Source organism: Schistocerca serialis, chromosome 7 (assembly GCF_023864345.2).
Source record: "Schistocerca serialis cubense isolate TAMUIC-IGC-003099 chromosome 7, iqSchSeri2.2, whole genome shotgun sequence".
NCBI classification, from domain to species: Eukaryota; Metazoa; Arthropoda; class Insecta; order Orthoptera; family Acrididae; genus Schistocerca; species Schistocerca serialis.
Window position 1 is genome coordinate 538,883,852 of NC_064644.1, and position 72,089 is coordinate 538,955,940.

The window sequence follows — 72,089 nt, forward strand, 5'->3', positions numbered from 1 at the left end:
AGAAATTTGTTAACATCCAGTATTGATTTAAGTGTCAGGAAGTCATTTCTGAAAGTATTCGTATGGAGTGTAGCCGTGTATGGAAGTGAAACATGGACGATAAATAGTTTGGACAAGAAGAGAATAGAAGCTTTCGAAATGTGGTGCTACAGAAGAATGCTGAAGATTAGATGGGTAGATCACATAACTAATGAGGAGGTATTGAATAGGATTGGGGAGGAGAGAAGTTTGTGGCACAACTTGACCAGAAGAAGGGATCGGTTGGTAGGACATGTTCTGAGGCATCAAGGGATCACCAATTTAGTATTGGAGGGCAGCGTGGGGGGTAAAAATCGTAGAGGGAGACCAAGAGATGAATACACTAAGCAGATTCAGAAGGATGTAGGTTGCAGTAGGTACTGGGAGATGAAAAAGCTTGCACAGGATAGAGTAGCATGGAGAGCTGCATCAAACCAGTCCCAGGACTGAAGACCATAACAACAACAACACTAAGATGACAAGTTGCGTGTGGAGATCCAGGCCGAGGGATGAGAGATGGTGCGCAGTGGAGAAGCCGGAAGACGCGTGCAGCGCCTGGCGTCGTTGACGGGGCCCTCCTCAGCGGCCCTCTTGCCTACGGCGATGGACATCAGACGACTGAGCGGACCGCGGCACAACACCGAAATGGCGGGAACCACGGAAGCAGACCGTAGAGGAAAACAAGTCCACACCAGCACCATAGATATATAAATCGCCCTATGTTTTTTAGATCGTATAAAAATGATAATTTTACTATTTTTTAATTTTGATAAGTACAGATTTTAACCTTGACATCTACGTATTTTATTTAAGTATTTTTGGAGTTAAAAGTCAATAAAAAAAAATCTACTGAATAAAGTATGTGCAAATGGAATGTAACAAATGTACCAGACGCCACCTGTCGGTAATAGAGTTATAATTAATATAAAAGACGTGCATTCTGCCAACCAATTTTATGTGACGCTGCATGTGACAGTTGCTGGATTTGGACGGGTTACTCCTGTAACTGAAATATCAGGTACGTTGTGGTACATTTGATATTGATTAGATAGGACGAAAAGATTTGCTTCCGTGAAAAAGTAAATTATAGTAAATTGGTATCATTATTGTTACAGATATGAAGATGTTTCTGAATAAACCGAAACAGGTCATATGAATAAAAAATTTTGTGATCAAGACGAATTATAAGTAACATTATACAATCATTGATTGCTGCTATCCCATCCGACATTATGTCTGTTTTTGCAAATATTTGCAACTATTACAGCTAGTCTCTGGGTTATTCTTTTACAATATATTTTGTGCCCTGTGCTTAGCAGAAAGATGCTCGTACAGTTTTCGCAATTCTTCTATCTAGTTTCTTGTGAAGAGCTATTGTTGTATCGAATTTCCAGCCCTCTGAAATTTTATTACTCGTCCAGTCGTATATATAATTGATATGATTGAGAAATAGGCTTTAGTGTGGGAGGTGCACATGTAATCGCTTAATCGCTTAATTCCATCACTGTCCAGTGTTTCTCTGTTTTTAATTTTACTCATTTCATATTCTAATCCCTTAATTTACATTTTTCGGTACCCGCAATGAGGGTAGCAACAAGCTCCATGAAGTACATTGCAGCCTACTCATGATGTGATGTTCGCTTCTCGCTGGAGAAGGGCAGATTCGTCTATGTGTTTACGCCCTCATCTAATTGTTCGCCTCATTCAGTTTTTAATAAAGGACAATACCGCAGTAAGGTACGTAGCAGTTCGCGGTTCTTACTAGAATTTTTGTTGTTCGCACTGTTCCATCCCACGGACTAAAGATTCACCTGTATGCACAACTACTTCTGTCTTGTAGTGTTATTTAGTGCTAGCACCGAAAGGCGCCATTTTAATATTTAATGTTTTAATTTAGATGTGCCAAAAGAATGATCAACTTTTATTATTTTACGATTTCTTGTATTGTGGAATTCGTCAGCGTTGGTCATACGTTACAGGAATTTCCCGTGTTCATATCGGCACTGATTCAAAGATATTCTTCAATCTGTTATAATGTTATGCTTTCCGAGCAACACAGGACGCCGTTTTAATATATACTGCTTTATTCTAGATGTGCCAAAAGAATTATCAGTTTTTCTTGGTTTGCTATTTCGTCTACTGTGGAATGTGTCAGCGTAGGTAATATGTTATTTAAATTTCCCATTTTCATACAGGCGCTGATTCAAAGATTCTCCTCGATCACTTTCTATGTTATACAGTCTTACCACCAGCGGACGTCATTTTTCTATTTAATATTTTATTTTACATTTGGCAACGCAATTATTAATTTTTAATTTGATGATTTTTCCAGTCTGAAATGTTTCAACGTTGTTTATATGTCACTTAAATTTCCCATTTCCATATCGGTATTGACTCAAATACGGTCTCCAATCTCTTGCAAACTTTCTCAAGTAATTCAGATTTCATTTTGTATTATTTCAAATCGCTTGATAGTAAATATCGTAATATACCAAAAAATCTTGAAATTGGTATGTGTACTCGTCAAGCGTATTAGAGACAATAAAAACTTGTACTTACTGCCACCTCTCGTCTTCATTCGAACCACTGTCATAATTGGAAGGATTTGTTCACCACGCACGGGGATTTATGTTTACGTAATCGACAATCTCAACGTGTACACAACAAGAGCATAATGTGATCTCCATCGATAAAGTATTATTGAGTATATTTCAATATTACCCTCCAACAGAACGGGCCAGGATGTTTCAAGACTATGGTTAACTACGTAATGCTATAAAGTTGATGATTCTTATACCGGAAATATGAGTTAAAAACTATGAGCTATAAACTGACAGGAGAGGACGTCATTTCAAAGGAAAACTAAGAAAAATAGTAGACAGTGATGTTCGTAACCTAGATGTACCCTAGAAGCAGGAAAGATGACGCCCACAGGTGAACGCGATCCGGGATTAGCGAAATGATGGCTGGCGGTCGCAGATGTCCACAAACAACAAAATGAAAAGCACTCTTAAATTAAGATCCCCTTACACAAGCGCGAAACGTCAATAAGAGACTCCAACAAAGGGCAAAGAAGGAAAACACAGAGAGAATACACATGATAATGTACAGAAATTAGTTTAATTTTAATTTATTCACTAGTATTTTACTATCCCCTTTGCTCTCTTTTTACGCAAATCATCTAACAGTTACTTACTAACAACCGAAAAATTGACAGTGAAACTACTTATGTGATCCGTGGCTAAGCTATCTTCAGGTTTTCCGTGATTTCTCAAAATCGCTTGAAGTAAATGCTGAGGTCACTCCTTTGAAGGGTTTCCGCAGCTTTTTTTCCCCATTTTTCCCTAATCCTAGTTTTTCCCCCATGCCTAATGAGGTTAACCGTTAATTTTTGTTCCTTCTGAGGCTAAGAAACAACGTAAAATAGTTTTTTTTACAAATATTATAATATCTACGAGCCAAGGAATGAAAGCAGGATTGAGGAGTGTATATTTAGGTAGCCTATGTAAGGGAGAAGATTTGACGGCAGTATGAGACAAAGAGAACAGGAATCAGTTAGAATGGGGCCGCAATCACCCTGAAAGAGACTGACAGAGCGGTGTAACACCTCAGTCGAAAGAATACAGTTGGAGTAGGCGATATTTCCATACAGTTATTAAGATCATTTGGAGAACTAAGTGGCCATGGCAAATCTGTAACCGTCATACTTCAAGAAACATGAATAACCTTAATACTGCTTTCAGTTGTGGGCTGCAACAAGACAACTAGTTCAATAAACCGTGGTTCCTACTGACTAACAGGACTTATCTACAGAATACTGAAAGGGCAGGTATATGTTGAATATATGATTTATTGTAGAAACGAGTTTGTGGATATGTCAGCATAATTTTATAGCATTGTTAGTGTTAGAAGACTCTGTCGACAACGTTTTCTGCTATTCACTCTTCGTAACTTTCAAGTTATAACGGGTGAAACGGAGGGAGCGACAACGTTATCTTCAGTTAGGACATAAATCAAACTCCAGTTCTAAGTTGAAGCACAAGAAGAGAGTGTGGTGGCAGTAGAGAGGTAGCAGTCTGCAACCCTGATTGCCTTGTGTCGCTGAATGTGTACACAGAGCAAGCAGAAAAGGAAACCAAGTAGAAAATTAGAAAATCAAAACAACTACAGGGAAAAGAAACAAAAACTTTGAATTTCGTTGATGGCACTGTGTGAGAGACGGCGAAAATCTTGAAACATCTGCTGAGAAGATCGGGTAACTTTTCTGTATAGACACCAAACACATGAGACTATACTGTAAAACTTCATTTGGCTGGAACTAGTTTATAAGTCGACATCTGGCATATCTGGGCATAATGCATGTTAAGACACATACGTTTCTGAAGAAAAAAATATCTAGCTATACAAATCTATAATCATGTTGTATGGTAAAGTACTTTAACTCTCAAACTTGCATATAAACCACATATCCACGATCGCACGGCATAGTTAAAGCTGTAGAAGCCAAATGGCGTCTAAAAGCAAACTCAACATGAATCACAATAGTAGTGTTATATATCAGCGACATCTACTTTCCCGATGAGTCACAAGCTATCTCGTGTATTGCGTGGCATCAGCCAAGACCGGAATGCTACTGAACTGGGATTCTCCGATTATTTGTGTCACATAGGCCGCTGATAGGAAAGGGGGTGCCGAGAGTCTTCGATTGGTGTTTTTGCTTTAGGCAGAGTTTGTCGTTAGCGCACAACAAACGTATGCGCAGTCATGTAAATAATTTGAAAACATATAAAACAAGCCAGCAGTCAACATCAATGTCGCTGGTCTTGCATATCGTTCACTGTCGAGTGCAAAACAGCGTCCCATTCCCCTATCCGGATGCGACAGATTCAAGAACTACAGTTGTACTTCAGCACGTCCCATTTATTTTGTTTATATGTACATTTTAATAAGATGTTGTTAGCAAGCTGACCATTAAGTTTATGTTGTGTGTTGGCGGGTTTGTAAGTGTTGATTGATGGAGCATAGATAAATGAATTTCATAAACGTTATTTATTTCACTTTAAATTCTTCTCTGCGGTTGAGTTAAGCTGTGAGGTTAATGTTGTTTATTTGAAACAGATTCGTTTCTTTTTGTAAATTATTTTAATCAGATGTATTTCATTCACTTGTACCGCGCTCAGATAGGTCTGTGGTTGGTGTTGGATTCCCGTATTGTTGGCTGTATTCCTTCTGCATGTAAAGGGATTTTCTATGTTTTTATAACTTTGTCTGACAGATGTCACGAGTAAGAAAAGTCTGATACCAATGATCAGCTGGTTTTGTAGATGACCGAGCTGATGTTAGAGAGTTAATTTCTTGTAGCTTAAATTATATAGACTAATGGTGTAAAATATAGTGTACCGGTTTCAATGACATTTGTCCTCATTCAGATCATTTACTTTCACAGACCTTAAAATTTTATTGAATATCGAATGATGGTCGTTCAAAATGTCATTAAATGTGTCATAATTAAAGAAACTGCCGTTAGTGAAAGAGGATAATTTATCGTCTGTGATAACGTTATGATTACCGTCGCTTTAACTTCTTCTGAGTATCTCATATAATTAAATTTTCCTGGAGACATTTGAGTCTCAATTTTATCTACGATAATGGTAGAAGCTGAGAAAATGAATTAACACTTATGCAACGTCCGGGATCTGAACCAGGGTCTTTTTGCTTAGCACGGAGGTGAGCTAGCCATTACACCGCCATAGCGGTAGAGGCAAAACAGCTCCCTAACACAAACTTCAATTCAAGTCTTCAGTTTATTTTCCGCTTCTTAGATCGTCATTATTACCAGTGCTCTTCGGTATTGGAGTATCACCCCAGTATTGAGCGTAATGGGGAAATCTTGCCTGTATCTCAGGCGCACGTGATCTGTAGATGATACTTTTTGCCATAGAAATTGACTAATTGTGGTTACTAATTTTACGAGCAAATACATTAACACCTACTGCTTAAAAGGGTGGTCGTACAAATCTGGAACCCAATGCAGCAGCGATTGTACGTGGTAGGTACTGGACAAGCCCTTGGTAGTTTTCCGGCCGATATGTGGCACCACAAGGCTACACACAGGTCACGAAAATGCGTCACGTTGGGGGCTGGTGGCTTTTGGGCACAGTGCAGACGCTCACTGGCACCCGGGGTACGTTCCACAGGTTTCGAATGAGATGAATTGTGTGGTGAAGTCACAACAGGGGTACACTATCAAGCTGGTCAAACTAGACGCGTAGAACTTCCCCCCTCCATCTCCACACCTCCCCCTCCCCAAAAACCCATCTCCTCGCCGCCGGCCTGCATCCGTAGAACGGTGCCTGTTTCGAGCAGCGTCGATTCCACAAAACACCCTCGTATTGGTACAAGAAGATACACTACTGGCCATTAAAACTGCTACACCACGAACATGACGTACTACAGACCCGAAATTTTACCGACAGGAAGAAGATGCTGTGATATGCAAATGATTAGCTTTGGCGCCGGTGGCGACACCTACAACGTGCTGCCATGAGGAAAGTTTCCAACCCATTTTCTCATACACAAACAGCAGTTGACCTGCATTGCCTGGTGAAACGTATTGTGATGTCTCTTGTAAGGAGCAAAAATGCGTACCATCACGTTTCCGACTTTGATAAAGGTCCGATTCTAGCCTATCGCGATTGCTGTTTATCGTATCCCGACATTGCTGCTCGCGTTGGTCGAGATCCAATGACTGTTACCAGAATATGGAATCGGTGGGTTCAGGAGGGTAATACGGAACGTCGTGCTCGATCCCAACTACCTCGTATCATTAGCAGTCGAGATGACAGGCATCTTATCCGCATGGCTGTAACGGATCGAGCAGCCACGTCTCGATCCCTGAGTCAACAGATGGGGACGTTTACAAGACAGCAACCATCCGCACGAACAGTTCGAAGACGTCTGCAGCAGCATGGACTATCAGCTCGGAGAACATGGCTGCGGTTACCCTTGACGCTGCATCACAGACAGGAGCGCCTGCGATGGTGTACTCAGCGACGAACCGGGGTGCACGAATTGCAAAACGTCATTTTTTCGGATGAATCCAGGTTCTGTTTACAGCATCATGATGGTCGCATCCGTGTGTGGCGACATCGCGGTGAACGCACATTGGAAGCGTGTATTCGTCATCGCCATAATGGCGTATCACCCGGCGTGATGGTATGGGATGCCATTGGTTACACGTCTCGGTCACCTCTTGTTCGCATTGACGGCACTTTGAACAGTGGACGTTACATTTCAGATGTGTTACGACCCGTGGCTCTACCCTTCATTCGATCCCTGTGAAACCCTGCATTTCAGCAAGATAATGCACGACAGCATGTTGCAGGTCCTGTCTGGGCCTTTCTGGATACAGAAAATGTTCGACCGCTGCCCTGGCCAGCACCTTCTCCCGATCTTCCAGCAATTGAAAACGTCTGGTCAATGGTGGCCGAGCAACTGGCTCGTCGCAATACGCCAACCACAACTCATTATGAACTGTGGTATCGTATTGATGCTGCATGGGCAGCTGTACCTGTACATGCCATCCAAGTTCTGTTTGACTCAATGCCCAGGCGTATCAAGGCCGTTATTACGGCCAGAGGTGGTTGTTTTGGCTACTGATTTCTCAGTAGCTATGCACCCAAATTGCGTGAAAATGTAATCATATGTCAGTTCTAGTATAATATATTTGGCCAATGAATACCCGTTTATCATCTGCATTCCTTCTTGTTGTAGCAATTTAAATGGCCAGTAGTGTATGTGATGCCTACGAACAGGCGAAGTGCACGTTTCCAGTGTTCCACCACGTCGAGCCTCCATTTGCCCGCTCCCACTACAGCCGTAATCGACGCCTTTCGTTGGGTCAGTATGGTAACATGTGAGAATCTTCCGTTGCGGTGTCCCACGTTCAACAATGTGCACTACACCCTGTCCTACGAAACAATAATTTGTGTCTGCACCGAAATTGAACTCTGACGACGGATCGGCCACAGATAGACGTCTATAATGTTTTATTGAGCGGCTAAGCTTCCGATATCCAGTTTCTGTGACGAGGTAAGGGTGTCCAGCACCTTGCAGACTACAAGTGGTTTCAGCGCTTTCAGGCGCTATTCATAACTCAAAAAAAAAAAAAAAAAAAAAAAAAAATTAAAAAGAAGGGTGGATTCTGAGTACTATGGGACTTAACATCTGAGGTCATCAGTCCCCTAGAACTTAGAACTACTTAAACCTAACTAATGTCATCACACACATCCATGCCCGATACAAGATTCGAACCTGCGACCGTAGCGGTCGCGCGGTTCCAGAATGAAGCGCCTAGAACAGCTAGGCCACTGCGGTCGGCTTTTCATAACTCTGCACGCGAATAGCCAAACAGCTTTGCCGTTTCCGAGTTTCCCGTTCCCAAAAGCCGGGCCATAACATTCTGCCCTTTGTCAATGTAGCTAACGTCAGTGGATTTTCCCAACCGCAGCACGTATCATCACTAAAAGGACTCACCATTCGTTTGTGCTCCGCCTAGGTACTTTTATTACCGCTCAAGCCTCCACGGCACGAGACACCACCGAGACTCGTGATGGCCAGTAGTCATAATGGCTGGGTTGAACAGTGTTTACCTATAAATGTCGTCTGCCAGTTTTTGAGACAAAGTGGAATTTAGTGCAGTTAACGATTTAACTGTGTAAAAAAAGGATCAGTACAAGAGTTTTTTTTATGATGGTTCGTGTAACCAACTATCTACATCTACATCTACATCCATACTCCGCAAGCCACCTGACGGTGAGTGGCGGAGGGTACCTTAAGTACCTCTATCGGTTCTCTTTTCTATTCCAGTCTCGTTTGTTCATGGAAAGGATTGTCGGCATCCTTCTGTGTGTGCTCTAATCTCTCCGATTTTATCCTCAGGGTCTCTTCGCGAGATATACGTAGGAGGGAGCAGCTTGACTCTTCGGTGAACGTATGTTCTCGAAACCTTAACACAAGCCCGTACCGAGCTACTGAGCGTCACTCCTGCAGATTCTTCCACTGGAGTTTATCTATCATCTCCGTACCGCTTTCGCGATTACTAAATGATCCTGTAACGAAGCGCGCTGTTCTCCTTTGGATCTTCTCTATCTCTTCTACCAACCCTAACTGGTACGGATCCCACACTGGTGAGCAGTATTCAAGCAGTGGGCGAACAAGTGTACTGTAACCTACTTTCTTAGTTTTCGGATTGCATTTCCTTAGGCTTCTTCCAATGAATCTCAGTCTGGCATCTGCTTTGCCGACGATCAACTTTATATGATCATTCAATTTTAAATCAGTCCTAATACTTACTCCCAGATAATTTATGAAATTAACTGCTTCCAATTGCTGACCTGTTATATTGTAGCTAAATGATAAGGGATCTTTCTTTCTATGTATTCGCAGCACATTACACTTGTCTACATTGAGATTCAATTGCCATTCCCTGCACCATACGTCAATTCGCTGCAGATCCTCCTGCATTTCAATACAGTCTTCCATTGTTACAACCTCTCGATATACCACAGCATCATCCGCAAAAAGCCTCAGTGAACTTCCGATGTTATCCAGAAGGTCATTTATGTATATTGTGAATAGCAACGGTCCTACGACACTCCTCTGCGGCACACCTGAAATCACTCTTACTTTGTATGGCGTTTTTCCGCAGTTCGAGATAACGAAGATGAAGGACGGGCACATCCCCTGGTCAGAGACGGCTCTGTGGATGAACGCCCGCGTTCTGGCGCTCGGCGGCTCCTGGCGCCCTCCCGGAGTGCGCGGCTTCACACTGTACCGGATCTGGGTGCTCTTCACGCAGTTCAGCTTCCTCATCGGGCAGCTGCAGGGGCTGTACTACTTCTGGGGAGACGCCAACAGGATCATCCAGGACGTGTGCCTCCTGGTCACCACCATACTGGGCCTCTTCAAGTTCTTCGTCTTCGTCATCAAGCAGGAGGACGTCTTCAAGATCGTGCAGACCATCGACGACCGCAGGCGGGAGCAGGGTAAACTGGAGAACCCGCGCATAACGTCGATCCTGGACGCGTCGTACAGCTCGGCCAAGACGATCACGGTGTGCATGGCCGGTGTGGGCGGCACCGCCCCCGCCGTCTGGGCCATCATGCCGCTAGTCATGCGGAGCTTGGGCGTCGGCCCTCCGGAGCGCGAGCTGCCCGCCATGGCGTGGTACACCAGCCGCGACACCGTCTCCCCGGTCTACGAGCTGCTGTACATACTGCAGTACTTCAGCATGCAGTACTCGTACTTCGCCGCCATGTGCCTCGACCTGTTTTTCGCGTGTCTCATCATCCACGTAGCTGCCCAGCTGGAGGTTCTCAACGTCAGGCTCAGCCAAATTCGAGAAGACTTGTACCGTAAAGACCGTACGAGTGAGCCGCTGGGAGATACCAAGGACGAGGATGTAGAGGAAGGTTCAGCATGGAGGGAACTCTCTGAGTGCGTGGAGCACCACAAAGACGCCATAAAGTGAGTCTAAACTCAAATCATTGGGCATATCTTGGCCAACGCCTCCCATGATAACTGTCCTTCTCTTACTGCCTGCTGGTGTAAATTCATGTCACTACCACCTGTACTACATGGCGGAGAAATACTAAATAATAAAGCCACTGCAGGTGTCGAACCAAGTAACATGTTTCCAAATAATTGTTATTATTGTCGTTGTTGTTGTTGCTGTTGTGGGCTTCAGTCCAAAGACTGGTTTTATGTAGCCTCTTCAGCTTTATAGAAATAATGCATATCTACATCCATTTGCACCTGCTTACCGTAACCATCGCTTGGTCTCACTCCAAAATTTTTATTCGCCACACTTCCTTTCATTATCAGCTTGACGATTTCTTCACGCCTAAGGATAAGCACTATCAGGTCGCCTGGTTAACCGTGCAGTCTAACTCACAGCATTCCTGGAGGGAGGGCGTGCCGGTCCCCGGCACGAATCCGCCCGGCAGGTTAGTGTCGAGGTCCGGCGTGCCGGCCTGTCTGTGGGTGGTTTTTAAGGACGTTTTCCATCTGCCTTTATGTATGAGAGCTGGTTCCTCTTATTCTGCCTCAGTTACAGTATGTCGGCGATTGATATGCAAAAACTTTCTCTATGTATGCGTACACCATAATTGCTCTACCACGCAAACATTGGGGTTGCACTCGTCTGGTGTGAGACGCTCCCACGGGGGCCCACTGGGGGTCGGACCGCACAATAACCCTGGGTCCGGTGAGAGGCGGCGGTGGGGTGAGTGGACTGCTGCTGTAGGCTGTTGTGGGGTTGTGAACCACTGAGGGCTACGGCGGGGACCAAGCCTCTCCGTCGTTTCTAGGTCCACGGTTCCATACAATACAAGCACTATCAACCAATCCTTTCGTTCAAGCAATTTCAAGAATAAATTTCGTTTTCCCCAACCCGATTTGTCAGTTATTGAATATACCACTTTAATCTTCAGCATTATTCTGTAGCATTGCATTTCACACGCTTCCAATCTCTTCTTGTCTGAACTGCTTATCGTCCAGGTTTCACAGCCGTTCAAGCCTACATTCCAGACAACTACCTTTAGAAAAGACTTAAATAATAGCACATTCCTCTTCTTTAAGAAGCCTTTTCTTTTCACAGCAACACTGCATTTATATCCTCTCTCTTTCGACCAACTTCAGCTTACAACTGCAATCTCGTTTTTGTACGAACTGTAGATAAACGTCAGTTCTTCGTATTTTATTTTTGATACTACAGTTTACTCCAGTCAGCACTGTGAAACGTTATGTCTAAATTTAAGAATGCTATGGACGTAAGCTTGTCCTTCTTCAACGTGTCTTCTACGGTAATTCGATCAGTATCGCGTCGCGGGCTCCTTTATTCCTCTGGAATCCAAACCGAGGTCGGCTTCTACCTGAATTTTTTATTCCTATCTAATTAATTCGTGTCATTATTTTGCAAAAATGACTTACTAAACCAGTAGTTAGATAATATCACACCTGCAAGCAGACGTCTCTGTGTTCTGGGAATTATTACGCACTTCATGAAGTCTGAGGATCTTTCCAAACAGATCCTTGTGCAGCTACGGACATAAAACGCCAACCAGCCTGCGACAGCGTTGCGGCAATGTGCACATTTAAGCTGATTTGCCCCAGCTAAATACTGGTTATGCTGGAAAGTGTCGTTATTAAGTAAATTTACAGCAGGTAAAGTTCTCAGCTGAATTTGTGAAAGCGAGGCAAAGTTTAAATACCAAGTCGTGGGTGGTTTGGAAAGAGAAGAATTTTCTATGAAGTGTACTGGGTAAAACTTTGCTATTTAATCAACTACTCTAAAAGTACCGTACTGACATTATTTGCAAAGATACTCCTTAAGCAGCACTGTAGTAAGGTAGTAGACAAGTTGTATTGAAGGTGCAATGTTATTAATAATGAAATCAAGTGACATACGTTTTAATTTTTGGTAATGAAGAGAACCCATGAATGAATTTTCATTCCAACAGGTACAACACAAGCTTTTTGTATAAACTTGGTCAATGGGGAAAACAAAACAAGAATTAAGTTTTAAACCACCTTTTCTTCTTAACTAATATTTCTAAAGGATGTGTTCTAAATTATTTCCCTCAAAAGGGCTGTAGAGTAGAGTAAAGTCTTAGAAAAAACAATGGAACTGTATGGTACAGCAGCACGTTAGTCAGATAAAACCGTACTACACAGTGAACACACCCAAACATATTTGCTTGCGGACGAACATACGCGTGTTCGTTGCTGATTGGCTTTCTTTGCTTCTCCGCAACTGCGCTGCGGTGCATTTGTGACCAACGGTTATCTGGAGAATTTTGCTAGATTCCCCTACTCTGCTTTGACCCTATCTGGTTTCTTTTCTCTCCATATTTCCAACAAATTATCACAATGTACATTTCAGATAACGTCAGTAGGATAGTCAAATTATCTCAGATTTCACTTGATTAATTGTATGGAAACTTCATCAAATGTACAAAATATAGAATAAACCCCGCAACAAAGAGAAAGGACCCAATAGCGCCTGATTATAATATTGGCGGTTAACATCTGGAGTCTCTGATATTACTGATACCAAATAGGATAATACCCTGAACGTAGTAGCATGCAATAGTTTTACTTGAAGGGTTCCAGGTAACCGTAATTGAGCGGTTATGGAAATTCCTTAAAGAAGTTACTGCGACTTATTTTCGAAGACTGTTTCACCATTTGGAGTCGTTGTGTCTTAGAATTTGGGGGCGAGATGGTATGAATTCTAATAGAAGTTCGTATGGCTGCACCAACTTGGTGCAGCTCATTGGAAATAGAAAAGAATCATTCTTACATTTACGACCTTGGTGTCGCGGACCCATTTTGTTTAAATTTGTCTGATGCTGCGGAACAACTATAATGCCTCTGTAATTTGGATGTTATAGGGATTAGTGGAGAGATTGCGGAGCATATGAAGGTGTATAAATGTTAAGTATCTTCCTCAGTGGGTACTCGAAGGGTGTGTAGAGTTGTTAATACCAGTACAGCTTGCGATTAACACTTGCGCAAAAGTGCCATTTCTTTGCGGCCTACCTGGAAATATTCGTTCTGTTTGTAAACACATACACCGATCTGACTATAGGGAGCAAATTACAACATCTGCGCAAGTATGCGATGCACTAGTAGTTGTATATCGTTGGCGAGACTGGACTGTGTTCGGTGCTCCTTCCCTTCTTTTCCAGCGTTAATGATGTTTTCCAGCTGCCTGTTATTCACTACTCGACTATAGTTGGGGTTCAGTCGTACAGATGGCTGTCACAAAGTCCTGGTACGTACTTCCCCCATATTCTGAGAACAACGTATAATATTCTGACTGCAATGATCGAAATTTATGAACCTTCACATTATGATTGAACTGTTTGTAGTTTAGAAACCTTTATTCGCAAATGCCCGATATTACGAGACAACCTAACAGTTTCTCCGTGATCAATTTGTCCCTCAACTTTGCTGTTATTCCCACGAGTAGAATATTAGTACACTGCTTTGAATAATGACATTGCTAATCATACAACATACGTTATAGTTTCATTAGTGATGTCAATTAACGCTACTCTCGTAACCACTCTCTACACAGGTGTTGCTTAATACATAGAACGGGTAATCTCAGAAATGTTCATACTTCAGGTATAAAATGAGCAGCCATGTTGTTTCTGATTTACTCCACGCTCATAGGTCTTAACTACTGTATAATTTCATTCCATTCCCAAAAGCCCAATTTCGCGTCCTCCCATCCTGCCTATGTAAATTACTCTCTCCAAACAAACGCGGTTGCTCCAGGGGGCAGCACTACCGACATAACGACGATTTCACAATAGACACACAGCACCCTCTGGTATGAGCTGTAAATTGCTTTTAGGATTGTGTATGTGGATTTAGGTCACTCGTATCTATCCATGTTCCTTATGAAGCTAAGAAACAAACCTCGTGAACGATATCAAGTAGGGCATGCTTTCGATATATTACAGTCTTTCCACTGATTTCTGGTAGGTACAAGGTGAATTTTACTTTCGCTTTTTCTTTTTTTAGGAAACATGAAAATATTTGTGTTCATCGTTTTGTGCGCAAGTGTGAGTAAGCGCATCAAGTAGACGTCTATCTACATAGCAATGTTCCTTCCTTTCTGGAGATGTTTTTATCTTTATGACACAGGCTGTGTATGATTTCGTACATTAACCTAATGTTGTTTCCATAAGTGTGAGTATTCCTTTTACCATCGACGAGTCTTGCTTTTCATAACACAAGACAGAAACAAAATACACACACACACACACACAGTACTGTCTGCAAAAATTGTAACACTCAGAAACAATAGCATGTAACACGCCAAGATAAACGTGTAGACATACATTAGCTCAAGTTTTGCATCACGCCGGTTCCCAGAACTACTGAAGATAGACGTTGACTGTTCAAACCCGCTCAAAGATGTAAACCATGCATGAGCAGCGCCTAGTAGGTGGAGGGGGTCCGACAGCCGATCAGTTCCAGTCATTCCACCAGGACGGACGTAGGTGGAGGGGGTCCGACAGCCGATCAGTTCCAGTCATTCCACCAGGACGGACGTACACGGCTCGTGTTGTCTGTAGTTCAACCGTGCCTAGACGGTCAATACCGCGGTTCGATCGCGTCCGCAGGAAGGGCTCTCAATAAGGAAAGTGTCCAGGCTTCTCGGAGTGAACCAAAGTGATGTTGTTCGGAAATGGAGGAGATACAGAGAGTGAGGAACTGTCGATGACATGCCTCGCTCAGGCCGCCCAAGGGCTACTACTGCAGTTGCTGACCGCTACCTGCGGATTATGGCTCGGAGGAATCCTGACAGCAACGTCACCGGGTTGAGTAATGCTTTTCGTGCAGCCACAGGATGTCGTGCGACTACTCAAGCTGTGCGCAATAGGCTCCATGATGAACAACTTCACTCCCGACGTCCATGGCGATGACCATCTTTGCAACCAAGATACCACGCAGCGCGGTACAGATGGGCCGCTCAGGACTGATATCACGTTTTATTCACCGATGAGTGTCGCATATGCCTTCAACTAAACAATCCCCGGAGACGTGTTTGGAGGCAACCCGGGCAGGTCGAAAGTCTTAGACACACTGTCCTGCAAGTGCAACAAGGTGGAGGTTCCCAGCTGTTTTGGGGTGGCATTATGTTGGGCTGAGTTCCACCGCTGGTGGACACGGAAGGCGCCGTAACGGTTGTACAATACGTGAAAACCATCCTCCGACCGATAGTGCAACCATATCGACAGCATAATGGCGAAGCATTCGTCTCCATGGACATTTCGTGCCATCATCGTGGACATCTTGTAAATGACTTCCTTGAGGATGACGACATCGCTCGACTAGAGTGGCCAGCACGTTCTCCAGACATGAGCCATATAGAACACGCCTGGGACGCACTGAAAAGGCTGTGACCAACCAACGGCTCTGAGGGACCTACGCCGAATAGAGCTGAGGAGTGGGACAATCTGAACCAACAGTGCCTTGATGAATTTGTGGATAGTATGCCACGACGAATACAGGACTGCATCAATGCAAGAGGACGTGCTACTGATTATTAGAGGTAGCGGTTTGTACAAAATCTGGACCACCACCTCTGAAGGTCTCGCTGTATGGTGGTACAACATGCGATGTGTGGTTTTCATGAGCAATGAAAAGGACGGAAGTGATGTTTATCTCTACTCCAATTTTCTGTACAGGTTCCGGAACTCTCGGAACCGAGGTGATGAAAAACCTTTTCTGATGTGTGTATGATAATTGATTTAAATATCAGAGAGGTGGCGGTCACGGAGGCCCAACAGTGCCCACTTTTGTGTGACCGTACAGGTGAGTGTTCACGGTACGCTAAGTCCGTGTGAAGCTGTCATATCAAATGTCACTGTGACTTGCCGACATCATAGTGTGCGTTCAAACAGGCAGGCGAATCTGTCGTTCAGTGACATTGCAGATGGTACAGGGCGCGCCGCTTCAACAGTAAGGCTTACGTGGAGCCAGTGGAGAGAAGAGGGACATACGCAGCATCGGTAGGGTATTGGAAGACAAAATATGGCCACAGTGTGATATGACCACCATTTTGTCCGCTTGGTCGTAGCGGACAGGGCAACTTCTTCCACAGTGTTGATGCGACTTTGAAGCAGTGAAAGGGGTGCGGACATGTCTGCGTTGACGGTTCGACGCCGCCTTCTGTGGGCTGGAGTGGCGGCACGAATACCATTGCGTTGTCTTCTATTGACCAAAAGTACCTAAGCCGCAAACTGAAAATGGTATGTAAACGCGTGCAGTGCTGAATGGAAAAATGTAGTGTTTTCGGACGAGTCCCGCTGCAGCTTGTCCTGCAGTGATGGCGTCATACTAGTCCGATGCCGACGTGGTGAACGTAATCTGGTAGATTGTTGGGCGGCATAACGGACGCATTCTTAGTATGATGGTTTGGGTCGCCATTGCCTATAACACGTGATCTCACCTAAGTCTTGAGGGAAATCTGAACAGATATTGCTATAACAGAGTGGTTTTACAGCCCAAGGAACTGCCCCTCCTGCTGCCGTTAAATTTTCATATTTCAGCAGGACAACGTCTGGCCGCAACTAGCCAGAAATGTGCAAGCCTTCTTGAAGGAACGATGGGTACCATTGCTGACGTGTCCACCTCGATATCTGAGTGGCAGGCGCGGCAGAATGCCAAGCAAGTGGTCCGGATTCGATTGCGGGCTGAGTCGGAGATTTCCACCCTCGGGGAGTGGGTGTTGTGTTGTCTACAGTCATGTCTTCCTCATCATAGACACCCAAGTCACCGAGGTGGCGTTAAATAAATAGACTTGTACCATTCGGCTGGTCTATCCGACGGAAGACCCTAGCCACACTGCATTTCATTTCGTCTCACTGCTTCCCTTGCCTGCGTATTCGCGGTGACATGCCGCCGATCGAATTTGTGCGGTATATGATCGGTCGGCAGCTTCTTCGTTCAGGCAGTCCTGCAGCCTCAGGTGACGCTTTCTGGACACGCCTGCAAAACGCTCCGTATAATATTCCCCAGCAGCATGTTATCGTCTTTGAACTGTTTATGTATCGTAATTTCCGATGTGGAGATTCAGGAGCTGGCCACTATTTGCGTAACAAAGTTGGAAAATGGCCGATTACTCACTCACTGAATGGGCAGTTTACCAACCCAATGCTCGTTGAACGACTACTCACATTCTATCTGAGCGTGGTTCACCTCCGAGTCTCGCAAGTTAGTGCACTGCACATTAAGCTATACGAGCGGATACTCCGCATACCTCAGAACCTCTGTCGACGTTCACTCCCTCCGCAACATACGAAGGCAAATCTGCTAGAATCTACAGACTACGATTCAGATGCATTTTTCTCGCACGTACAATACCCTGGGTGATGTGCTATTATTACACGGATTCCTTCGTAATTTTGAAAAATACTTTATTTTGATTTTTATGTTTTATCGAGATACCACCTGCAATGCGGACACTTTTCGATTTGTGTGATGAAGACTCTCACTTCAGCGTTTCGTGGCGTGCTTTTAACTCCTATGTGCTATTTAGATTTAAGTAATGCAACACACTCATTTGTTTTGATAAGAGCAGGTTAACTTGAAGACAACCAGACATTGACGTGATTCATTAACTCTAAAGGATTTAATGACTTTAGATTTAAGGAAACTTTACCCGAGACCGAAAACGTTTGAGTTGGTTCCTAGTTGTAATACACACAGCACATACACATAACAGAGACTTAAGTCAAAAATAATATGTTGTCCGTCACTGTTTACAACAGTGTGCCAAAGCTGGGGTAACTTTTCGATTCTGCGACTGTAGAAATGACGTGTTTTTGAGGCGAAGAACTCGTCGAGCCATGTTTGAAGCACATTATCCCCCGAGAAGGAAGTTTCCTGAAGGTTCTTCGACAGAGTTCGGAAAAGGCGAAAATCTGAGGGAGGAAGATCAAGCGAATAAGGTGGGTGCGGAATGACTTCTCAAACCCACTCCCAAATAGTGTTTTTGTCAGTCTAGCAGAAAGCGGGCGTGCATTATCGTGGAGTAGTTTCACTTTATGGGGTTCCCCGGTCGTTTATCTTGGGTTACGTCTGCAAGACGTCTCAATTATTGTCAATAAATGTGAGCAGTGATAGTTACACTTCTGTGAAGCAATTCGTAGTACACCATACCGATGCTGTTCTATACGATGCATACCATTGTCTTTTGTGGAAGAGCGCCGCGTATTGTACGAGCAGTTCCTGCTTTATCTGGGCTCAGCCATTCGTTTCTATTCCTAACGTTAGCATGAAGACACAGTTTATCGTCACCAATCACGGTACATGACAGGAATGGTATGTGTTGTCTACGAGCCATCTGATGACGAGCAAGCAGAGTTGCATACATGGCCACCGGATGATTTTTGTGAGTTTGGCTAAGAGAATACACTCGATTTTTGAACCTTCCCCGTTGCATGCAAATATCGCACGATGGTGAAATGAGCGAAGATCATCACATTTGCAAGTTCTCTAGAACAATGACGTGGATCGTAGCTGATTACTGCATGTAAACGATCTTCATCAAAGTCCGAAGGTCTTCCTGAACGTGGAGAGTCACTAATGTCAAAATGATTGTCCTTAAAATCAGAAAATCATTTTACTGGCGTGATATGTGCAGTGGCATTATCCCCATACACGGCGCAAATGTTTATGGCTGCCTCCGCTGCTGTCAACCCTCTAATGAGCTCAAACAGAAGAATATGTTGGGCATGTGCTGCCTTCTGAACTCGGCACTCCATTTTCTGGTGTCCACAGCTCCGCTCCCTACCTTCAAATGACAAAATGACAATACGAAATGGAAATAGCAACAGTGAACTACAAATAAAAACTGATAATCAATAAATTCGAGTACACCCATAGCAACCGTATTAACATGAAAAACAAAAGCGTAACGAACTTGTGCACCAAAATAACATTTGGATTTCTTCATTCCTTATCGTCTTAGGTGATAAACTTGCGGTTTTCCTAATCGTTTCTCACCTAGGCTGCACTTCTTACCTTGATCGTTAGTTTGTGACGTAAGTTAAAGTAAGAGTGCCTGTATTCTATACTGGGACCAAAGAGAACAGAGCTCTCAAATTTTTCCACCTAAGAAAACACAGTTTATTAAGGAACATAATCACCGTTCTGGAGTTATGTTTGCATATTCGCTCAAACTCATAATCTCGAATTTTCCTTGATACTTTACTTCTGCAGCTAACTTTAATGAAAGAATAAATCAAGCAAATACAATCTTTTTATTTTCGTAAACTTTGCAAGAAGCTAAAAGTCAAATTAACCAGGAACAATGGCAAATCAGCCATTCCAATAAATGAGCAAAAATTTAAGTAATCCCTTTTTCTGTTGCTGCAACCATTTCATTAACATTTCTATTACGTCACGTTATCAGAAATACATAATTATTTAAATTGCTTGTGTATGCACTTCACGTAGTAATATGATTTTATAATATGAGATGGAGGGAGGAAACGATAACTTTTCAACCAATGATAACACACATTACTATAAGTCATCTTAATACATTGTCTAGAACTAATAAACATCAGCTTAAAGTAACTGGTCCTACATTCGGTTCTATAAGTAGAAAAAGAGGTTTTTTTTCTTTATATGTCGAGCATAGACGTCTAAGTTGAGAGTAGTTAACACAGGATGGAATCTCCACGCCTCTTATTGAGTATGTAACTGCTGATTTTGGTACATTCCTCGGCCACCAAGGTTGCAATATTTGGTGTGCGAGCAGTTACGACCAACATTTTCCTTCGAAAAAGTCTTGCATCTGAGTCATTTACGTAAGTATGACGACTTACCACTGTAAGTGCACGAAATTCATGTCTACATTCACAAATGCGCTGCAAATTATGCACAAAATAAACTTTTTGTTGTGCACACTAGCGATCGGTTTCATTAGGAAAGGTTGATGTTTTTTGGCTTAGGACAATATCTTAACGTGGTTTATACTACCGTGCGTTACCATTACTTGAAAGCTTATTGTTCGCTTCACCTATCTCATATTCTAAAATCATGTTGCTAGCTGAGGTGTATACATAGGCAATACACACACACATTATATATATATATATATATATATATATATATATATATATATATATATATATAGTTGAATGCTGAATTTATTGTCAGAGTGTACCAAATATAATCGATATCAAATTTTGATGACAAAAATCACGGGATAATGAACAACATGTAATGTTGTTACCATTCAAGGAATTATAGAACGCTTTTAGTATAGTGTCAATGAATACGGTTTAGATCTTTGCGGTTGTGACTGTCCAATGGAAAAAAATAAATACTAAACTTTAATGTCTCGTCGACGGCGAGGTCATCAGCAACTCCACTTACGCTCGGATTGTGGAAGTCTATTAGCTGTGGCGTCCTCAGGCGAACAGTCTAGAAATGTTCAGTAAAATATCTGAGGAAACTTCATGGAAACTGCATGAGAATGGAGGACGATAATTTGAACCGCTGTCCTCCCGTTCCTTACCACTGCTCAACCTCACTCAGTACTACCAATCGCCCGAACTGGAAACTTCTAACGCTCTGTGTCTATGCGTCACTCAGTCACGACATACTTTATTCTTACACGTTCCATTGGAGCTCTCCTGTAAATTCTGCGTTATCACCCCATGAAGTAAGGATCTATTCAAGGGGCAAGGTTTTGTTGCAGAAATAAATGATTGCAGTTGACTGCGTAACTAGAGAAGCCTTTATCTGGGCAATGATTTGAACGCGCATTTTGTCTTTGTATGGAGATGGTCTACCAACGGAGGTTTCCGAATACTATTAGTAGCCAGAATAAGGACCTCAATAGGGTAATGTCACCGAAAGGGTTATGAAAATGGTTGAAGGACTGGCTATTAAATCACGGAAGAGCGGTGTTGAAAGCCTCATCAGATCATGAAGATTTACGTTTTACATGGTTTCTCTAAACGGCTCAAAACAAGTTCCAAAGTGCGAAGCAAAGGGTCTGTTTCCATTCGTTTTCAACTCTCATCAGCGCTTGTGCTCCGTGTCAAATTTCCTCGTCCACAGCGGGGTCTTAAACCATAATTTACTTCCTTCCTTCCGTCTGGCAGTGATGCTACCTCAGTTATTGAAACTACACAGAGGTTCTTCTGTGCACAGTGACATGGTGGACCAGAAATCCACCGACGAACTATCAGAGGTTGTTGAAGGATACCTTCTGAGTATCTCTATAAATAAATTGAACTTGTGTTTTGGAGTCCGCCTGCATCTGCAGGCTAATCGCAGGAAGTACTGTACCGATTTTGATCTGGTTTCCACTAATAGGTACACTGTTTCACGAGTAAGGCTTTTTGTATATAATTTATAAATATTTCGTACAAATTGAGTATCACGAATTAAAATTAAATTGTGAAAACGACGGCAGTGGCACCTATGCAACAGCCTCCATAACCACAGAAAGCAGCAGAGACTGAAACAGAGACGGAGAAGTTGTGGAATTGAACCACCTCCGACAGATTTATTTCTTTGCACTTTTTAACTTTGCAATCACCTCTCAGTGATGTGGAGACTGCCAGAAACGAAGCGAGGCTCGGTTTCACGTTACGCAGTAACTTGCCTTTCCCCGGGCCCGTAACTGGTTAGTGACGTGCAACTTGCCTATCACTTCCATGTGTTTGCAGTCGTTTGAGAACAACTAAAGACCGAAATAATATGCGAATCCACAACCTATGGTTTTTAATTCTTTAGGCGTAAGGTAAAACGTTTACCGAAAGCTACTTCAGCAAGGGATGCAGTTTTGCTTCGTTTAGATAAAGAATGCAGCGCAGCAGATGACTCAGCTTTCAGTTTTTGCTTTCCTTGACTCAAACATAAATGCGAGCACAATTATTTGCGCGGTGCGGCGAAAAATATTATTTGTTTGGATAGTTGCAGGATATGCAGAAGTCTGGTAAACAAATCTCCACTGGCGAGAAAGAGATTTAGGCTTTTTAAAGATCAGAGAGACATGGGCTCGATTTTATAGAATCGCATCCAGATATCTGTTTCGAATGAATTCACAAAGTTTGGAAATGCTTCAATATATTATTGAGGGACGCATTTGGAAATGTGGCGACAATTTCAACTGCCAATTTCTGGTTCCCTCACATTAGTAACCGCAATTCGCACTCTTAATTCACTGCAAATTCCTCGAACAACGGTAGTGAGGTACTCAAATTTGAAGTATCGTAGTAAATATGACTAATAACGAAAATATAAATGCTTTGTAATGTGAGAGAATTTGAAATAATCAAATTTTTTAACCAATAGTTCTCCTGTAATCGTTTGAGAACAACTGCAAAGAGAAATAACATACAAATCCAAACTACATGTGCTTCATATTCTATGCTAAAAGCAAAACGTTTTCCAAAAACTGCTTCACGACTTTGTATCGTTTACATGCAGTATGTACTTTAGGTAACTGGCCAGGTGACTCACGTAACACTGCTTTTGTTGAATCTAACCAAGATGTGAGAATGATTCATTACGTAGCACGGCGAAGAAGTCTACCATAACAAGACCACGACGAATTAGTCTCAACAAAGTATCACAGTGTTTACTTAGCATTACAAGAAGAGTGCTTTATTAAAGTTTTTACTTCTTTTTGCTTTACTTGTGTCCACTCGGCGAGGCTCCCATACGTATTGAATCATTCACACAAAAACACCCATGGTTCGGAATTAGTACTTACTTTGGTTATTGACATATTGCTTACGTTACAGTGTGTCCCCGTCATTGCCATGAAAAGTCATTCCAGACTCCAATTCAGTATGGGAGACATAACGTTCATGCCTCCAGGCAAGTTTTCTGGCCTTTTCTGCTGATATCGCGTAAGCTGTATGAAAATAATGATGTTCATTTACTTAACGTTGTTCTCTGAATTTTGTTCATAAGTCTATACACTGGTCGGTAAACAAGTCGTGTGGAACAGATCTGGAACAGATACGTGCTGAGTGGGGACGGATAGCTCGTTCTTGTATAAGGCATCCACGGTTTCCGGCGGTTCGTTACAGAGTTGTACAGAGTTACTGCATTGCACCAAAATACTCAGAGGTTATCCTGGGGAACTTCCGAAAGTTTGTCAGTGGAGTTGCGGTTGACTCTGTATACTGGTAGATTGAATTTCTTAGATTAACGATGTTTTGCGTGTCCATACGGATCTGGTTATAAATTTTGATCGTCCATATTTCTGTCTACGTATGGTAATATTTATTTTTCTGTCAGCATAGTTCTTACTTTATTTATATCACTCTTATTGATATGGAAACGATTTGGATGAATATGTTCCACAAAGCCTGAAACTTATCTGTAGAGGATATCAGAAATGTTTATAACCGTGGAAAATAAATACAACTGAGCATAATAACAGAACTGTATCATTCGTAGGATTGCTGGAAAGAAAAAAAGCCTTTGTGAACGGGTAGTCGAATTCAGACAGCACATGCATTTCACCAACATTGTTAGTAATTCTGCCCGAATAGAAACCTACTTCCAGGCCACAAAACGGTGCAGAGACGTAGAAGAAACTGATGCCCTGGAGTTCATGTAGAAGCCTGGTGCACCTTTTTTCCACTTTTCTGAATTTTAGTTTTACTGATTTACTTTTCTGTTTGTCTCATCTGTGCATAAGAACCCGTACATTAATATTTCAAGATGATAGTGGGGCCCATACTCCGAGGAGCGTAGGGAACGATGCGGGAGACCCGCACCTCCGTACTAGGCAAGGTCCTAGCGGCGGTGGTTTGCCATTGCCTTCCTCCGACCGTAACGACGATGAATGATGATGATGAAGACAGCACAACAGCACCCAGTCATCTGGAGGCAGGGAAAATCCCTGACGCCGCCGGAACCGAACCCGGGACCCCGTGCGCGATAAGCGAGAACGCTACCGCAAGACCACGGGCTGCGGACATATTTCAGGATAGATGAACTAATACGATACATAAAGATATTTCTCAAATTTAATCATCTGCCGTTCTTACTGAAATCATGACACGTAGCTCTTGCACACACTTCGTCAGGGTACTGTTTAATGTATGTCCTTCCAGTCTTGTGTTCTGTGGATTCTTTACTTACTGTTTTTATTCTCTTTCAGGTTAGTGGACGACTTGGAGACTTTAGTGAATCCGATTATTCTTTCCCAATTCATGGGAGCCACAATTATAATATGCGTGACGTTATTCCTAATTACAACGGTAAGTCTCTTCTATCTTTTTCCTAAAAAAATACAGTAGCTTACAGGATAAATTAGTGTACGGATAAAAATATAACATTTCCCAATGTTCTTAATGCTCCTATTATAATCAAACATATAAGTTTAATCTGATTGACGATAATTTATGGCATGTAACTGTATCTGCCTGCAGAACAAACAACACTTCGTAGCACTCGTGAGACTACAGGCATATCTTGCAGTGGTCGTGTACGAAATATTTATGTACTGCTGGTTCGGTGACGACATTATGTACCAGGTACAGCTGCTCATTTCATTTCTCACGCACTTGACTAACTGTAGCTTATGACGAGTGGTAACGACAGTAAGTTAAGTAAGTGTCTGATAATGATTGCTCAAGTTTTCTCAACTTTAATAGCTTCAAACACTTCTCGCACCATAAATCAGTAGAAACTCTAACTGCACATTGCAAATTACATCATTAGCGTACTGTGACGTCACTGTTTTACTGATGGAGCTGATTAGTTACTCTCACGACCCGGAATTCATTCCACTGCTGATCTTCAGGTTTTGTATCAACCGATTACAGCCGATAGTATATTACAAAATTTAGGAATGAGCATACGATTACACTAAGCTAATTCAGTTCAGACAATAAATGGTGTTTTCAGGTTCGTTTCCGTGTGGAAGCAGATGGCCTAGATGGTCTTCATTGTTGAAAGACATATATAAACCAGATACATGCATGCCTTATTCTATGTACAGTTGTATAAGCTATAAATGTGAGTCAACAATAAAGAAACATAGCAGTAAATGGAAGTTAAATCCTTAAAAGCACTTCGTCCCATCTGGACTACTCACTTCAAAGTCTGCTACACTGAGGTCACACCTATATCATTGTTTATTGGTTGGTGCTCCGTGCACATATAATAAGTTTAAACTTTCAAACACTTGTTTAAGTTTAAACACTGATATATAAGTTAAATTTACCAGTATTTGGTTTATCACTAACCCCCTTTAAAGCTTATACGGTTGTACATATAATAAAGCACGTATAATACTTATTGTAACTCGTTCTTCGTATTAGCTTCAGCACCGACGATGACCACAAAGTGACCGAAATCTGGATTTGCAATAAAAATTATTTGCTACTGATTACTGTACCCTTCACTACTAGAAATAATTGGTCTAGTATGGATTGTAGGCACTCTACGATTGTAATGTTGTCTTAGCGTACAGCTTCGTTTGTACGAATATATAAGAAATATTGTGAGAATTATCTGTTTACTGTAAGTGAGGAGTAACATGATCACACAATTCTGTCATATCCAAAACACACGAATATAATGTATAACTACGTGTGACCTCTTCATAAACGAAATTAATGCAACACAGATTTATTTCAATACAGAACCTATGTTGTGAAAAGAAATGGTAGATGAAGTGCAACAGAAAATGGCGGGATATTTTTCACTCAGTAACTTAAGAAATCACAGAATGAGTTATCTATGGTCCATTTGTCACACGAGAGAAACTGTTTGGCACAAAAGTTTATTCTCGGAAGTAACGATAAGTGCTAACATTGTTCGGCTTATTACTTTGACTGTATTATATTTACATAACTTAGCTAGATGTTATCGAAAAACAATTTGTAATTAGGTATGTGAATGGGTCATTTGTGATTACATTGGTTTATGATTGCTTTAACCTTATAGTGGTCGTGCTCTAGAAAGTGGTCGCATGGGTTACATGCATGTGCTATTTTCTGAAATAAAGAAGGCGAAGAATGTGAAGTTTGAAAATTTTTGATTAAGCGTTTAGCATGCGGCCCATAATAATGTTAACCAAAAATGCGAACATTATTTCACCATATTTGCGGAAAACAGCAAAACTTTAGTAGTACATTACAATTTTCACTAAAGTGGCGTCACTGGCTATGAGTTTAAAAAAGTACATTTTCTGAGAAATACTAATAGACTTATGTTTTTGGAACAGAGCGTATTGTCGATCTTGGAATGATCAGGGGAAATGAATTTAATACATTCTTATTGAATATTTCCATTTCAGTTCTCCTGCAGTTGTAGCAGCAACCAACAGAACACCTCAATGCCATTCAAAAACTCGATGGCTAACGTATCACTAGGAGAATATTAACAAAGTATTTTATTTTGAAAAACAGGCTTCGTGGCAACATTTTTGTAACCTTCTGTCGTCCAGAGGCTACAACCAAGCCACAGACAAGTCAAGGAAAAAATCTCGACTCCGAACAGCAACGTAGTTTTGCTTCGCTATACAAATGCAGCTGAGACTCAGCAGATCGTAAAATACAGCAAGGGCCATCTTCTTGAATTTCTAGACACGTCGTAAAGCTGTCACATCTTAACAGGATTCCCTCCACTCTTCGTACGGTTGTAAATGCTATTACTTCCGTTGTAAATGTTATTACCTCAGGTGTTTCATGAGCTATTTTGGTATGAATTTTTGCGTCATTCTTGACTTCGGAATAACCATTTAGTCAGGCTGAATGTTTCTCATCTCTGTCTCTAGGGTATTTATTATTGACACGGTTAATTTGTACGTCTTTTTATGTTTGGTTATGAGATGAATGATTCTATCTTGCAAAAAACGAAACATGCTGTCTGCAAAAGCAGTTTTCATTCAGGCAGTTCATTTAGGCTAAGAAGACACGTATACAGTGCTATCGCTTCAAATTCTTCCTACCACAGAGGAGAAGTCTTATCAGATAGTATCTATAGCTTCTGCTTCTCCATGAGCATAATACCCACATTCTGGACTGTTTACAACTGCCTCTCCAGGTACTTTTCCCTCTTGTTCAAACTCAGGCTGATGGTCCCGCTCTTCCAGAACAACAGCTTCAGCACTAGAATTCGACTCAGAGAAAAGAATTCAGTCGCCTCCAGCCGCACCAGAGCTCGAGCTTCTCGCCTCTCATCCACATTGTTTCTAAAATTTAAAGAAAGTAGATGATTATTTCACATGTTTATATGTTTAAAAACAATAGTTAATGAGCAATAAACGTTTCCTCATAATAAAAGTGGAGAGGAACATTAAAAAAAATAAATTACTTTTCGAAAGCACGTAAGCAGTTTGTCGCGCGGACTAAAGTGATAGATCGCCGAATTTGCGGAACGCCTGTGGCAAAACCATACGTGGACGGCGCTCGTCAGTTATGCATTTCAAAATGCAGAGAGGCTCGAAACATTGTCGTTTCCCCTATTTCTAACAATTTTTAAAATTTTTGCACGTGGGTTACATTAGTAAACCACGCGACAACTGTAGGGTTAATTTGTAAACGTGACGTACTTTGCACGATAAATTGCATCTGTCCTATTAATTAGTAGGTATTAAAATGGTCACCATAGACCGACAATTGTAAGCTGTTTCAATATATTGTGGTCCATTGCTCGGAAGAATACAAAACAGGGCAAAGCCACAAGGGAAAGGATGGTTTAACTGACGTACTTCATGTCACCCACTTAGACCTATTCGTGTCGATACTGAGTGTGTTTGAAATGTTTTACCGGCTACCTTAAGATAATCGCGTAATTTCAAAGCTGGGAGTCGCAGTTCTGAACTCCATCTTAGAAGCGTCAAAAGAGGAGAGGATGTGATGACCTTCACATCCTGTAAAACGTCCAAGGCGATTTGGGCAGAACTGTGGTAAAATTTTATGCCAAAGCTGAGCTGTGGCCTCTCTTTTGCACGCTAGTCGAATTCTATGGTGTGGCTCAACTACCCTAAGGTCTCACTTACCATAATTAGTGGGTTTGCATATACCATAGCAACGCACATTAAGTGAGCCTCGTTTCCTGAAAACACACAGTACAGACACAAATACCGTACTTTGTTTTTTTTATGCTACAGGACATTATCAACGATTTTTTTGAGCAAAATTGTAAAGGATGTCGAACATTTCTTGGAAGACTAACAGGTAAACATTTTGGAAGACACAGTCAGTTGCCGACAACACATATTTTTGATATAGTTACTGATTAAGGATTAAGAGCATAATATGAGTATTTACGCAATGTTCCTTTACATAAAAAGGATATATGACAGTTTTCGGTGCTGAACATATGAAATGTACAGGCTGGTTTAATGTAGCCTACAAGTAAAGCAATCCAATAGGTATGTCCGTTAAAATGTTGGCAGTGGCAGTGACGTATTTCTGAGAAGTGGTTGGGATATTGTAAATGAAGTGCAGGCTTCGGAAGGATGTATTCCCATTTCCAATCAATCAATTGCTAGAAGTGATCTAGAGACACGAAAATGTCGACAGTGGAATTCAGTACTAATGAAAGGTTGCCGTAAGAGGTAGTGCTATGGAAATGAAATAGTGATGACACAAAGGAAAAGAAGGTGAAAACTTCAGAAGTCAACATCATTCAATGGCTGTGAAAATGTGGTAGCAGAACAGTTAAGGGAAGATGATGTGCATGCTGATGTTTTCGATGCAACCGACTGCACGCAGGGTAAGTACGATTTAATTCACTGTAATAAATGTGCTAAATGGGAGTATGATTCACAACAAGCAACGAGTGACGCCTGGATTAAGATGAGAAAATACATGTAGGAGTAGCATAAAATGATAGCTTTCGTTAGCACTGCTCTAAGATCTCGGTTACCCTACCAAGTGGGTTCGCATGTACCCTAGAAAAATAATTAACTGAGTCAGTTATTCTGCCGACATTAATTCTACTCCCATCTCCCAATACACAGTACATCCAGAGCCCTTTTAAACAAAAAACAATTGGCGGTTACCACCATTCTTCCTGCTGTAAGAAGTAACTTATTATCTCAAGAAAAAAATCAGCTAGTAGTGCGAGTGGAAGTAGCTTCTCTAGAACGTGGGTAATTATGAGCAGCTTTTTACCTCTTAATGATGTGGACATAATGAAAAAATAACTCATTATATGGTGCATTCAGCCACATAAGAATGTTCATTAATTTGAAACGAAAATTATTCAAGTACGCTAAAAAAAGTAAAATTTGTGGTGGTATGTCTTCATACAACGATTATCCTAAAATGTGAACAAACTGAAATTATTAATTCTTCCAAGACTGTTCATATTTAAAAAAAAAGGAACTGAAGTAAATTGGTTAATGTTAGGTATACATGGGGCGTGTAAAACGGAAGTACTGATTCCCAAAATTTGGAGCTATAAGCTTGAAACTGCGCATATTAGTGAGGCATGGAAATTCGTTGAAGGTGCCATAGAACGAAAACGAAATTCAATCACTTCAAAATACGAGAACAAATTCTTAAATGTCAACAAAGGAATGAAATACAAATGACATTCTGCTATAGAAATTGTGTAAACGTTTCCTGAAAATATTGCGAACTTTATATACCTTCAATTACGTAATGAATAAAATCTTCCAAAAAAGGACTAAAACATAACTTAAAAAGTCATCAGAATTTAGCGGTGAAAGAACGACAGGAGAAATGAAGATAGAAAATGATGTTAATAGTAAGAGACATGAGAAGATTTAAAGAAATCTAAAAAGTAAGCAAATACTATAAAAATGCAAAAAAACTTGCGTTCACAAACGTCATGAGGATGAAGGGCTCAGTAAGTTAATAAGAAATAGCATGATCACAAAGATATTGTTAAAAAAGCAGATAGAGGTAATACAGCCATTCAAAACTAAGGTAGCAAATATATAAGCTAAAGAGAATTTTTTACATCCAATAACAGAACAGTAGGATCCAATTACTAATTTTCATAAACTTCTAACAAGAACATAGATAACCTGAACTTTCTCTTTTCACAAAAACACAATATACACCAAGCGGACAAAGATATTGACCCATTGCAAACAGTAACTGTAGCCCTACGCATTTGTTACTTGAGAGTTGAATAAGAACTGGAAGAATCATTTCACATTCGCAAAATCATAGAATATAAAAAGATAGGTCAAGCTTTCCACATGACATTAGTGTTGTGAGTATACCTGAAGATGCCTCCTGACATCCTTGGGTACTCTAAGGCTATATATAAACAATCTAAAAGACCTAACCATAGCTGTTATACAATAAAATCCACTGACTCATTAGACTACGGCATTCATTGAAATCATAGAACTGATCGAAATGTTTCAGTTCATACTGTCATAGTATAACTATCTTATGTTTAGTAGCAAATGTTATTAAAATAATGGTGTCGTACGGAGAACCCGTCTGAAATTTAAGTCAAACATCTAGAAAAAAATTCTTCTCGGAGAATAGACATTCAGATAGCAATATTTACCACAAGAGGTGAACCAATGACTCCAATAAGCTACGGAAAGGCTACACGTCACATGTATGAGAAATAAGATACACGTTAAGTCGAATGCTTATTATAGTAAAATTTACAATAGATCTCAGTGTAGAATGGAGGATAAATTATGTAGGTCTATTTGTAAAGTTGCCAGTAAGCTTCACCTATAATCGAAAAACAACATTCACATCATCTGCCTTGACATAATTATGCCTTTCTCGACTAGATTATACAGAGCATTTGATTACTCGGTTCGAATGGTGTCGAAATCAGTATAGGATGTAATACTGTTTCAGCAGATATCACTTGCTAATAGTTATTAAATACCAGTTGTAATAACATGCACTACAAAATCAGAAGTGGACTCACCAATACTTTTGAAGAATATAAAATAATTGTAAATAAATACAAACTATTTTCAACGATGTACATGAGGTGTCAGGTAAAATGGAATATCTTGCACACAAAAATAATATAAGAATGGCTTTTGAAATGAACTGTAGTCAGAAATTAAAAGCACAACATAATATTATAACAGAAAGAGAAAAGTTCTCAGAAACTATGGTGTGTATGTGAAGACTGCAAGATAAAATATATATGGAAGACTGGTAGATCAGGCTTTCGTTTTTAGTGTAGAGGGTGTGATTGTGCTGTGGTGGACGGTGGTGGGCAAGGTTACGTCAAAAGCTGTTCAATTACAGTAGAATCCCTTATTTGCTTACGATGAGTTCATATTAGTAGGTCAAGCCCACATGTCGTGCGCGATGGATGACGGGCATCGACCCACAGACATCGACAGAGAAGATTTGTCGTGAAATCACCTGTAGCCGCGATGCCTAACACAACACCGACGTTGTGCGATCTTGCATGGCCAGGCCAAGTGTGGGGGAGGCTGGCGGCCTAAGCCTACAGTGGCGGGTGACTGGAGTGTAGATGTCCCAGAAGTGAACGACATTCTCATATCTGACAGTCTAACTCTGTCAGTGACGGACCATGAGTGGTTCGCTTGCTGGGAAGGATTCAGTTCAACCCTCAGCCTATCAAAGTTGTAGTTGCATCCGCATGGCGGGCAGACCTGTCGGTACGACTATGGGATGGTAACATTCCCGCGATTGAAACAGTCTCACTGTGACAGATGCCAGCTGGATGACTCAACCAAATCGATAAATTGCCCTGCCGGACGGGCCAATACTTATATCAGCCAAAGCAGGTGTTTGGTAGTGTTCCTGTGATAAATACCACGTACGCCACTGACTGAAGTGTCCATGTTTACTGTAACTGGCTGGGCTCTGATTGGCAAGGGGCGCGGCACTGTCTAGCGGGTGCCACGGCGTAATGCGGTGCCGGCTTATTGCAGCAAGTGTCCTTTACATGGGCGTAGGATCGCGTCGATAAGTAAGCAACATACGGACAACAGAAACAAATCGGTATTGAAGCTTTACCTTAGTAAAGGAAAACATAGTACGATGCAGTTTAGTCAGAGAAAGACAGGGCTGTGCACCGTGGCTGTTGTCAGAAATAGACTATTGATGGTGTACAGCAACCAGCCAAAAATTCACTTTAGGTTATTTCATTTAACAAGTACTGTTACCGGTTTCGATTTTCATTCAATTCATCATCAGACAGTTTTTTCATGCTTTCATCAGAACAAATTATACATCGGTTTCCTACGAGTTGCTCCAGGATGAGCATTAATTCACAATTATAAACGTGTAATCAAATACGTGCGCGAGATATTTGTGTTGGGATGCAACTTACATGAAATGTAAATTTACTAGGTACATGAGTGTCAAAGATGTTCTACTGCCGTGATACAAAGTCGTGGTATTTTTTGCCATATCATTGTATCATTGTTCTGCAGCATCTTTGATACTCATGTACAGCGTCGCGGAGTGGCCGCGTGGTTTGAGGCGCCGTGTCACGGACTACGCGGCCTCTCCCTCCGGACGTTACAGTCCTTTCTCGGGCATGGTTGTGTGTATTGTCTTTAGCATAAGTTAGTTTAAGTTAATTTAACTATGTGTAAGTCTAGTGACCGATGACCTCAGCAGTTGGGTCCCTTAGGAATATACGCACATTTGAACACTCATGTACTTTGCGCAGTGTGTATTTATTTTCGTAGATTGTGAATCAGAATATGTGGTGCACATTGAAAATTCGTTACGTGTCTGAACGAAAGTGGTTTACATCCAATGCAACGTTTGTGACTGTGAAAATACAAACGTCCTTGATAGCGTATATCATTGCTAGAAAACTGCAAGAACAAACGCGCCAGATGGAAATTTCATGTAAGTAGCATTCCAACATTTGGTTACACGTTAATAATTTTGAATGATTGTTATTCAACTCACGTGAGACAACGTATAATTTATTTTGAGGAAAGCATTAAAAAAACCGTCTGATGATGAATTGTGAAAAATTCTAAACCGTTTACGAAACTTTTTAAATAATGTAACCTAAAACAAATTTGTGGCTGGTTGCTGTACACCATCAGCAATTTAAAACATAGCATTATTAGCAGGAATGAAAATTTAAAAATCCTGTTCACAGTACGTAAACCGGGCACATGATCCCATTAATAAACTGTATACTTTCCTAAAGGAAAAGACTCGCATGTAGTGTTAAATAAACACGGTGGTTCGCACGGGTAGCTTATTTTTAATATTTTTGATGACATTTTATAAAAAACGTACTATCCCACCTGTCATCTACTGCTGCATGTAAAGGCCATGTGTACATGACCGGTCGAATTCGCCTGGTGCCTGTCCATGCTATCTACACGAGATCGAGACAGAGCTGTACGCCAGGATCTCTATGACCCCTGATAATCAAAAGCAAATCATATACATCATAGAACTCCCTGAAAACGTTCAATATTTCCTTTTATCAGTAATATTTCTGTGTAACGTACTTCTCTATAAATACATAAATTGTAAAACATGTTTACAAATTTAAAATTTAAAATGTGTTGTCTTATGAGTGGACTAAGATACCATTTTACGTAATGTACCTGCTTGTGACAGATGCACCACATCTGTGTCAGAACATAGGTTAATGTAGACTTTTTAATGCAGTTTTACATATACCAACTGAAATACGTATATAAAATATATATGCGATTTTAAACATTTATTGGAAAATGTTTCAGTTATGTATGCCGACAGAATGTGAATGGATAGTCAATAGCATAGTAAGGGATTAACTTTTATGTACTTGACCTTCTTCTTGTATATTAATTGACAACACGGCTACCGCATTGATTGGACGGAACCACAGCACTTATTTTACGGTGTAGCATCACTTTATTTTACGGTAAGTTGATTTTAATGCAACCTCCGTAACTTCTCGGTTAATCTTTCAGCTTACATTCTAATGTTAATTGGAAAGGCATTTTCCAGTCTTCTGTAGAAGCGGAAGCACTGTAAACGAGCACCATTGGAAAGCCAACTCTGGGTTGCTATAGTGAACTGGGGAACCGATTATCGCCATTTGGGTGTTCCAATAGTGCTGGCCGGAGAGCAACATTAGGGCAGCAAGTGTGACCTATGAATTCTGCTTGATGAACAAGTACATGCATTGTTGTCTCACATTGCCACAACATATCTCCCTCATCACTCCAAGTGTTCCGTACCAAATGTGACGAGATCTACAATTCTAGCAATGACTTATTCATTGACGAAATGTAGCAGTAAAGTAAAAATCCACACATCCATTTTCAGAGCGTCTTTTCGTATTTGCTGTTTCAAAGTCACGTGTTTCGCTTAATCTACTTGCCATACCGGCAGGATCACTTCAACATCTGAATTAAATGTGACAAAAGTCAAGAAGTCAACATTTTTATCTTAAAACTATTTGTTGGTAAATTCCATGCATTAGTTTCGAAGGCAATCATGTTTCGATTTTTTTTATTTCCAGGCTAAGAAATAACCTGAATTTTTTAAAAATTTGTTGTAGGAGTTTCTTTTCTCAGGGCCCTTTCAGGTACTGCTGAAAGATTCTCTGGCCAATGTTCTGAATGTTGGCGTTCTGGAGAATAGGATTGGTGTAACAGCACTAGTCTACATGGTCAAAGAACTCTATACCCATAAAATTAGCTACAACAGATTTCAAGTGACAAATTGAAGTTCTCCGTTACATTGTAAGATGCAACCGGAAGTAGCGCCTGTAACATATCATCCGTTGGAAAGTCGACATCGGTTGAAATGACGCATATTGTGTTGTGGAAGTCACGGTATGTAACCTGTTGTGGACGTCACGGAATGAAACGTTCAGTTAAAGTAACTGCAAATCTATTCCTCATAAACCATGGACCTTTATGGTGTGGCTTGCGTGCTTCGGCGATAGAGATCGATTTATCGTAGGTGCAACCATAATCTGTTGAGAGGCCAGACAGACGTCTGGTTCCTGAAGAGGGGCAAGAGCCTTTTGACTAGTTGCAGTGAAACAAAGACTATTGATTTGGTCTTGTAACCTCAACCAAACATGCTTTGCTGTGCTGCCATACATTCACCGACCACTGTTTTTGGTGTGCAACTTTGCCGCAGCGTATACGGATTTTCACTTGCCAAAGAATGCACGTTATGCAGACTGACATTTCCATGGTTTGTGATAGTAGCCTAGTCAGTAAAAAAAATCAAATTAATAAATGTGTCATCCTTCTGAATTTGAAGTTGATCCTATCGGCAGAATTGCATGTGACGCATACAATCAATATTAGTTAATTCTTGGTGGAGACAACACTACTCTGCTCATGCCAGATTCCCTTGCGATTTGACCACAGTGGCAAGAGTACCAATTTCAGTTTCCTCGTTAGTAGCTTTCATTTGCCGGATATGTTTCCGATGCGTTAAAGATCGAGTTGTTCTCAATTTATCATACACATATTTATATATACTACGTGTAGGGTGAGTACGTTGAGGATATCTTTCAGCGTATAAGTCTCTAGATCTCACTGAATGTTGTTGGCATTCTCCGCAAATGAGAAGGGATACATCATTCACATTCGCTTGATTCAACGATACTAGTCTCACTAGTCTTACCGTTCCTATTAGTGTTGTATTGCGAAAGCGTCAGTAGTGTTTACATGTCAATGGCACGTTAGATAGATACGCCGTATCGGCGAATATTTACTGTTTGCACGATATACGTGAGAGAATTGTCAGAGCATGTGCTTCGATAAGTGCCGCAGTGATAAGGAATACCACTCAATCCATGACAAGAAGATTGCAGCACTGTATTGATACCAATAGTCATCACTTCAAACACCTTCTGTAGATGGACGTTCATGTCATCTTTTTGCCCGTTTGCCTTCAAAGAACTTACTGTTACACATCATTGGATTCGTCTCGATAGCCGCTATCAGAAAATAAGTACCAAACTATAGCATCCCATTAAAAACAAACGAAGTTGACCTTCATATCTCTGACGCGACCCCACCTAATAACAAAAAGCCAACATCATAATATGGCCTCTGTTGTTCTATGCAACATTTATCTCACAAACTTTTCAGCTAGTATTATACTTTCGGAGTTATTCTAGGTGGCAGTAGTTAGTGACTCACCGTGTATAGGATGTCATGGGTGTAAATGCAGATATTGTGACCTTTGGTACCTTAATACGCACCCACTTCAGTGGTTTTTCTCTGCTTCTAACAGTCTTCCCGCAAACACGTCACATAGTTTACTACATGGTGTTCTCTGCACACCACTAAGTGCTCTACGGTCGCAGGTTCGAATCCTGCCTCTGGCATGGTTGTGTGTGATGTCCTTAGGTTAGTTAGGTTTAAGTAGTTCTAAGTTCTAGGGGACTGATGACCACAGATGTTAAGTCCCATAGTGCTCAGAGCCATTTGAACCATTTTAAGTGCTCTATGCCTGACAGTATAGACTCCCCGTTTTGCGTCCATGAGTCCACATTTCAACGCTTGACCTGCTGCTCAGGGTGAAGTCAGCAGTAATGGCTTGCTCTTGGTGTTTAGTACTCTTTCCTCAGCAACAATAAAGATATCTTCACTTATATCCCTAAATCTCTTTGTGAATATCTCGGTGGGCCATGCTTCAGAGTCTGGACATTCTTTCTGGCTGAAATCGAAGCACGGAAGTCTTATCTCGGTCGAGAAAGCACTCTGTTATCTGTAAGAAATCACGACCTAACAGTCCCCCTGTTGACAATCCTAGTATGACAATGAAATCATTGGCCACGTAACATGATGAATGCCTAATGTAATTCTCGCTGTTTTTAGGAGCATTGAATAACACACGGCTACTATGACAGCTGACGTGAAGTAATGCGGTGTGCCTGAGCTTAATCAGAATATCGGGGACCTAAAAACGGAAGTAGAACTCGTAGATAGGGAAGTAGTAATGAGAAAATGGTTGCAATTCGTAGAAGATACTGGTTGGGAAGCACGAGGGAAAGTAACAGAACTATAGGAGGTCATGCGGCAGGCTGTAAGGTGTCAGCTAGGGGTAAACTTGTCGGCGGTATTTAGAGGGTCTAAGGAAAGTCCAGAAGGAATTTACGCTGGAGTTGGGGTTGGTTTTAGAACCCGAGCAAAAGAGTTACCTTTTTAGCCACAGTAGTAGTGAGAACTGATGGTGCGAAACTTTACATTTTCGTTTCTATGCCAGTAGCAGGGAAACAAGCACGTTACGAGTGCTACATAGTTCGTGGATATCCTGTCCAGTGGGTGATAGTGAATAGATTTGTAAAAATAAAACGCAGCGACTATTATTAATTGCAAAAGACAAGGGAATATATGTGGAAATGGAGGAGTCAAAGTTTCAAAAATGGTATTAACAGAGGGGCAGGATTCCTCTGCAGTCAAATTGTCAATGGGGAAAGAGGAGGTAAGAGAATGCTATAAGAGATGGTAGGGCCGAAATTGTACTTTCAGTAGGACGAGGCACATTGGTAATACTCTACTTTTGACAAATGGTAGTAGTGCCTAGTTGTTTCGATCAGGGGAGGCTTATGTCAGCAAAGAGGCTAGAATTGAAAGGGAGTGGTTTGTTATTAAATGGAACAGCGTGCGAGATAATAGGGTATACTTTCCATCTGCCCATCGTGATTTCAAGGATAACTCACCTGAATATTTCGCAGCCTCATTTGTATTGGCTAGAGGAGCCCATGGAAGTGCTACCTGCCACAGATCTAACCAGTTTCTGTCAAACTCTTGGGCCGGAATGAATGCAGTGTAGAAAAACTTTTCTGAACCAGAAGAAGGGACGAGTCAACCTGGGAAGCTTATTGCAGTATGTAATTTTATATTTGGAAAATCAGCACCGGAAAGAGACAACATAGCACAGACTCAGTCAACATCTGATCTGCCCGATGTACGATCCTTTCTTAACTGCAGTAATTTATGAACAGGGAAGAACCGCTGATACAATTTAAAATCTAACAAACAAACATTACTACCTGAATACACCAACATGCACACTGTTTTATTATTCCGACCCGCACACACAAATGGTAAGAAAACTCATGACACTTTTGCAACATTATTCCAACCTACCAATAGCCGATGGAAATCTTTTGTCTGAGCTGTCGTCCTCTGCCGTCAGCTCCGTCTGGGGGACCTGAAATCTCATACTGGATGACTGACACGATTCCCGTTCCCACCCCTGAGGTTGAACTTCTATGTTCAATGATTCGGCTTTATTTTGCCCAACTACACGCTTCTCATCACAAAACCTAATATTCTCGATTAGGAATGCTATTTTATCGAGATCCTCTAAACTCTCTTCTTTAGTAACACAAATGAGGTGAGAGCAATTTTCTGGTCGCATTCCTTACAAGATGTGGCTAACCACTCCGTCCACTCTAGACGCACAGCCATAACTATTCTCCTAACATTATTATTGTAGTGCACATGGGTCTTATACGTACCTTATACTCAGTGGCAATGCCTGATAGTCAAATCATTCCTCAATCTACTCGAAAACTCTGCAAGACGTTTTTGCAGAATTCACCGAAAAAATTATATATGACAAGATCTCACTAATTACCATTGTTAACCTTCCTTTGGCTGAAGGACAGACAAGTTGAGTGACTGTACGGTCATCAACATGCAAGGCCCTACCTTAATCTTCCAACCACACAGACAATCACAACACCTGCAATATTTGTTCATTAGTATCTGTGGCCAGTCACGCAGTCTTAGACAAACAGGAAACAGATGTCTTGGCAATTCTCCAAACTTTTTTCCATCTTTCACCATCACCTACCCCGAAGTGTTTCAAGGGTATCTCTTGACCGACTATTTCAAAAAGCAAACCAATACCTGGTCTAAAGTTACTTCCCCAACGAAGAAGGTTTCCTTGCATTTGTAATTGAATATTCTTCTCACTCAAGTCTTCAATATCTGGATTCAGTTAGGACTCCATATTCACCTTATACATATCCTGAGTTCTATTAACAAAATCAGACTGAATTCTAAAAATCTGAGTACGATTTGTGATCCTAACTTGTAACAGTTCTATATTCGCAAGCACACTGAAGATCCAGCAGTCACACGCGGAGGTAAAAGCTGTTATCACGAGAAGGTGATGCACTATACCGGGTAAACATCGGCCCAGATCAGCCACGCTGCCCTGCATTGGCATGATTCGAATTGCTGACTCATACCGCAATTCTACTCAATACTCGTCTCTGATCCAGGACCTCATCTATTAAAAGTCTCGAAAATACATACAGAGCAGTATCCACAAATATATAAAATCCTGTGACTTTTCAGGCTTACCCGGCAGTTATGTTGCAAATACATTTCTCGGGTTTGCGCAGGATCGTATTGTGTAAATCGCACAATGTTTCATCGATGCAGCTGCTCTATATCTTCAGGTGGTGGTGCTAGTTACAGCTAACACTGCTGCAAGACGCGGCTAATTATAATCGCGCGGCGGAGTCGAAATTTATCCGCCCCAGAGCGAGCGCGGGAATTCGCTAGTAGTTGGAGGAAAGTGGCGATCCTGTTCGAGTGCCCCCTGCTAGGAGGCGCAGAAAGGCCTTCCGTGCGTTCGCTATGGACGATGACTGTGCTCCCTGACGCTCCTGCGGTTGAAAGATGAATTCAATCACAGAAGTGCGTTGCGTTGCGTCATGAATCGGAAGTTCTTGTTACATACAGTCCTCCGCACCTATACACTCCATCAGAACCCGAACACTCGCACACTCAGAAATCAGGCCCACTTCTTGGATGGTAGAGAGCTAGGTGTCACAGTGGTAACCTGATTAACTCTGATAAAACCCGTAACACTTTATATAACCGCATTAAAATATTCAATAAATCCTGGTTGTGGAAACAGCTTTAATCCCTTGATTTGCAGTACAAAATGTATAGAGTAGACGACAGGAAGTAATTTCGATCAAAATTAATTTAATTAGAAACAACTCCATATGAAAGGAATAATTAAACTTCATTTAGAAACCTTAAAGTGTTTAAATCCTGCTTCAGCCAATGAAACTTGTAATATTCAATGTGAAGTATGAATCTTACAACAATAACTTTCAAAGTTCAAAGCATATTTATAGAAAACAAATACAACGTTTACAATTGTAATTTCCTGAACCTATGACCACGCAAACTCTGCTGTACAAAGTAAAGCCCCCAGCTGTTACTAAGTTGCCAGGAACCACCTCCGTTTAATAGAACATACGCTACGGCCTCCACATAACTGCTTCTAGTTTCAAGGCTTCCGCAAAACAATACATAAGCCACCAGTAACGAAATACATACATTTAAGCACAAAAACTGAACAAAAATGTACGATAAAAATATCAGTCCAAGCGTCAACAGCCGAACTCATTTAAAAAATAATGACACAACTGTCACAGCTAAATGTGCTACCGAACTTTAAAGTATTTTGTTTGACATAGTTTTGTAACGCATCGGGAAATTTACAGGCGATGAACAATGAAGTACCGATTAATTGTACTATAACATAATTTCAACGTCAGTCACCCATCACTCGGGTAGGAATTACACAGCCATAGTTGGTAAAAGGCAACAGTTCCTTTCGCGCAGTGCAACGGGAAGTATGTTTATTCTAAACACTGGTTAGATTGTGCAACGCTCTAAGTAACCTCTTAGTAAACTATAATACGACCGATTGGAAACCAGGATGAGATGCACTGATAGGCTACCTAGAACGAAATGGTTAACTTCTTAAAGAAACTTAGTAAAGGCGGATGCTTACACACACGTAGTCTAATATAGAAGTAACCACATTATGAAGGAATGCAATTCTGAATAAACAGCCAAAGTGTCGTGCCGTTCTCATCCTGCAAAGGCTCACAACTATACAGGTAAATTCGTCCACTATGCCGCTGGCTAGTGCTCCCTCTCGAAGAATTCGGGCCTCGTGACGGGAGACTGAGCCCTGTTGTTTACTGCGAGCTACCAGCTGCTCTCCACGCTACAATGGAATGTCGTGCACTAGACCAAACCAAGAAATGCAGTCGAGCGTTCTTACCAAGGACACGGCGCCCACGTTGCTTGCACGCCCGAGGCACTACCACCTGCTACCGCTCTCACAGCACTGTCCATAGAGACAACAAGCCGAGCACGAGCACCTTTGTATCCACACATTATCCGCCTGCCCATGGTGCCAATCACCAAAGATCCTACGTATCGGCAGAGAGCAAAGATCGTAAGCGTGATGGATAACCCGCTCACCATGGCTTTTACGGATGTCTATAGCTAGTTTTAAACAACTGGTACCGAGATACAATGGCAATCTTATACATTAGTCTCTGCCGACTTATTTCGTCAACTGCACTCATATTTTGGAACCATATCGAAAATATACACATATGAACCTATCGGTTACAATAGTAACAAGTCCAACTAACAGCAAATTTACATAGTATGACACATAATAAAAATTATATTTTCGCTGTGCGACATATCGCGTAAATTTGCTGATAGTTGGACGTGTTACTCTCGTAACCGATTGATTCATATGACACAACTGTTAATATCGAATCGAAATCTGTTATTTAAAAAATTAATGCACTCAAGACGAAAAATAAAACAATTTTATTTGATGATAAGCATGTAATATATTTATGGTATCGACTGCATGAACGTCCTACATTTAGTAGGTTGTAAAATCTTTTCATTACTTTTTTGGGCTGTAAACGAAAGTTTAGAAAGCGATGGAAATTTGTTGAAAGTAACTAAGTCCACTCTTTTCAGACACTGGATGAATAGTGTGTGGCTAATTTGCAGTCCATTGTACGAAGAGCTGATTTCTCAAGCTCTTCAATCTCATGACGTCATATCTTATAATGTGTCGTACATCGACAGAATTTAGAACGTAGAATCAGACTGGATTTTTGTTCTTAATTTATTGTGACTAGAGTCAGTAGTAAAGAAACGATAAATGCTCGATGCTGAAGTTCTATTACGTGAAAAGCAAAAACGTTGTAGACAACAAACTTACTTCCAATCGTTATTTTGTGAAGGATCTCAGCGAGAAGCAGCTACGTGTTCTCACTTAGAAATACTGACTGAGTATACTTTGGGCAAGTCTCACGTTACGCGTTTCACAGTGTCAAGATGTATACATATAGTCCCTGAATTTAATACTTGGTTTATAGTGTTAAATGCTTAATGTACGATTGTGTATCTCAATGTATAGATTATGAAAAGATTTCAAATTTTTTAAATTGAGTCAGTGGTTGTATCAAATACTGAAAATCAAATTTCTGTTGCCGCTGGAAGCTATCAAGTAGGCAACCTTCAACTGCTGCCTGCTTCAGCCGTTTAGTAATATACTGCAGATGAGTCGTGGTGAGAATACAGGCTTTGTCTATTCCTTCTGGCGTTTTATCTCAGTAGTGTGGCACACTGTGTATTCGCTTGTTATGAAACAGTAAGCATGAAGTTACAGAGAGCGCTGCTATGGTCTGTTGCCGACGTACTTTTGTTTGTGAGCAAGTGAGAGTGTCTGCACTATACCGCGGCGGGGCGCTTTCATCAGCAGACTTTCTGTTTGCAGAATTCCCGGCTGGTGAATTCTGTGTACACGTGCGGCTGGCCGGGAGCGCCGCAGAAGCTGCAGAAGGCTCTCATAATTATTCTACTGCGAGCCCAGAGGCCCCTCGGAGTCACGGCTGGCAAGTTCTATCGCGTTTCCCGAGAGACGTTTGTGAGCGTGAGTACCATTACGTTGTTGTCATAAAAATAATGTTTCAAGGAATTCAGGAATTCTTGTCAAATTTCTATGATGGAATCCTCTGGGATTATCAGCCGGTCGTGGCGTCACTTTCTTGCAACGTTTCAACGAATTTCTCATTCGTCATCTTCAATAAAAGAGGCAGATACATCTGCGGGCGATGTGGCAGAGCGGTTCTAGGCGCTTCAGTCTGGAACCCGCGACCGCTACGGTCGCAAGTTCGAATCCTTCCCCAGGCATGTATGTGTGTGATCTCCTTAGGTTAGTTAGGTCCCACAGTGCTCAGAGCCATTTGAGCAGGTACATCTCCGTGTTTGAGCAGAAAGAGGTGCTGTTTTGCGCTAACTGTCTCTGAGATTCTGTCATCACAGACGCGGTGGATGGTTCAAACGGCTCTAAGCACTATGGGACTTAACATCTGAGGCCATCAGTCCCCTACGCTTAGAACTACTTAAACGTAACTAACCTAAGGACAACACACACACCCATGCACGAGGCAGAATTTGAACCTGCGACCGTAGTGGTCGCGTGGTTCCGGACTGAAGCGCCTAGAACCGCTCGGCCACAGTGGCCGGCAGATGCGGTGGAAATACGAATACATAATTCTGTTGTCAAGCGGGAGAGCGGTTTCCTGCTGAGCTCCGCTTGATATGTAACGTTAGCAAAAATACGTCGGGAACCCTTAGAAGTGGAAGCGGCGGAGGAATTGGGCGGAATAGACGGGCAGCAGCACGACTTGACGCTCGAGTCCCTCAGCCCCAAAGCGGGGACCGACGTGTTTTCTAGAGCCATGTGACGGGCCTATCCGGGATCTCCTGCTTACTAGCCAGACCTTTCTTTTTTACGCCGCATGGTAGTTCAGCGTGTTCGGTCAGAGAGCTGGCTGTTGTCTCTAATACAAAAGTGAGTGAAGGGATCAATAAAGAACTTCCACGGGTGTCATGCGACGTCCACTACGACCAAATACAACGAACAATAGCGAACAAAATACTAAAAAAGGAAGAGAAAGACCCTATGCCACCGAAGACAAAGGAATTAGCGTGGTTGCTCGGACTTTACCCAAGTACGCCCCCCCCCCCCCCCCACCCCAGCGAAGATGCATTCTCAACTTACTCCACACACTACAAAAGTATTGCTCCATCCCCATTTTGGTTCAAATGGCTCTGAGCGCTATTGGCCTTCACTTCTGAGATCATCAGTCGCCTAGAACTTAGAACTACTTAAACCTAGCTAACCTAAGGACATCACACACATCCATGCCAGAGATAAGATTCGAATCTGTGACCGTAGCGGTCACACGGTGCCAGACTGCAGCGCCTAGAACCGCTCGGCCACCCCGGCCCCCGCCCATTAACCTCAATGCTTGTGGCAAGGCCTATTCCTGCATGAGTTCTAGCGTATGTGTGCATCTGCACAGAAATTATACTAGGCTTCTGATAGACGTAGTTATATGTGTGTGGTATCCGTTCATTCGGACCTGTCCGACACAACAGGCACCACACACATCAAATAACTGTGTTAACCAAGGTTCGCGATTCTAGTTCTTTTATGTCAAGTACCAGCTAAACAGAACGCCTAGTGTTAATAACGGAAACACTGTAAAAGTAACATCTTGGGTTGTCGGGTGTTCTGCCGGATATCAGCGTCGTACTTGCACGATATTTCGGTCACGTAGCTCCTGGCCTTCATCAGGTGCGACCTGAGACTACTCCTCGAGTGGACCTGATCCAGTATTTATGCCTATGGTCTTCCCCCTCCACCAACGGCTGCAGGCGCTTCCTCTGTGGTCCGCGCCCATTCCCTGCGACCTGCTGGAGCGTTGCTGCTCCGTTTTCCGTCCGCAGCTGATTGCGAATGAAACTTGGACCCCTGCACCAAAAGAGAATTGTCAGCATTATTTACAAATTCACTTGTTGCACACTGACATAACTTAATTGTTCAATAAGATATAACGAAATAAGAATCACATAGCACAAACTATTCACACAACTTACAGATTAAGTTTTAATTGTTGACTTGTATTGCATTTTGCAAGGTACAATGGAACATCAAATTAACTGCATCTACACCTAAACTGTCTAAATATCTTAGCCATACGTGCACAGCCTACTTACTGGCACTGCTGAAATAACTTGCAAGTTACTTGACTATTGTTTGATTATTGTATAACATTTTGGAAGATACAGTTAACCATAAAATTAATTATCTCCATATCTTAATTATCACTATCACATGTTAAAAATACACACTGACTGCTGATTTAACTTACAGATGAATCGATGAGCTTAGTTCGTCACTGTACTGTGCAACAAAGAAAACAAAAATTCTGTATATTTATATAGCAATACACGTAAATGGGTTAAACGTCATTACAAAACACTAATTGCATTGCTGCTGATCTAAAATACAGATGAAAGAGCACTTATTGATGAGAACAGGTCGATCTTCATACAAAAGGAAACACTTTAGTTTCCACTAACAACTTTTTTTTTTTTGCCAAAAACTCGTCTTATTTCAACTAAAACCGATAGTAAAGTTATCCTAACATTATAGTGACCTTCATGCTGAGGTAAAAAATTCATCTTGTCATCTTGTCATCTACTACTGATAAAGCTTGATTATGCAACTATACAGTGGAGACTACATGCACTTCACCAGCTTATTTCACAATCTTATAGCAAAATTATAATGAATTGTCCATTACATCATTATGTTGGAGAGAAATTGCAGTAGAAACTGCCATATACATCTACTTGTAACAGTAGAACAGTAACACATTGCCCCATATATTGTCATGTGAAAACAATGTTGTTTTCATATATGAATATGTAAATGAAATGTATTCAAAATCCATCTGACAATAACTCTATGCCAGCAGTTACTAAAGAAAGAGTCTGAAGTATGCTGTTTCAATGAATGTTTTTATAGTTTACTAATAGTATAATCGTAAAGGGAAGCTAATTGTTGGTACAACATACATAAATTTAGTCATCAAATTATTACACGACAATGTTCAAAAGGAAATTTTAACAAGACAGTATTATACAGGAAGAAAGGAAGTTATATACTGTAGGTTTTAGCACACTGTCAAAAAAAAACCTTAATGTATATTTTACAACAGTAGGAACTACCATCAAGTGCCGTAACCAAAATTTGGGTGTTTTAGTATAGAATATGATATATTCAATAATTCTCAATTAATTGACTTCAGTAACCGAATATTTCAGTCACTAACAAGGTTAATGTAGTAAACTGCGATACCTTCTTTACTGTGTAGATGCCACTGAATTTGAATCCTTATATTTCAGCTGATGAAGGCATCCTACTCCTATTACGCACTGCTCAACCAGATGAATGACTGAAGTGTGTGATGCTGAAAGTATACACATGCTACACATTTATTTGCTTAGATGCCTGACATGCTCAGTTTCAAAGTAATGTGTTTATTTAAATATCATTAAGCAAGACATAAATAACCATAAGAAGTTTCAATGTAAACAGCTTTAGTTAGGCACATCAAAAGATGTTTTGTAGACATTGTTATTATGATGTAACTCACACTAATTGCTGACATATCTGAAAAACGATGTGTAGGAATTACAGTGAATTTTGTGTGTAACAGTGCACAAATAAAACTGTGAAAAACTGCAATAATATTCATGTAACTTATTTTAAATATTGTCGTGTAGTCTGCTGTCACTTTGCTTCACAGTGAACTCTGCAATTTTGGTGGTATGAAATTGGAAAATTGTAGCTCATATTATTGTGTGACTCTTAATAACGCCATGCATACTCTTTGGTTTACCATTTATGCCTGAAGTAAATTCAGTTTTCAAATACAATACTGAAATTTCACAAAGCTGGGAAAAACTTAGCAAAACAGGTGAGAGAAATTTGTATAGAATTGGATTACCGTGAATGTTATTATTTTACCAAATGTTCAGAATCCAGAATTGGGAATTTGACATGATAATCTCTACATGCAAGCAAAATTTGATCATTATGTCTATGTAAATGTAAAGCAAGTATATTTGTGTCCACTAATACTGAACTGTACTAAAAATACATCACAATCTTCTAGAAAACCCTCTGCCATGCAAGGAGCAGGTTCTATTAGAAGGTAAGTGTTGTACACAATCCCAGTTATGTAATGGTATTCTTGAATTATGTCACTCTAACTGCTAATCACTAACTATTTCTTACGTGGTGTGAGGATGTATTGAGTGTTATTCTCAAACTATTCAAAATACAGCAGTTGACGAAAAGACAAATTCAGCAAATAACTCCAACATAGCTTTCGAAGGGTACCTAGAGTAATATTACAAACCTTGATACTGAGGTTCAGTTCTGTAAACTATGCTAGGTATAAATTTTAGCTCTATCCCAAGCAGAAGAGGAGAAAATAGAGAAAGTGTATGTCACAACAGAAACGAAAATTGGCTACATAGATGGAGGTAAACATTCAATGACCTTGGGTAACTGAAACACTATAGCAGAGAAGGAAAATCCTAGACTGCAGCCTTGGTAGTCGGAATGAGGTGGATAAAGATTCATTGTGCTCTGAAATAATTTCAGTTAATAATAGCAAATAATCCGTTCAAGAATTTCGAGAGAGGTGCATATACTTAGAAAAGACCAGGATAGTGGAAACATACTGTCTAAATAGATCATGGCGAGAGAGAAACGCAGAAATCCGTTATCGGATAGTACGGTGAACACGCAACTAGAAATTGGCTAGGGACACAGTTAGAAGTATAATAGAGTCGTTATACCAAGATATCCATCCAATGCTCAGATATACGCTACCACTTCTTGGTCTGCTTATTACGTGCTAAGTATATCTGAACTTTTCTTTTGGCTTTTGTTTGTAGTCGATTCAGATCAAAATAATCTCACACTAAAAGACTCTTTGTGCATTATTACTTCTTGTAATGAATCATAATCCCGGTACATCATTTTCAGCTGACCTTGATATTACCCTACATTCACTGGACCTGAAATTGTTGTCTTCTTTTACCGAGCGAGGTGGCGCAGAGGTTAGCACACTGGACTTGTATTCGGGAGGACGACGGTTCAATCCCGGGTCCGGCCATCCTGATTTAGGTTTTCCGTGATTTCCCTAAATCGCTTCAGGCAAATGCCGGGATGGTTCCTTAGAAAGGGCACGGCTGATTTCCTTCCCCATCCCTCCCTAATCCGAGCTTGTGCTCCGTCTCTAATGACCTCGTTGTCGACGGGACGTTAAACAGTAATCTCCTCCTCCTCCTTGTCTTCTTTTCGTTTCACTTCACTCATACCCACAATATTTTCATTGAAAATTTTTCGTAACATATTTGGGGGCAGCCATCTCGTAATCTATATACAATCAATGAAAACACGATGTATATAGCGATGAGTATTTTGTTAAAACGGCCGGCTCCGGCCTAGGCTTAGACAGACAGACAGTATCATCAGCTGAAGTTGACGATGTGTAAAACAGTCAGTTGACCTCATTCGCTGAAACTGCTAGATTGTTTTTTCACTGAATTTATTTACACTGAGTCTCTGCATTTGTCTCTTCGTATTATCTGCCTTTTCTACTTATTTTCTGACTTTCTAATCTACGACTCGTAGAACAACTCATCATTTCGTAGTGATCACTTCTCCTTTGACTAATCATGACTGATGATCCGAATGGAATTTTTCCCTAAGGAGTGGTCTCAACGACCCTTCAGTAGCAGGCCACATTTCTTGTAGAATAGCAATAAGTGTCTTCAATGTGTTCATTGCATCGTCTTATGCTACATGATGCAATTAATTGCTACAGATTCAACAGTCTTTAGAATCCAGAGGGTGCCCCTTAAAAGTCTTATCCACACCACATCTTCGCCCTCTCTGACAGTGTTGTGGCAGCATGAAGTTGACTTGTTATGCCAGATGCCTTCAACTGTTAATTCTCATTATATATTTTAGATGCGAAAGAAGTTGAGGTATCTCACGAATATTTTGCAACCCTCCAACATAATTAGGGACAGCATAATTTTTTCGAGATTTAGTTAAACCCAACTTTGAAGTTGAATTACTGGACACTCTTACGTTAGCTGTAGGTCTTGCAGTACTTACTTTTCAACGGTGCTTGTAGCTTCATCTGTTTTTGGGACATATTATCCTGATGGACTTGTTATGTACCCTCTGCATTTGTCCTAATTAGATTTAGTTGATACGCCAATTGGGCAATTGGCCTCATCATGAGAGTGTTACTAGCGGTTCTGTTTAACATGACGGATTTCACAGCCACTACCTGAACCTGGAAGACACAGTAATCACTGGTAATTCTTATGTACCATGCAATAAGTACACAAAAAATGCTGCAATAGGCTGTCACCACACGGACGCTGAAATAGACAAGAATCAGCAGTCAGACAGTTCAGTTCGGTGCCTGCAGCTCCCTCAGTATGGTACTTTGTAAATTGTTTCTACTTAGCAGTCGCCATTTATAGAGATATGGAACCAGTAGCAAAGTGTTTGCAAACGTTACAATCAGTGGTAATCAAAATGTCATAGATTGGTAGGAGACAGTAAATTCATTTAGGTACCGTTGTATAAGGTTAAGGACATCAAGTGCACACGTCACACTTTACCAAAGTAAGTTCCAATTCGTGACATGCTCATAATGTATATTATTTGGCTATCAAACAAGTGTTAAGTAGCAAACGTTCAGTGCCTGAATTAATGAACTACAGCAGTTTTCTGCTATCATGGAATTTTGACCTCATTTAAGAATAGCATTCTGTTACTACATTCAGAAATACAATTTTGCGCAGTGTAAACCAGCTTATTAATTTCGCAACGATGGATAATGTGTACTGCAAGTTTTCCATTTTGGGTCATCGGTCTTCTGATTAGTTTGATGAAAGCCAACACAGATTATCCTCCTGTGCCACCCTCTTCCTCTCATGATCGTACTTGTATCCCAACTGAAGCCATTATTTGTTGGATGTATTCAAATCCCTGTCTCCTCCTACAATTTTTACTCTCTACAACTGCCTGTAGTGGCATGGAAGCTACTTTCACGTTTCACGCCTGCCCTATCATCTGTGCGTTCTTGTAAATGTTTTCCACATCCTCCTCTCTTTGCCGATTTTCTCATTCTTCTACTTGTTAGTCTACCTAATTTTCAACATCTTCCTATTGTACCACATCTTAAATGTTTTAATTCTCATCCTTTGCCGTCTTCGAAACTTTCCATGATTCACTTCCATAAAATTCTGTGCTCCACACGTAATTTCACAGAAATTTCTTCCGTAAATTAAGGCCGAAAAGACTTCTTTTAGACAGAAATGTCCCCTTAGTCTATGCTATTCTGCCCTGTCAGCCTTCCTTGCTTCTCCGTAAAGTGTTACCTTGCTTGCAAGGCATTAGAATTCTTTAACTTCATCTAATTTGTGGTCCGCAGTTTTGATCAGAAGGTTATCAGTAATCTTCTCTGCTGCTACTCATTACTTTCGTGTTACGTGCTTCTTCGGTTTACTTTCATTCCATATACGCTATTCCATTGATCAAGTCATGTATTTATTCTTGTTGTCCTCTGAAGATAGCAACGTCAACACAGAATATTTTCATTAATATCCAACAACGCTAAATTTTAATCTCACTTTTGAAACTTTTTATGTATTTCTGCCACTGCTTCTTCGATTTATAGATGAAACAGCAGGGGTGAAAGAGTACATTCCTGTCTTATACTTTTTTTTAGTCTGAGTATTTCGTCGTTGGCCTTCCATTTGTTTGTTCCCTCTTAGTTCTTGGACATGCTGTATATCATCTATCTCTTCCTGTAGCTTACGTCCATTTTTCTGAGAATTTCGAACACCTTGAACCATTTTATTCTGTGAAACGCTTTTTCTAATTCGACAAATCTTATGCATTTGCTTTGATTTTTCGTACCTCCATTGTCAAACACTACATTAGAAATGTCTCTATGGTGCCTTTTCCTTTCCTAAAGCCTAACTTCCCGTCATCTAACGGGCCCTCATCTTCCACTTTCATTCCCATTTTTATTGTTCTTGTCACCAACTTGGACACTTCCGCTCAAGTTCTCGTATTTATGCGCCATAGCTCTGGAGAAAATGGTGTGGATGAAGTTCTTCCGTAAGTCCAATGGTATGGTTCTACACTCATAAATTCTACAAACTTTTCCCAGTGCCTTCACAAATTAGGAAGGATTGCTACGTGAACCTTGCACATTATTTGATCGCAAGTTTTCCAGGGCCCCGTAAAACTCTGATTGTAATACTGCATCATCATTTTAGAGCCATCAGTCTCCTGACTGTCTCTATGCGGGCTGTGACGAATTCTTCTCTTCTAACACCCTCTCACCTCATAGAACCGCTTTTACTCTTTTACATTGATCGTTATTTGATCTTCTACCTGAAATCAAACATTTCTTCACCATCGTAGAGGGGAATGTACTCATTCGACGTATCGCCTTTATAAACTGCATTTTAGAATGGAAATGCCGTTAGGCTCTTAATCGGAAAGCCATTGCATTTAATTCTCCTGATGGTAGTCTTAGGCTTTCTACATCACTAAAAGTTTCTTCTACAACCATTGCATTTTGAATTCTCCGGCGTTTTTTCTTAAGCCATATGGCCTTCGCTGCCCCTCCCTTCCTATTTGGTTCAAATGGCTCTAAGCACTATGGGACTTAACATCTGAGGTCATCAGTCCCCTAGAACTTAGAACTACTTAAAGCTCACTAACCTAAGGACATCACACACATCCATACCCGAGGCAGGATTCGAACCTGCGACCGTAGCAGTCGCGTGGTTCCGGACTGAACCGCCTAGAACCGCTTGGCCACCGCGGTCGGCCCTTCCTATTTCATTTATTGTTAAGGAACTTACAATCTGTATTCCTATCCTCTCCTGAACATTGTTGTACTTCCTTCATTCATCGACCAATAGAAGTATTGCTGCTACTATCCGATGTATCTGCGTAGGTAGTTATATTCCTGGGTTGTCAAACTTTTGTAATTGCCCATTTGAGAGACGTCTATTTCTCTTCATATCATCTGCCTGTTGTGGTACACATTACCGTAGGATCTGTAGCCTAGAGAATCACGTCATTATTCCTCAACACTTAACTTCCCACTTCTGTCCAGAGTGATTCTTCTCGACGATTTTCTTCAACTTCAGTCTCCTCTTCAGAATTATTAAATTATGATCTCATGGGTAAGCATTAAAATTCGTATGAGGTTTCGGTATATGCCTGACCATAAAGTATCTCTGTGCCTTTCCTCAACATTCCTCCTCCTGTTGTGTATTTTATCAGTGTGTCCACTATTACTGGTGTAAAATGTATTGCAGAACGCAGGTAGTCTTCTTATTCCGTCGATCCTATTACCGAATCTATATTCTCCCAGAGGTCAGTCTTCTATACCCTACACTATTCCCAACATCCATAATTATTTAATTTTTATCTTTACCCACTGAATTACAGTTCAATATCCAGAGGTACTCTAACTACCACTTCATCTTCCACTTGTGACGTCTTCATACATGGCTGAACTGTTGTTGTTGACTTATCATATTACGCTACGAATAATGTATTAAGAAACTGCCAGAGTAGCTACCACAGTCATAATCTCACACGTGCGCAATATCTCACAGAAATTACAAGTTAAAACAATTAATGAATAACAGTTTAGTTACTGGTGTGGGTGGTAGTATGCATTACAATTTTTATGTGGTAATGCGTCACTTGTGCTTTCTCTTATTCCTTTTCGTCCCTTTATCAGTTCAACCCAAGTTTTTAAAAATTAAAAATATAACAAATGCAGTTTAATTGCAGACTATTAATTTGTTCAAGGACATCTCTAAGCCGATATAGTGATCCCCCAATTAGAGTTGTCTAACTGATGATTTGAAAGGAGGCAGTGAGTTGAATACATGGACACAGTCAACTACGAGGTTTGATTACTTACTTACAAAGATTCCCTATTCTCTTAAAATTATGTAAACCTGGTACTTTATTAAAAAAGATGTTACTGGGCTTGCAATAATGTAGCTTACGTCTTACAACAGTAGGAAATCGTGTAGAATGCTCTGTGCAAGACAAGGATGTTACCGTACCATCTCCTCCTCTTATTATTACTATTTCCTTCTCATTGTACTCTAAAGACCTTATAGAGTTGCGACGCTGCTTTGGAGGCATCCGAAGAACCAAAGCAGCTGCGCCGGGTTGCATATTCCAAAATGATGTGACTACTGCACGAATGCAAACATACTAATCGCGTTCATTGACAATACCTTTCTCACATACGGCCACATCTGGAAGCCATTTCTACCTACTCCTTAAGCTTAGTTTGCTCATCACTGCAGTCATGTGCACAGCAGAGTAAAGATAAATCTTACTGACTTTCAGTGAAACTTCTGTCTTGATTCGGAGAGGAATACTATAATTGGTATTGTTCAAAAAATGTTTATCCTTTTTGTAAGTATTTACACCACTATTTTTGATTGTGGGGTATCAACACCGCAGAAAATACTTTTTCTCCGAAGGACGTGATTCTGGAGATGTCAATCTCCACTGCACAACATAGTGTTATTATCTGCATCACCATCACTCTACTTACTCAGTAGAGATGCCACTGGAGATCGCAGTAAATAATTTCTATATGGCTACACAACCTGAACCGTTTGTGTTCGTGAAGAGATGGACAACGTGAAATGTGTTAAAGACTTATTGCGGGTGAGGGTAATATTAAGAATGAAGACCGTGTCTCATATCTCCACTAAGAATGAAAAGATATGTTGACCACTGACTAGTAACGTAAAGTTAGTGGTTTAGTGCTAGGAACATCGTCACTTGGAAGGTTTCACATTGGGTACCAATGCGCATTCAGATCTTTGCTCTTTAAGATCAATGTCAACCCGTGATATAGCCACATCCTGACCAGCTCTTGTTCTTGGTGGAAATTCGCTAATCATTGTCCTCATTGTAATCAATGTATAGGCTGAAATAGCTGAGGAATTCCAGCGCTCAGCATTCCCAATTTATTCCTGATGATTATTTATCACGAAAGGCACTGTCCACCAGAACCATCTTTTTGTATCCGATGTTGTAAGTTATTCCAAATAAAATTCAGGATTTACATAATTATTAACATTTATTGATTCATCATGAAAACAGGCATGGTTTGTGTCTGTAAGGACTAAAGCTGGTATAAATGTCATCGATACACCTAGAATTCCTATACAGAAGAACAAGCCACATTATTAATAATCTACAAACTGACTTCCTTCCTCTGTTATGATTTTACATATATTATTTTGCAATTCTGTCATAAGCAGTTGTTACTTGGTAAGATATCTTACGTTTCTATCAATTTCAAGTGGTAATTTTTCAGAATTATAGGGGTGTATGATCCGTCTTTAAAATAGACCGTGAACCAAAATTATTACTTAGGAAAATACGCTTTTCCGAACTCCCAGAATTGTAATTACTTGTTAAATTAAGTAAAAGAAAGGTTAAGAAGCTGCTATTATGGTTATAATGAGTTAGGAATGCAGATCGACAAACAAATAAATTAAGAGGCGGAGATTTTGCTACATTTAGCAAACAAGACATTTTTCTAAAATGTGCATTGAGATATTCGAATTTCGAGCAGTTCGCGAAACAAAATGAAGGTCATATCTGCTGGCAGATTAGATATCGTGGCCTGTAGCACGTGACTTCGAGAGTTTTTTGTAAGAGGATTTATTGCACTTCATTTACGGCCTCAGTTGCACGCAAATACAGGCAACAAAATGCGGAACGTCTTACTTGTCGTATCCGGCACGACAAACAGTTCCTTGGAAAGGAATGAAACCACGTGAGCATGTGCGGGCAGACTACGCACACCTTTGCTGGTCGGAGATCGTTTCCAGTCCACTCAGCTATCGTCACTGGGTAAAAATGTCGTCATATGCTGAATTCTTTTGTGACATTTTTCAAATCTTTGCAAAAACAGACATAATGTTTGATGGGATAGCAGCAATCACTGATTATACAATGTTACTTATAATCCGTCTTGCTTGCAAAATTTTTATTCATATGACCGGTTTCGGTTCATCCAGAACCATCTTCAGATCTGATATTTCGGCTACAGGAGTAATCCGTGCAAATCCAGCAACTTCCACATGCAGCATGTGAAAGTTGTTGGATTTGGACGGGTTACTCCTGTAACCGAAATATAATATCTGAAGATGGTTCTGGGTGAACCGAAACCGATCATATGAATAAAAATTTTGCAATCAAGACGGATTATAAGTAACATTTTTCAAATCGGAATCACTTTTTGAAGTTAATCGTGTTATATTATTAATCTACGATATGTATTAGATTTGTCGGAAGTGACATCATCAATCAATTGATATTATCAAACGTACCTTCACAAAGTCTCGAAACCAAGAATTCAACAACAAAACGCAGGGCTGAGGTGATATAATGTTGCAATCAGCTCACCGCCCGGCCCCGTCACATTGTTAATTTTTGGTTGTAATTCACTATGCATTTTAATTTGTAATGATATTATTAACAAATTTCACTAAAATGCTGTATCAGCAAGGGACCGAGAACAATTTAAGTGTTCTCCAACCTTCTGGGTCGTACCCACTAACCTGGTTCGGTCTTGTCAGTGTTTAGAAATATTTTTCCTTCACCTTTATGAATATATTTATGACGTTTTCTTTACTCATTATGACTGGTGCTTCTTTCCTTCTTGTAGAATTGAACTAATCGGAGGAGAAAGTCCTTAAGCCTAAAAATTCTTTATCGTCGTTTGGAGTTTTTTTGTGTCTTTGAAACGTATAGTTCTCTGTCCTTTCCTGCTCGACAGTTGTGTCAGAGACCATTGTGTAATATAGCAGATGTGGTCTAACTGATTCTTGGTTTGTGTAAAGTTTTACTGGTTATAGACTTTGCAAGTTGTTTTATAATAGGATTAAACTTTAATAAATAATTATCGCAACAGTTGATGTATGCTTTTCCTTTGAGACCTTCGGATTACTAATTGTAATTTATTAATGCCAGTGATCATACAATGTAGGCTTTCACGGCCGTTGTTGTCTTCAGTTCAAACTTCCGGGCTGAGAGGCCGTGGTCGATGTAAGAAATTTTATACATTGGCCACGGCCTCTCAGCCCGGAAGTTTCAACTGAAGAATGTCAATGATGTTCATAAAGTAACTGAAGTAAACTATCCGGACACCGTTATGTGGAGCGTGACCGCTAAATGTCACATGAGGGGCCAGTGTAAAACGGGGATGGATGTTTCAGAATTGCCAATAAAGAGGCAGTAACGGCAGAATGTGTCAGCCGGGAGGGTCCTCTGACGTCCTACGTGGACTAGTCATTGGTGCTGCCTGGGTAACAAATCCATCAGGGAACTTCTGGCGTTTAGGCCACATCGCTCCCCACGTTTATTGCCTTTTTGTTGCTCTAATTTAATTCAGAGTATAGGAAGATCTACATCTACATACATAGTCCGCAATCCACCATACGGAGGGTACCTCGTACTACAACTAGCATCTTCCCTCCCTGTTCCACTCCCAAACAGAACGGGGGAAAAAGGACTGCCTATATGCCTCTGTATGAGCCCTAATCTCTCTTATCTTATCTTTGTGGTCTTTCCGCGAAATGTAAGTTGGCGGCACTAAGATTGTACTGCAGTCAGTCTCAAATGCTGGTTCTCTAAATTTCCTCAGTAGCGATTCACGAAAAGAACGCCTCCTTTCCTCTAGAGTCTCCAACCCGAGTTCCTCAAGCATTTCCGTAACACCCGCGTGATGATCAAACCTACCAGTAACAAATCTAGCAGCCCGCCTCTGAATTGCTTCTACCTATTCCCTCAATCCGACCTGATAGGGATCCCAAACGCTCGAGCAGTACTCAAGAACAGATCGTATTAGTGTTTTATAAGCGGTATCCTTTACAGATGAACCACATCTTCCCAAAATTCTACCAATGAACCGAAGACGACTATCCGCCCGCCCCACAACTGCCATTACATGCGTGTCCCACTTGGTAGATTGGCTGATTCTTTTTTTTTGGAGGGGTGGGGGAAGGGGACGAAACTGCGAACTGCGTGGTCGCTGACCCCATCGTATTAGGTTGTATGGAGAAATAAGTCGGCCGTGCCCATTCAAAGGAACCATCCCGGCATTCTCCTGAAGCGATTTAGGGAAATCACAGAAAACCGAAATCATGATGCCCGGCGCGGGTTTGAAGCGTCGTCCTCCCGAATGCTAGTCCAGTGTGCTAAACACTGTTTCACCTCGCTTGGTGGAAGATTTTGTCACGGAGACTGGTGAGCAGGTGGGATCACAAGGCGCACTCGTCAAACGACGGGTCGGATGGTCACATAGCATGATAACGGTCGGACGAGAGCGACACGTACCTAATTGGCACAGGGAGAGACAGTGGGGATTCGCCTGCAACGCTGAGAGCCAAGAAGCGAATCTGTTGCTATTTATATTTACTGTATACATATTAATATACAGCTGCAACCGTGATGATGACGTTACTTGCACCGAGAAGTTGTTAATAATTTTAGAATTATCCAATTCATCAGAAAGTGATAATTACACATTTTAATTTCTGTTAACGCTTGTTGATGGGAAGAATGGACCAACCAAATGTGCCCACTGAGTTGGCAGTGGCCAAACTTCTAAGACAGCTCACTGCTACCCTACGATTGTCTTCGGTGGTAGTTATAAGTGAATTCGTGTGCAAAATTTGATCTCGTGTTAAGACGGAATAATTTGTTACAGTTGCCTCCGGTGACGTCTTTGTGCCAGTTTGTGTTAATCTTGTGTGAGTACTAAAATCGTGTAGAGGTTCTTATTGTGTTTCTTACGACGCTCTAGAAATGATTATCAAATGGCTCTAAGCACTATGGGACTTAACATCTGATGTCATCAGTCACCTAGACTTAGAACTACTTAAACCTAACTAAACTATGGACATCACACACATCCATGCACGAGGCAGGATTCCAAACTGCGATCGTAGCATCAGCGTGGTTGCGGACTGAAGCGCCTATAACCGCTCGGTCACAGCGGCCGGCAATGATTATCATCCGACAACTTTGTCAGGAATTGTGATAGACTGGCTCTCAGAATTTTTTCCTTGATTTTTTGCTTCTCTAAAAAGAAATAATAGACAATGGCATCCCGTTACTCCCTAATTTCCATTTTAATGACATTGCATTCTTTCTTATTTGGGACTTCATGTTGCACTGTTTTCTGCGTGCGCTTCAGAGCCTGCAGCCAGTGAAAAAGAGACCAACTGGGATGAAGGCCACATCTTTACAAGACGAGAGGTAAGAAAGTTGCCTACAGATATGCTAGGGTACAACCACCGTGTTTGTTAACCCTGGCACAATTTATTTTTCGCGGGGAGCGTTACATGCAAGAACCAGCTGCGTAGTACTTTAGGGTAACAATTTGCACCTTTGGGGAATCATACGTGATATACATTCATAAAAAGCTTACTTGTCAACACTTCTAAAGCTGCGCGAGTTGACTTATGGTTATGCGATTGTCAAACACGAACATGAAAACCAGCCACATCTAAACGAAGACCAGGCAAAAAGTCATGCATAGCGGCTGTTGGTTGTGAGAAATCGCATAAATTTAGCGGGAGGAGTCGCCCGTGATCTCCAAAGTGCTGCCAGGAATCCAGCTATCACAGTTAATGTGCATACGAGTTTCCGAAGAGTGGGGTACAACGGTCAAATGGCTCTGAGCACTATGGGACTTAACATATGAGGTCATCAGTCCCCTGGAACAACTTGAACTTAACTAACCTAAGGACATCACACACGTCCATGCCCGAGGTAGGATTCGAACCTGCGACCGTAGCATACAATGGCCAAGCAGCTCCTCATGAGCCATACAGTTCTGTAGTCAGTAGTAGGCGACGCTTGACGCGGTGTAAATAGCGACGCCCCTGGAGTAGAAACAAGTGATGGATCATGGTATACGATTTGAAAACGCGATGGAATGTTTTGGTTCTGGGGAATGCCTGGAGAACGTCACTTGCAGCCATACGTCTTACCAAGTGTGAAGAACGTGGGCGTCGGTGTTAAGATGTTGGAGTGGTTCGCTTGGTTAGGGTGTGGTTCCACTGTGGTGCTCAAGAGAAAGCTGAATTCGGAAGGATAAGAACGCGTTTTATAACATTCTGTAGTCTTTGGAGGAACAGTTGATGCATCTTTTCATCAACATTACTGTGCACTCTGTCATAAAGCACCATCTGTGAGGCAGTGGGTAGTGGAGAGAAACATTCCCGAAACTTACTGGTCTGCCAATAATCCCGACATGGACCAAAATGGGACTCCTTCGGGACGAGTGAGAAGGTCGATTTCGCTGCAGGCCCCAGAGTCCCACATCACTACCTTTCCTCACAAGCTGCGATATGGCCGCAGATCAAAACAGTGATCGAGGAAGTATAGAACGAATATCTTTGATTTCCGCCAATATTCACAAAACATTTGGTCCATATACTACCGGGTTTGGTCAGCAACGACCATCTTCAGGTCTGTAGTGAATCATGGGAAATGAAGCAACAAATGAACAGACTAAGCCTTTGAACAATAAAATATGCCATAACGAAAAATTATTACTTTAATGGATAAGAAACAATGCGCTTAAAAGTATGCCGAGGCATACTTCTTCTATAACAAGACCTAAAATAATAAAGCCGTAGTGGTCGCCTATTCTGTATTATGGCGGCAACGCCAACGTATTTCGCTGATTACTGACCTCAGTCTCTTGTTTCCGACTTTTTCGCTTCTTTCCTAAGTTATTCTATCAATTGTTGTTGTTTAATTAGCTCCACAGGCTTTTTCTTGTGTATCTTATTATTATTATCTAAAATGAACACAAGAGCATCTCGGGATCTTATATCATCGCTTAACTACTTTCTTTCTACAGTTTTAAATTTTACATTATTTGTGTTTTCAGTTATTATAGTTTATCACTGTCATGATTTATATATTTGACAATCCCTATATATATTTTACTACTATACTCTTCACTTATGCATACTGTACTATTTTCGTAATTGACGAATAAGGGTAGACTTTCGGTAGCGACATTTAACGAGCTTACGGCACAAACATATGAGGTCGATACTGGACCGCGGTTTTCATGACCACTAGCGAGAGAGACAGTATGACTCAGACTGAACTGTGGTCTAGTTTAAAGATGTGCGACGATGCTATGATCATGTCTATGTTTTGTGAAGATGCCACTATAGCCCAAATATTTCAGGAAATGCTATAAAACTGGTGTGTGTCGTTATATTTCAAGCGCATGTTTTCATATCCATGATAGTAATAATTATTCGTTATGGCACATTTTATTGTACTGGTGTCTAATCTCTTCACTAGTCACATATCTTGCTGCAGATCTGGAGATGGTCATTGCTGATCGAAAACGGTAGTCTATGTACCAAAACTTTTGTGATCGTTTTTAGAAAGAAAAGAAATCCATTCTGCTACCTTTCCTGCAGTCGGTTCTTGAGCAAGAATGGGCAGCCTTTCCTTCACATAGACACCTCGTTGAAATGTACTCTTGAGTATCTTGTATACTTGTAGAATTGAGACTGTAGAAATATGCGAGGTAGGAAGTGAAAGAGTACCAGTTAAAAAGCTGATAACGTATCAGAAGTTAAACTAAGTAATGAAATGACGAAAACCACAGCGTACACCTGTGTTCTACTGTGACACATTGCCTTTCTTTACCTTCTCTGTGGAGAAGAAAAGTCGCCGAGCACTCACCCACCTTTCTCTCACACTACGTTGCCTTCCACTTTTCTCCAAAATTATAATAAAAGACGTGGCGGGTGAGCTCAATGGTGCAAATTTGTGTTCAAGGACGAGACTTTACTCTGTTGTAGGGTGGGAGGATTGTTTGAGGGTGCGATGTCGTCTGGCTGGAGAGAGGCCCTCCTTCCACAACTTCCGGTCGGATCTCGACTTTTTTCAGTTTGCATTTTGCGCAACTTTGACCTCACAGTTACTTGAAAAATTGCCAGGAATGATACGTGTTTCGGATTCCAAGTATAGGTAGAGACACGCAAATCACGAAAGTGGTGTCCATTGAAAGACTTGTACCAGACTACCGAACAATCTGAAATTATTATTATTACTTCCTGTATGTTCTAAAAAGCGTCCTTAACTTTTTCTTAGTTGGAAGCAAAGTTTCTCATTCATATTTAATTTAATATTTAAATTCTTGATTTTTGTGTGTTTACAATAGTTTAAAGATAAGTGAAAATAGGGAGCTTGAAGCTCTACGGACAGAGAGATAAATTCAAATTGATTACAACTGTGCCCGTCATTTGTACAGAAATATCAATATCTGAATGTAACATACAAAAAATAATTGGCAGCAGCTGATCCACGGAGGAAAAGGCGCCAATCCGACGAAGACAAATATCGACGACAGGATGGAATGGCTGTAAGTTGAAAACTCTTTATGCAGACAAAAGAAATTATATTTAAATTTGGAGGAACTGATTGCCCGTGTAGGTACATCTGTTATTATCTGGTAAATCTAGTCTGTGTGGTGACGTAACTAGATCGTGTGAGAAAAGACTCTGAATCGTATCCAACTTTCGGTTTATACTTTCATGCTCCCTCTGAGACTGCCTGTTATTTCTGCACTGAAGTTTTTACAATTATGGCGAATTAATACCATTCCAGAAATTCATCATTGCTGACAGTCCCCTTACAAAAAGTATAATAAATAAATAAATAAAATAAAAAAGTGAATTCTGCTTCAAGAAGTATTTGAATCCCGCAAGAAATTTTCTTTTAAACGTCGTTAGTTTAATATTTCGAATGACAATAGTACTCGATTTTTCCCCTAGTATCATATCGAACATTGTATGAGCTTACTTGTAAAGTTACTAATCTCTTCGATAGTTAAACTGGTTTCTCTACTCCATCCTGTGTCGACCGTTTCATTTATCATCATTTTCTTCTATTAACCCAGTACAGGGTTAGGTAGAAACAGCATAGTCTTCTATTAATAACAGCATTGTTGGCAATATAGTATTTCGATTATAATCTTATTTCTGTTGGTTAGACTCTTACAGCAATTTAATATCTGCAAAGCATCTACTGCTAATTCTACATGGATACTCTGCAAATCACATTTAAGTGCCTGGCAGAGTTTTAATCGAATCACCTTGACAATAATTCACCATTACTCCAATCTCGTACTGTTCGCGGAAAAACGATCACATACATATTTACATGCCAGCTCTGATTTCTTTATTTTATTGAGGTGATCGTTTCTCCCGAAGTAAGTCGGCGTGAACAAAATATTTTCTCAATCTGAGAAGAGAGTTGGTGACTGAAATTCTGAGAGAATTCGCCGCAATGAAAAACGCACTTTGCTTTCATGATGTCTACCCCAAATCCTATATCATTTCATTTACATTCTCTCCCCTATTTCGCGATAATACAAAACATGCTACCCTTCTTTGAAGTTTTCCGATGAACTCCATCAGTCCGATCTCGTAAGGATTTCACACCGCGCAGCAGAATTATAAAAGAGGCCAGACAAGAGTAATGTAAGCAGTCTATTTACTCGATCTGTTACATTTTCTAAGTGTCCTGCCAATAAGACGCAGTCTTTGGTTAGCCTTCTCCACAACAGTTTCTATGTGTTCCTCCCACCTGAAGTTGTTCGTAATTATAATTCCTATATTTTTAGTTGAATTTACTGCTTGATTTGTCTGATTTAGCGTGTAACCGAAGTTAAACGGTCTCCTTTTATCACTCATGTGGATGACCTGACACTTTTCCTTGTTTAGGGTAAATTGGTAATTTTTGCACCATACAGGTATCTTTTCTAAATAGTTTTGGAATTTGTTTCGGTCTTCTGATGACTTTACTAGTCGATAAACGACAGTTTCATCTGCTAGCAATCTAAGGTGGCTGCTCAGACTGTCTCCTAAATCGTTTATACGCTTAGATTGTCTCCTAAATCGTTTATACTGATAAGGACCAGCAAACGGTCTATAGCACTACCTTGGAAAGATTCCGCCAATTACCACGAATTGTAACATCTGTGACACACAAATTAGGCTATATTTCATTAGCACGCAGTTTAACCACAAGCAGCTTGTTTGGTACAGTGCCAAAAGCCTTATGGAAATGGGTGTTGTGTGTGCATCATCATTTTTATCATCATTGACTCGCAAGTCACCGATGTGGCGCCACCTAAAAAGCAAATACGGCGGCCGAACTCCCCCGAATGGGGCCTCCCGGCCAACAATTCCATACGATCATTATTTTTTTTCCAATCTGAAATCCCTTGTCAATAATGTTCAACAGTTCGTGTGACAATAGAGCTACTTGTGTTTCACGAGAACGATGTTTTCTAAATCCGTGTTGACTGTGTCTCAATAGACCGTTTTCTTCGAGGTAATTCATAATGTTCGAACACAATATATCTTCGAAAACCGTGCTAAATATCGACGTTAATGGTGTGGGTCTGTAATTTAGTGAATAGCTCCTGCTACATTTCTTGAATATCGGTGTGACCTGTACAACTTTCCATTCTTTGGTACGGATCTTCCGTCAAACGAACGGTTGTATATGATTGTTAAGTATGGCGCTATTGTATCAGCATATTCTAAAAGGAATCTAACTGGTTTACAGTCTAGACCGGAAGACTTGCTTTTGTTAAGTGACTGAAGCTTCTTCACTACTCCGAGGATATCTACTTCTACGTTACTCATGTTGGCAGCTGTTCTTGTTTCCAATGCTAGAATATTTACTTCGTCTTCTGTGGTGTAGGAATTTCGGAAGGCTGTGTTTAGTAACTTTGCTTTAGCAGAACTGAAGTCGATAGTATTTCCATTGCTATCGCGCAGAGAAGGCACTGACTGTTTCTTGCCGCTAGCATACTTAACATACAACAAGAATCTCTTTGCATTTTCTGCCAGGTTTCGAGACAAAGTTTCGTTGTGGAAACTATGATCAGCATCTCGCACCGAAGTCCGTGTTAAATTTCGATCTTGTGTAAAGGATCGCGTCCGTTCAAATTGGGCATGTCTTTTACTTTGTTTCTGCAACAGTGTTCTGACCCGTTTTGTGTACCAAGGAGGATCACCTCCGTCGTTTGTTAGTTTATTTGGCATAAATCTCTCGCCTGCTGCCGACAGTATTTCTCTGAATTCTAGCCGCATCTGGTCTACACTTTCATTGTTAGTTTGGTAGAAGTGGAGATTGTCTCTCAGGAAAGCGTCAAGTGAATTTTTTATCTGATTGTTTAAGAAGGTATATTTATCGTTTATTTATGGAAGATTTGGGGGTTACAATATTCAATCTCTCTACGACAATCTTGTTTTCACTAATCCCTCTATCCGTTTTGATGCTTGTTGTTAGCTAAGGTTATTTGTTGCTAAGAGGTCCAGTGTGTTTTCAGATACTCATGAGTTTGACATACTGAAATTCTTTACTCTAAAGAAAGCATTCATGTATTCCCAAATTAGATTTTGGGCTCGTTTCATCCTTTTTTTTATTTGAAGCATACATAATTCATGCATACATTAACTTCATGGTCTTTACACATAACTCTTCTTCTAAAGATGTTCTTGTGTTTGGCTTTGGCATCACCTCTTGGAGATAACCAGTAAATGTTTTTCTGAAGCATCGAATAGTTTCAAAGTCCTTCTGCTAGTGATGATCTCCGTTAACCCTATGTTTTTTCGAAATAACAGCAGAAACTGAAACCTCCTACTGTCAGAAAACGCATTATTTATCGGATGAATTATAAAAACATATGGCACACATGTGTTCTTTGCAAGAACTTCAGTCACTGTTCTGTTCAAGGATACTCCTTTCTTTTCCTCTGTACGTCTTTCTCTCGTCTGAAAACGGGTAAACACAAATGCTACATATATTTTTTGCTGTCCCACTCGGATCTTTGCACTTTAAGTACTGCTTTTTGAAATTGCTGTTTTTGCAGAGTCATAGGGGCACCATGGTTTTCAATGGCCAGTAACTCCGCTATCATAGTTCTTTTTTCTTGTAGCACCGATCGTGGCACCGCTATTCGTTCTTCTTTCCGTCTTCTAGGCGCCTGGATTGCAGACAGACACACCGCACACTGCAGCGCAATACTTGCGTTCGTGTTCCCGCCGTCGACGATGTCTGCGCATGACCAGACAACTACCGCAGGTCCTGCCTTGCACACACGACCCATTGGCTTTAGACCCCATATCTTACTCACGATTCCACCAAGCGTTTCCCTGATTTCTTGGCAGCTGTCCAAGGGGCACAAGAAACAGCTCAGACAAACGGTGATTGTAAAGGAAACCGAAAACAGAAACGAAATATGGACTATACCCAAACTTCTTAACGGCAGTAAATTAGAAGCGCCTCGACAGTAAGAGAACATAATGAAAAATTATTAAAACCAAATATAGAACTATATTGAGAAACTGAAAACATTTTAAAAAGAAACCTGAGCTACGAAAAGCAGATCATAGCAACAGCTCCGTTAATTCTAATATGAACTGGAGCATACACAAGGTGCAAAGGATGAATAGAGTAAAAATTAATTACTGAGATTGTTAGTTAAACACTCTGAAGATGAGTGCTTATCCAGGTCAGGGCAAAATTAGGCCCAAACCATCAGTGCCAAACGCAGGATTACCGGAAAATGTGCGTGCAGGCGACACTTACAGTGAAAGCGCAACTAAGAGAAAAATGCGCTTATTAGAATCGCACATGAACACGTTTTGAAAACTGTTTTTACATCCAGTATCAAACCAGAATTTTAAGTACCTTGGCGAAAAATGAATTAGTGCACCTTCAAAGGTTATGTTGATTTTGATCGGATGAAGCGATACGCCACATTTGGGAAAATAGATGTACTATTAATGGTTTTCCACGTCCTCCACAACAGATAGCGTAGTGACATAGTTACCAGAGCGCCATCTGTGTCTACCTTATAAGAGGGGAATGCTCAGTGTGGTTCAAACGTGTGAAGCAAGCAGGCAACCACCGTACGGAGATGCATCCGTGCTATCTACAGACAACTCACCGAGTCTGCAAGGGGTCATATTGTGGCCTTTCGAGTGGCGAGCTGGTCCTTTCGGAGATGCCACATAACTTGGTCGCGATGCGCCAGTTGCGCAGCGATGCTGGCTGGTATCAGCGGTCACGTGAACTTTCTCGCAACCGTAGACGAGGTTCTGATCGTCCACGCAGCACAGACACTTCCCAGAATCGTCTTATTGCAAGGGCAGCAGTGGCAGATCGTACAGCCACTACAGCATAGATGGATTGTGAACCCAGACTTGTCAACATGAACTGCTACGAACCGCTTGTTAACGAGTGGGACTATGGGCACACCTCCTGCCCGTGTTCCACTCACTCAGCAGCATCGACGTGCACGGCTCGACTGCAGTCGTCAGAGAATCACTTGGAAGCTTCAGCGATGATAGATTCTGCCTGAGCGCGAGTGGCGGTGATTTGCGCATACGACAGACCTGTTGATCGCTGTCTCGTAGGGTGCATTCGTTGAAGACACACTGGCCTAACCCCAGGCCTTATGTTCTGGGGTACGACAAGTTACAATTCCAGTTAACGTTTGGTGTTTCTATAGGGGACACTAATCAGCGCTCAGTACGTGCAGAATGTTGTTAGAGACATCTCCATCACCGGACACAACTGTAGCACTCTTTGTAGCTCAAGGACTAGTCTGCTGGGACATCAAACACTCACTGATTATCGAGCTATGGTTCGAACTCTCATCAGGTTGCTTTTTAGATTTATAGACTTCCACTCCCTAATTCTCGTCGTTTATAAACAAACCACCATTTTTTCACATGACGAGAGCTGACCACATGGGAATGGACTCCATTAAACTGCTTGCATGTGTCTAGTAACTGCGCAGTTCACAAGCATAACTGGTCCTATTAAGTTCACGTATGGCGCCTTCCCGATGGGGCACACAAACGACGAATACGTCTATATGCTTCTGGTGCTGCGTGCATCCGATAAGCGAACTGCTGCCGCATTTGATGCACGATATCCTCAAAGGCGCCATCCCGACAAGAATGTTTTTCGTTGCCTGGAACAAAGCCTTCGGGAAAACGTTGATCTTCGTCGACAGGTAATGGGGAGAAGTCACTAAGGGCTAGAATTACTCCACTAACGGAGAATGCGGTTCTTGAAACCTTTCACCAGTCACCTCGGCAAAGTAAGCGTTACACTGCAATCCAGTTCCAGATATCTCAAAGACGTATTGTTGAAGTATTGCACTATGATGAACTGCATCCATATATATCATTTTAACTCAACACCAGCTGCAAGAAGATCGCATTAGATGAGATTAGTTTTGTGAATGGCTATTGCAGCATGTGGAAAGTAACGATCATTGTATAAATAACATAATCTGGAGTGACGGATTTAGCTTCATTAATGAACGTATTTTCAATTTCCACAATAATCATTATTGGCCGAAACACCCGCATATTACCCGTGAATATGGCTTTCAGGCATGCTTTGGAAAAAACCCTTGGAATGGAAACGTGGAAACAATGCTTTTGGGCCCTTACCTAACGCTGGACAAGTTGAATGCCCCCATGTATCGTACGTTTCTATGCAGTACTTTGTGGGACACATTAGAAAACACTCAACTTGAAGTTCGGCGACAGCTATGGTTTAAGCATGATGGTGCAGAAACACACTTCGGAATGAATGTGTGTACCTATATCATAGAGCGTTTACAGGGAATGGGTTGGTCGTGGAGACTCAGCGTTGTGATCTCAACGTTCCCCTGACCGTAATCCACTAGGTTTTTATTTGTGGGCACATTTAAAGGAACGAGTTTATAATACTCCACCCACGGAAATGGTGTGTTGTGAAGGGCCAATAAAGTATGATCCTACCGATGGCGAAATGCTTGAAAATGCTAGGTGGTCACTTTGAACATCTCTGAAATGAACTTTCGTACGCTTTGTGAAGACAGAACTGGACGTCCGACTTACAGAATGTAATTGTTGTGCATACCATATGTGCAGTCTAGTGTAGCAAGCCTATTGTGTTTGTTGACTATGTTACGTATCCATTTTTATTTTATATTGGCTCTATCTGTGTCGTGGACGAAGTGAAGTGGTCGTTTACGTCTGTAAGAAGTTCATGTTACGTTTTAACGTTTAAATAAATGTAACGGTAACAGAAAGAAATTCACAAGATACCGTACTGTCGGGGTGTAAATGGGATACAGTTTGATGCTTTTACTGGAAAAAAAAAAAGTTCGGCTGCAACGCGGCTCTAAATCGGCAGTTCTACATGTTCATTCTCCTCGACTTAGCCTCTTGTGACTCAGCTTTGGGACAGTTCCAGCATAGTGCACAGCTTAAGCTACCTGTTATTGGCCACGCTGCATATAGCTACAGCGTTGCCAGAACCTCTACTTGAAATCGAGTTTCTATTAAACCTATCGACGGGACTAGATTTTGCTACTTAATGTCTTGCGCGTTTTTCAGAGCCAAAGATCATGCTACATGGCTCAATACCATAGATATATTTAATGTCCTCTCTAGAGTTATGTAGGGTAAAAGAGGGGAGGATCGAACAACTGCCAGCGCTAGTTCTCAGAATCCAGATGAGATTGCAGACGAAAGTCCCTAGAGATACCGACAATATATGAGAAAAACTCTGTCTGCAATATGCTAAATGTATGTGAAATATCTCTACCATGTATGCTGAAATATGTGTGACATATGCATACGCGGTCGAAGTCGCCGCCACAAAGCATCTGGCGTATGGTTTAAATCCGAAAAATCAATGCTTTAAACACAGTCACTATTATGTGTCGGAAGCTCACTAGCTGGGCAGCAGAAAAATCTGTTTCTAGAGTAGAGGAAGAAAAAAGTATATTCCAAATCACTTGGATAAACCATATCTAAATTTATTTTAATGCATAATAATTATTGTCTTTCATTTATTTTGTACGCGTGACAGCGCCCGATTCGTGTATGTACACCGAAGAATGAAGAAAGGGAGCTACTGCAACGCATGCTGGGCACCGTTTGTCTGAAATAAATCTGGCTAATAGTATAAGAACTGTGGCAGAAAGCAGTTGGGTGTTACGTTATTGTGATGTGTGATACTTGTATTGCTAATTCAGCAATTTTTATCAAGAATACACCTTCCGACTTTCATTGTTACGAATTATTTGATTAATAACCAATTAGACCCACACCATAGCCACACGGAAACGAGAGGAGGCATTTTAGACTGTTGTTGTGGAAGTCAGTCAGAAGACTGAGTTCATGCAGCTGTCTGTGCTAGTATCTAAATGGTTCAAATGGGTTTTGCACCTACCAATCAAGAGGATCTATTTCTGCACCCGAAACACAGCACTGTACCCAGTCCATCGTAGTGGGGTTGTCATGTATCCTCTCAGTGGTAGCCCCCTGACCACGCAAAGATCGCACAGTCTATGCATGGGATAGTAACCTCCCTGTGACAGCCAATGAGCAGGTGCCTGTGAACTTCGGGACACCGGGACTCCGAGCAATGGCTACTGTTCAAAATGGTTCAAATGGCTCTGAGCACTATGGGATTTAACATCTTAGGTCATCAGTCCCCTAGAACTTAGAATTACTTAAACCTAACTAACCTACGGACATCACACAACACCCAGCCATTACGAGGCAGAGAAAATACCTGACCCCGCCGGGAATCGAACCTGGGAACCCGGGCGTGGGAAGCGAGAACGCTACCGCACGACCACGAGATGCGGGCGAATGGCTACTGTGCCAGGTTGCCTTTGCCTTGACGGGATGGCGCCCACAGGGAGAGCCTCCTATCGGAGTAAGCGGCATTGAGGCGAATTATCCGCAATGGAACGGTTCAAACGTAATGGTGGCCGTGGGAACACGGCCGTCTTATTAATCAAGAACAGTGATTTCAACTCAGAAGCTTACAGTTCTGCGGCATTTCCGTTATTGACGCTGCCTCAAAACGAGAGAAAGGCAAGGAGAAATGAAAGTGGACAGCGTGCCGAGTACTTGGTTTGTTCCCGCACTAAGCGCGCCTCTTTCGCCACAACGAAGCCAATGTTTGTCGTTGAAAATATTGAAGATCGGTTTGGGGAGGATGATTCAATAGAGAAGATGAGAAATGGAGCCCTACTGATCAAAACATCGCACGCCAACCAATCATGGGCACTCCATGCCTGTGTCAAGTTAAGATATATACCAATCACCATTTCTCCTCTTAAAAAGCTCAATAGAATTCAAGGTATAGTAATCAATCGGGACCTAACGAAACCAACTGATGATCTGAATACTAATCTGACGGGGCGTGGAGTCCATTTCGTTCGCCGAATCCACGGGGGACGGAAAGTTAATAAAGTGGACACTGGAGCTTTTATCCTAGTCCTCGATGGCTACATTCCGCCTGAGAAACTTAAGGTCGTGGTTTATTTGTGTGATGTCAGGCCTCACTTTCCTCCTCCGACGAGATGATTTAAGTGTCAAAGGTTCGGACACATCTGTAGGGCACATAGAGGGGCGTCCCACGAGGGCCACACTTTTGACCAAGTCCCTCAATGTGTAACTGTCCGGAACCGCATCCTCCTCGTTCATTGCAATGCTTAGTGTTCAAGAGGAAGAACCAAATTCAAGACCTCCTAATACAGTCTCCCACTTTGCAACTGTCGTGTCACTGTCCGCGCTTTACACTATGACAATGTCTCACACGACACATGCTGGCCGCTGTCGTATTCCAGGGCCTGCTCGACTCCCACATCCCCTATACCCAAAGCACCGTGGTTACACAACATTGGTGCGGCCAGAGATGCCTAGTCATCCTCCAGCGTCAGGAGTGAGCTCTCCTGTCAAGATGCCCCACTCTCAAAACAAGGACCAGCAGCCAGAGGCTGCAGGCCGAAGAAAAGTACAGTCCTCTACGCTCATGGAAGATAAAACGGGAAGTCTTCACAGAAATCGAAGTCTCAGAAGGATAAGAACAATAAACAGAGAGATAAACTACTTTCTGAGGCTTCGGATATTCCGCTCCCCAGCCCTGCAGTTGTCGAGCCGGTCACAAGGACGATGCTCCACTTAATCAGGAGGATCACGACCTAGTAGCGAATTAATCACACCTCTGTCTTCCATTCGCCGCATTCTCAGACCTGACACCAACACTCCTTCAGTGGAACTGTAACGGCTACTATAGGCATTAAATCGAACTCCGTCTTTTAATTGCTACATACTCCGTATTTGGCATGCACTTCAAAAAGTACGGTTTACGGCAATACGTCCTTGCTCTGTAATACTACAAGCTGTACTGAACCAATCCCGTTAATGTCGAAAGAGCGTCTGATGTGGTCTGTACCCTCATGCGCTCTGATATTTTCAGTGAGCAGATGCCCCTTCACACTGCACCAGAAGCCGTAGTCGATAGTGTTTAATTATCAGTGCGGATGACAGTAACCCCAAATGGGTCCATTAAGACGAGCAGTTTCTGGAACAGCTGTCACCTCACTTCCTCTTACTGGTGGACTTGAATGCCCATAATTCGCGGTGGGACGGCGCTACTATGTCTCACAGAGGTCGAGTGCTAGAACATCTCCTGAACACTGCAGCTGCAGTCCATTTCAGTGTAGCCCACTGAAGGGTTTCCACTACTGATCTCGCAATTTGCTGCCCGAGTATCTTAACTCTGGTTCAGTGGCGCGTCCATGGCGTTCTTTGTGACACCAACCATCTTCATACCGTCCTCTCCCACTTCACATAG

At 41.3% G+C, this 72,089-nt stretch overlaps 1 protein-coding gene across 1 annotated transcript; it reads left to right on the forward strand.

Moving 5' to 3' along the window:
• The first annotated feature begins 9,742 nt into the window (after positions 1–9,742).
• On the forward strand, positions 9,743–46,679 carry LOC126413224 (odorant receptor Or2-like). Its single transcript, XM_050083121.1, has 5 exons — positions 9,743–10,545; positions 24,746–24,845; positions 25,017–25,121; positions 43,110–43,265; positions 46,595–46,679. Exons 1-5 carry the CDS (start codon positions 9,743–9,745, stop codon positions 46,646–46,648), a joined length of 1,218 nt encoding a protein of 405 aa, XP_049939078.1. The 3' UTR covers positions 46,649–46,679.
• The last annotated feature ends 25,410 nt before the right edge of the window (positions 46,680–72,089 follow it).

Bases quoted from the DNA above. Each gene is read 5' to 3' on its own strand.
- LOC126413224 (XM_050083121.1), top strand. From the start codon at position 9,743: ATGAAGGACGGGCACATCCCCTGGTCAGAGACGGCTCTGTGGATGAAC. The intron at 10,546-24,745 runs GTGAGTCTAAAC...ATTCTCTTTCAG, and splicing joins CACCACAAAGACGCCATAAA to GTTAGTGGACGACTTGGAGA. The intron at 25,122-43,109 runs GTACAGCTGCTC...TTCTGTTTGCAG, and splicing joins GTGACGACATTATGTACCAG to AATTCCCGGCTGGTGAATTC.